Genomic DNA, 72,089 nt, shown 5'->3' with positions numbered 1-72,089 from the left:
TCCAAGCCTATAGCCTAACACTTACCATCACTCAAAGGCTATCTATTTAATATTGGATTAATTAACCTAAGTTGTACTACTTAGATGATCAAATCCACTATAAATAGGGTGCCTTTGCTTCATTTATTTCTCAAGACTTTTATGAGCATTAATTGTTAAAACACTTTGCAAAACATCAGCTCTTGTTCTTCAACTTATTTGCAAAATTGTTTTCTATTTTAAAAGTCTTCAAACGTTTTTCAAAAGGGCTGTAAATCTCCATATATCAGTTCGCTGCACTGTGGCATATGAGCTTGTTCCATGAGTCTCGTGTTTAGGTCTTAATTGTGATCTCCATGTTCATTAAGTGAACGATTGAGATTCAAAGACTCTGTAAACCTGTGAGATAGAACTTAAGTCTTGAAGCGGATTAGCTTTGAGCGAGTGAAAGTCTTGAAGCGGAGTATCTTCAAGCAAATGCAACCGGAGTAGGTTGGCGAGTTATTTTCATTGTAAGGGGTTTAGTTGTTTGAGTAAATTTCTAAACAATCAATAAAATAACGGTTGGACGTAGGCCTCGGAGTAGAAGCTGAACCTAATTTTTAAACATCGTCTTGTTTGTTCATTTACTTTTACGTTTGTTCTCCTTATTTATATATTGTTTATCTCGCAATCTGTCTGTGTCACAGTGTTCAATACTGTGTCTCAGACCTGCTGATTGATTCAATCTTGTGAACTTAAAACGATTAAGTATCTCAAGTTTTCAACTTAAAAGAGATTCACTTAAAATTTTCATTGCTAAGAGTATTCAACTTAAAAAGTATTCACTTAATATCTTCATTGTTAAGTTGAAGAAAAAATACTCTTTCATTCATACTTTTTTCTGGTCTCAGGCAATGATCGACTTTACTGTGACATATACTGAGCTGAATTCGTGTGTATATACTTCTAACTCAAATAGTTCTAAGTATAAACACCTCTATCATTTAAAGTATTGTCCATATCAGTTTAGTCTATTGTCCTAGATTTCAAAGAAGCTTAATTCAAGCTTAAAAATTTTAATTGGACACCTAATTCACCCCCTCCCCCTCTTAGGTATTCTCGTCCTTGACTCTTCAAATAAGCATTAAGTAAAAGGAGAGAAAAAGGAAAGAGAGAATTACAGTAGATCCGGAAAATAGAGAAGACAGAGAACAGTAGCAAGGTAACGTAAAGAGTAATGTGTGATAGATCAGAGAGAGAGGAGAGTTGCAAATGACGTCTCTCCTTCCTATTTATAAGAAAATAGGATTTTATTTAACCTAATAACGAATTAATAGCTAAAAAGCCCGAGCCCAATAAGGAATCACTCGATCGAGCCCTTTAAAACTGCTCGATCAAGCAGAATTAAGCTCAAACCAATCGATCGAGTAAAATTACTACTCGATCGAGTAAACCCTAAAATGAAATTATTCGATCGACCATAGAAAGTACTCGATCGACTTCTTATTCTATCCAAAAGCACTCGATCGACATGTAAAGCACTCGATCGAGTGATATCTGACTTCAACAGCCACTTATTCCGTTAGTTTCAGCTTTGACTTGATTATTTAGCTCCCGAAATGGCTTCACGCATCCCGTAACAGCAACATTTCTGCTCCAAATTCACTCTTCCTCTAAATGCATGCAAAACGGACGGTAAAAGGCTTGATTTCACTACTTTCTGTTCCATTCCTGTAAATAGAACAAAACAAACCAAAGTAGCATATTCGGGGCATTTCGTAGCATAAAACTATGATAGTAGCATAGAAATACGTGCATAAAAAGGCCTAAAAGGACTATATAAAAAGCACGTATCAATACGTAGGAACGTAATTTTATCACTTTCGTCAACCTGTATGATGGTAGGGCTCGAGAAAATGGCTTGAAAAGACGGTTTAAACGGCCTCTAAATGCTTTGATTTGCTTTCTTTTGCAGAGGACGTACCTTCAACCTCGGGGCGAGACCCAATGGAGGTGGATGTCGATCACCTTACGGCCATGGTGGTTCACATGGGGGCCACAGAGGAAATGGAGGAAGAGGAAGAGGCAGCCAGGAGGGCCAACGTGAGGAGAAGGAGGCGTCAGCTTGTGCTAGCGCCTTAGTTGGCTGACAAATAGGATAGCCGCAATCTCGTTTGGGCAGTGGATGTTGGAGCTTGTGTCCTCCACAAATTAGTGTGATAACATTTGTAAATCTCTTACAGGTTCACAAGGGTACACTTCGTATTTTAATCAGTTGATTAACGATTACCTAATAACAGTTAGCTTGCTAGAAAGTTTAACGTTATTATCATACAGATGGCGGTGATCAACTGGTCCCTAAAGGTCACACCTATAGGATGTGTTTGAGAGATGTGGTTATAGAAATATAATCACATTGATGCCTTATATGACTAAACAGTTAGTCAATGTGTTGATGAGACAATTATTTAATGAAGATTAAATAATATTAGTTGAGACGAATTAACTGTCAATTCGTAAATTGAATATAATAAGTTATATTTAATTAATTGTATGTAATGTTAGCTTGGACGAATTAATATGTTAATTCGTACTTAAATGTAATCAGTTATATTTAATCAACAAGATGAATGTGTCATAGTGGTAATAGTAAGGGTACTCAAACCAAGAGTTTATGGGGTCGATCCTCACTAGATGACAATTTATATTTAACACATTTATACATTTTTGCAAAAACCGAAAATAAGGAGATGTTACTCCTTGTTATTTCGGGTTTATGGGCCGAAATAGAGGAAGAAATATTCTACCCTAATTCTCTTCCTAATACACGGTTAAAGGGAAGAGGGAGTAGTATTTTTCTGACCTAATTCTTTTTCCCCATTCTTGCCTCTCATCTAAAAACACAAAAACGATAAACCCTGATTTAATTTACTGAAATTTGGGGATCGATTCTAGCAACAAGTTAAGGGCATTTCTCATATCGTCTTGGGTGCAACTAATAGGCGAATATCATTGCGATATTGTTCTTAGGCCGAATTTGCTAGGACCGAAGGTTATTTCTTAATCCTTTACGATCTTGTTTATGCAATTTATTTTATGACTAGTAATTCATCATGTTATAATTCGTTATAGTCCTTAAAATTAAAGGGATGCATACAGATAAATCCCACAAGTGGTATCAGAGCCAAGGCCACGAATTTTAATTTTGATGATTTTCATAAAATTGTTTGTAAACAACATTAGGGTTTCGAAATAAAAAAAATAAAAATAAAAGGTTTCGACTGTAAAAAAAAAAAATATGCCGAGAAAAAAAAAAATTTGCCGTTTTCTTTTTCTTTTTTGTTTTGTTGTTTTGATTTCCATTTGATTCTCAAATTGTTGTTTTTAATCGGTTAAGATAATAATATGATAATTTGTAGATGTTTCGATTTAATAAATCGGGATGTAAATAGAAATTGGTTTTGTCGGATTAATGAATTGTTTTTGCTGTTATTGGCATATAATTTAATTTAAGAAAATTCAAATCAATTATGATAAACGGTTCTATCATGATTCAGATATTCTTTTAACAGGTTAAATTTGAATAGTCTAATTTGAATATGTATTTAAATTAAAAGGTTGAATATGCCAATCTTGTTAATAACAACTTTAAACAATTGTTCGTTTTTCGATCGATGAGTGCGGCTGGTTTTCAAAAGAAAAATTCTGTTTTTTTTGTTGTTTAGGGTTTACAGCCGCAAAAAGAAAAAAAAAATTTGGGTTGTTTTTCTTTTTTTGCCGAGACACAAAGAATAGGTTTCTGTTTTTGTTGTTTCGGTTTTCAGCCGCAAAGAAAAAAAAAATTGTTTCTGTTACTGTTCACGGCTGGACAGTTTTAAAAAAAAAAATTTGTTTTTTTTCGGTTTTAGCTGTAAAACCGAGAGGAAGTTTTTATTGGGTTGTTTCGGTTTTACACGAGATAAATTTTAAAGAATTTTTTTTTGTTTTTGGCCAATTAATTATTGTGAAGCGGTTCATAATTAATAGATACCTAATTATTTTAAAGCAGTTTAAAATATTGATAGATTAAATTCATATTACAAGTTTAATATGAATTAAGATTGAAATTAATGTGATTAATTGAGGAATTGTCACTTAATTTAATTTAAATAGGTGGTTTGGATAAATTAATCAACATAATTAAGGAATTGTGTCATGTATGTTTAATTTATTTTTAGTTGATGCATTTTATTTTTGTTGAATGAATCGTTGAATGAATTTATTTACGTATTTTTTTTGCAATCGGTTGTAATTTGTAATACTTAGTGTGGCCTTAGTCAAATTATGTTTTCGTAATGAAGGAAACATAATTTTTATGTAATTATGAGATCTCGAATCTCCTTTATTTTTCTTTAGTTTTTGAGTTTTGAAATTAGAATGTAATAAATAGGTTTATTATGTAAATTTATTTATTGTAATTTTCAAAAAAGACTAAAGATGGAGATTGGAGCTCACTCCCGCTACATGGATCAAGATGGAACATCGAGACAAGCTTCTCGGGTCCAAGGATGGATTCCAAATTTGTATTTAATGTTCATTTTGATAGGATAGGCCACACTAGGACTTTTTATTGTTTTTACGTTTTTCATTCCTATTGCTTTTCATTCACATGATAGTTTATGCATCATATTCCGCCTAAAACCAAACCACCTACTAAAATGCATGAAAATTGACACATATAGGTTGTATGTTAGTTTTCATAGACATACAGATGTCACATGTTTATTAAGCCATCATCTTAGTTTAATCATTCACGCATGCTAGATATTAGTTCACTTAAAATGAATTAAAATAAAGTTGATGGGATCTTCCTCTAAAACGGAAATTGAGATTAGTCTTTATAAGTGCAAACAACTATGAATCCCTTCTTCGTCGGTAGGCATAATATGACCCCTTCTACGTTGGGTAAGTAGTTTCTGTTGACTTAGTTTATCTCAACATTATAGTCCGAAGAGTTTCTCGTGATTATGATGGACTAAAGATAGAATTTACAGAAATTTATCAACCAAGAATTCTAACGGTAGAATTAGCTAAAAGGTTAGCTTATCAATTTACAGATAATTGAGTCTTGGGATCATTTATATAATTCTTGAGGAAGGTCAATTGTATAAATGTTTTGAGTCTTCGCGTTATGACATTAGATCATTAGACTTAAATTAAAATCGATGCACATGCTTATTATTTATTCTTCTTTTCGCAGTGTAGAACACGTTTATTTTACTGTTACAACAAAATGTCTGGAAATAACGCAATCCAAATGCCTAGTGCCACACTTGGACGCGAGTCCTGGCTGAAAATATTCATGGACCAAATGAATCAGTTCACACGTCGAAAAACGACGGGTCCAACTTTGCGGATCGGGAGGCAAAGACTACGGAATCTCGCCATTCGACGGTAAGCTCGTGTACTTAATCGAGCCAATACCGTAAAACCCAGGCCCCAATGCAGAGTCAACGAGTCACTCGCTTATAGTGACTTCGTTATGGAAGCGGGTGCGATAAAGAACGTACTCATCTTTGCAATGGAAACCAATTTGCAGAGACGCTTCATTGCCCAAGGTGCGAACAAGATTTTCACCACGCTCACTAACGAGTTCTCAAAAGCACCTAGAATCGTTACATATGAGCATACCTCTCGCTTCTTTGATGCGAAACTCCAGAAGGGCCAACCGGTTAGCCCACACATTCTTCACATGATTGAGAATGTCGAGAAGCTGGAGGCTCTTGATTGCAAAATCAGTGAGAGCATTGTCATTGACCGAATGCTTCATTCTCTTCATGATGGTTTTGCCCTTTTCAGGGCGAACTACTACATGAATGACTTGAAAAAGAGTCCTCATGAGCTACACTCCCTTCTCGTACAGACCGAGAAGGATATGAAATTGAGTGGGAGCATGAAGCAGGATGTTCTCACGATTTACAACAAGGGTAAAGGTAAGGGCAAGGCTCATGGCGACCTAGGTGTAGGTAAGCCAAAGTATAAAAAGCCAGGAAACGGTAAGAGTGGGCCTGGTGAGACTAGTGGCTCACAGGGCAAGGCAAAGAGCAAGGGCGGTGACATTGAGTGCCACCATTGTCACAAGACTGGACATTGGAGGAGGAACTGTCCCGTGTACCGTGAGGACATCAAAGCAGGCCGCGTCGTTCCTGTTGGTATGTCATCTTATATTCATATGATTGAGATTAAGCATGCAAGTTTCGGAACTTGGGTACTTGAAACTGGTTGTGGTTCTCATCTGTGTAATCATTTGCAGGGCCTAAAGAACATCATACCTCTCGAAAAAGGTGATGTGGACCTGCGAGTCGGGAATGGAGCACGAGTTGCTGCTGTCTCGAAGGGAACATATGTAATCCAACTCCCTAGTGGTTTTGAGTTATTTTTAAATAACTGTTACTATGTACCCAGTTTGTCTAAGAACATTATTTCTGTTTTCGTACTTGCTAAAGACGGTTTTGCATTTTCAATAAAGGATAATAGCTGTATTTTCTCTTTCAATGAAATGATTTATGGCAAAGCAGTTTCCATGAATGGAATTTACATCTTAGATCAAACCACGGAAGTATTACACATGAATAATAAGAAATTAAAGGTTGGTGACAAAGATCAAACTTATCTATGGCATTGTCGAATGGGACACATAAATGAGAAACGCGTAAAGAAACTCGTCGATAATGGGACTATTCCCGCATTCGATTTTTCTACATATGGCACGTGTGAATCATGTCTCATTGGCAAAATGACTCGAATTTCCTTCAAAGGTGTTGGAATGCGCACTAGTGACCTATTAGGACTCATACATACTGATGTTTGTGGACCTATGTCAATTACCGCTAGAGATGGCTATAGATATTTTATCACTTTCACGGACGATTTGAGTAGATACGGATATGTCTACTTAATGAAGCATAAAAGTGAGTCCTTTGAGAAATTCAAGGAATACCAGAACAGGGTTGAGAAACAACTGGGTAGAAAGGTTAAAGCACTCCGTTCAGATAGAGGTGGCGAATATCTTTCAAATGAGTTTGATCAACACCTGAAAGACTGTGGAATCGTTTTGCAGTTAACTCCACCTGGAACACCTCAATTGAATAGTGTGTCCGAACGGAGAAATCGAACCTTACTTGATATGGTTCGATCCATGATGAGTCACACGGTAGTGCCTGATTCATTATGGGGTTTTGCTCTTTTGTCAGTTGCTCTTATACTTAACCGAAGTCCGACTAAAGCTGTCGACAAGACTCCATATGAAATGTGGAAGGGAACGGTCCCTAACTTGTCCTTTATTCGGGTTTGGGGTTGCGAGGCTTATGTCAAATGGAGACACGAGGATAAGCTCGGCCCGCGATCGGTCAAGACATACTTTATAGGTTATCCAAAAGGAACATTTGGTCATTACTTCTATTCGCCTACCGAACATCAAGTTTTTGTTGCGGCTAGTGTGACGTTCTTAGAGAAAGAATTTCTTGAGAACAAGACGAGTAATAGAACCTTCGAGCTGTCGGAGATTCCAGAACCAACAACCGAGGAACAGATGGAGGAAGTTGTTTCTCCAACTGATGATACGGTTAATATTCCTGAGGAACCTAGGAGGTCGGGTAGAGTCTCTCATCCTCCGGACAGATACATTGGTATGGTCGAGGAGAATGACGTTTTACTCCTATAGAGTAATGAACCCGCTACCTATAAAGGTGCTATGGCCTGTTCCGACTCAAAGCTATGGCTCGAAGCCATGCAATCCGAGATGGACTCCATGTATGAGAATGACGTATGGGATCTAGTTGATTTACCTAATAAGGTAAAACCTCTACAGTGCAAATGGCTTTACAAAATAAAGCGTTCTATAGACGCGCAACCAGATACCTATAAGGCACGACTAGTGGCAAAAGGTTTCACTCAAGTGCACGGATTGCATTATGATGAGATTTTTGCACCTGTAATCATGCTACGTTCCATTCGGATAATCTTAGTGATTGCCGCTTTTCATGATTATGAAATTTGGCAAATGGATGTGAAAACCGCCTTCTTAAACGGTTATTTGGAGGAAGAGTTGTACATGGTGCAACCCGAAGGTTTCATAGATCCTGAACATCCTAAGAAAGTATGCAAGCTTAAGCGCTCCATTTATGGACTTAAGCAAGCTTCTCGGAGTTCGAATCATCGTTTCGACCAGGTGATAAAAGAGTATGCTTTCACTCGATCGGTCGAAGAACCATGCTTATATATCAAGTCGAGTGGGAGCAAGATTGTATTCTTGATATTGTATGTTGATGACATACTCCTGATTGGGAATGACATTCCTCTCCTATCTTCGGTTAAAGAATGGTTGAAGAACCATTTCCACATGAAAGATCTGGGTGAGGCACATCGCATTTTGGGAATCCGTATCTACCGAGATAGATCACGACGGACGTTATCACTTAGTCAGGAGTCTTATTTGGATAAGATTCTTGAGAAGTTCAGCATGACCAACTCCAAGAAGGGGAACCTTCCAATGACGTCTGGGATGCAGTTGAGCAAATCTCAGTCACCCACGACGCCTGAAGGGATTGAGCGCATGAGTCGTGTTCCTTATGCATCTGCAATAGGATCAATCATGTATGCCATGATATACACACATCCAGACGTGGCATATGCATTGAGTATGATGAGTCGGTACCAAAAGAATCCAGGTGAAACACACTGGATAGCTGTTAAAAATATCCTCAAGTACCTACGGAGGACTAAGGATAGGGTATTGACTTATGGAGGCGATACTAAGCTATGCGCAATCGGTTACGCAGATACTAGCTTCCAAACGGATCGAGATGATTCAAAATCTCATTCCGGCTTCGTCTTCACTCTTAATGGTGCTGCGGTCAGCTGGAAGAGTTCCAAACAGAGTGTTGTAGCAGATTATACTACTGAATCCGAGTACTATGCCGCTTCGGAAGCAGCTAAGGAAGCGATATGGATGCGTCAATTCTTACAAGGACTTACAATAGTTCATAGTTCGAATGACCCGATCACCATCTATTGTGACAATAGAGGTGCCATCTTCCAGGCTAAGGAGCCAAAGTCTAGCAACAAATCTAGACATGTACATCGGAAAGCTCACCTGATCCGTGATTATGTGGAGTAAGAAGAGATAGTGATTGACAAGATTGCGACGGATGATAACATCGCGGACCCTCTCACTAAACCGTTGAATTTTGATAAGCATGAAGGGCACGTTATTTCCATGGGAATTAAACGTGTTCCTGAGTTGTAGTAGTTGATTATGAATTTGATACATTATCTTTTTCATATACTATTTATAACTTCATCGTTTTATTATAATATTTTGTTTTTCATGTGGATTGTACTGACAACTTTGAACGCCACAAAGTGAACTGAATTACATTATATTTTGTTTTAGTCCGTAATCGCCTACAAGAGCCGATAACTCGGCTATTATATTGTGCGAGTCGATTGATGGTGGGTTCAACGAGCCATAAGTCAAACTGTTGACTGATCGATCACAAATGCAAGATTATAACGATACCTCGTAGGACAAATTTTTGTGACAACGTAATGGAGTCCTAAATGTTTAAAAACATTCGGTGCCAGGTCGTGGATAGGACATCCATTGTGTTCCTAGAGTCGATTCTTTTGACTATCGACTGTCTCTTGAGATTAAGGCAGTTTTTGGGTGACTTTGGTTTCTTTCTCACGGTCTGCCGTGAATCGGAGGCTAAGTAGATTTTTTTCGGGTCATTTCATACTATGCTTACATCTGCAGGATTCGAGTTGAGGAAAATATCCAACCCTTATCAGGTATAGTTATTTCTCAGGGCCACTCGAGGAGTTGTAACTGAAATGCATGGCCATGCTCGAATGATGATTCGTTTATCAGTTAAGTTACTCTCTAGTCGGGAAAACCACTCTTGATACAGATCACTTGTAAAATACGACCTTTGTGAATACAGATTTTGTAAATTGTTTTACATTGAGTGGGAAAAATTTTAGGATATGAGAATCGGTTATCGCACATACACTTGTGAGGACAAGTGGGAGTTTATTGGAGCTTGTGTCCTCCACAAATTAGTGTGATAACATTTGTAAATCTCTTACAGGTTCACAAGGGTATACTTCATATTTTAATCAGTTGATTAACGATTACCTAATAACTGTTGGCTTGCTAGAAAGTTTGACGTTATTATCATACAGATGACGGTGATCAACTGGTCCCTAAAGGTCATACCTATAGGATGTGTTTGAGATATGTGGTTATAGAAATATAATCACATTGATGCCTTATATGACTAAACAGTTAGTCAATGTGTTGATGAGACAATTATTTAATGAAGATTAAATAATATTAGTTGAGACGAATTAACTGTCAATTCGTAAATTGAATATAATAAGTTATATTTAATTAAATGTATGTAATGTTAGCTTGGACGAATTAATATGTTAATTCGTAGTTAAATGTAATCAGTTATATTTAATCAACAAGATGAATGTGTCATAGTGGTAATAGTAAGGGTACTCAAACCAAGAGGTTATGGGATCGATCCTCATTAGATGACAATTTATATTTAACACATTTATACATTTTTGCAAAAACCGAAAATAAGGAGATGTTACTCCTTGTTATTTCGGGTTTATGGGCCGAAATAAAGGAAAAAATATTCTACCCTAATTCTCTTCCTAATACACGGTTAAAGGGAAGAGGGAGTAGAATTTTTCTAACCTAATTCTTTTTCCCCATTCTTGCCTCTCATCTAAAAACACAAAAACGATAAACCCTGATTTAATTTACTGAAATTTGGGGATCGATTCTAGCAACAAGTTAAAGGCATTTCTCATATCGTCTTGGGTGCAACTAATAGGCGAATATCATTGCGATATTGTTCTTAGGCCGAATTTGCTAGGACCGAAGATTATTTCTTAATCCTTTACGATCTTGTTTTTGCCCTTTATTTTATGACTAGTAATTCATCATGTTATAATTCGTTATAGTTCTTAAAATTAAAGGGATGCATACAGATAAATCCCACAGTGGAGAGCCACTTGTCGTTCCGTACGGCAAGAAGCATGGTGAGCTTTCGATCTTGTCTTATATCGCATTAAGTCTTTCTTTATATTATCTGCTTTACTTAACTTAGAAGCTAATAAAATTATGAAAATGCAAGAGGCCGGAAATATGAGGTCATTTTCCAGGTATACGACCATGATGGAGGCATATGAGAAGTTGTTAGAGGAGAAGAAGGCGATCATCAAGCGTGGGGCCTTCGGATCTTTGGTGAGGGGCTGGCGAGAGATCAAGGGGAAGAAGATTCGGGCCAACATGTGCCTGATTCGAGCCTTCCTGCTTCGCTTTTGGGATACGACCTCGACTTTCCATATGCCTTTTGGAGAGATCGGGGTTATTTTGGAGGACTACGGCATGATCTCCGACTTACCTTGTGGAGAGGAGCTTATAGTGTGGCCTACGACGGCCATGAGAGCGGATTCAGCTGAGGCTAGGGTTTTGATCGGTTGGAACGAGGCCAAGGCTGCGGCTAGGGTACCCGGCCTAGTTCCGAGTTCTTACGTCAAGGATTACTTTGACGGTAAGACTTCGGCGAGGGTGTAGATGACTGCCGGTGGTGGTATGGTGCCTCATTCGCCGTGTACAGCTGAGCAGCGAGCCCGCATGTGGCTCTGGTGGTTTTTATCTTCGATTTACTTCGGAGACTAGGGGGAGAGGTTGTCGCCGAAGCTTCTTCCTTTCCTTACTGACTTGAGTAGCCTGGGTCATTTGGACTAGGTTACTCCTAGCTTTGCGGTCCTCATGCGGTACATGAGGGCCATGGTTCGTCCCGAGCTGATGGAGAAGAGGACTTCTCCTGCTACTGTCGGTTCAGGTCTCATTTTGAAGGTATGAACCTTCCTTTACTTATCTTTTATGAATTTGATGAATTTAGAAATGATAAACCACTTTATAAATGAAAGATCGTTTGGAATAAATTTGAAATAGGAAGTGGATAAAAATGAAAGATCATTTTTGAACATGAATTGAAATAGGAATTTTGAAAGATAATTTGAAATGAATTTGAATTTTTGGAATGAGACATCATTTTGAACATGAATTGAAAGAGTTGAATGATAGATCATTTTTGAAAAAAATTGGATTTTTGGGAAATTTTGAACTGAATAAAGGATTATTCTTGAATGTACGATCATAAACCATTAATAATGAATGATCATTTCTTCTTTTAGGCATGGGTGTACTCGTACTTCTCTAGCTTTGCTCCCAAGAGGGCTGCAGACGTGGTGAGGGAGTACCCCGTAGTTAGAGACTGAATTATGTGTCGGCAAAAGAGCCAGCGGTCTTCTTATGACACCTATAGGAGGGGTGTCAATGCTATGTAGCTTGACAATTTAAGCACTTTACCTTACTTTCGATTTTATTTGCCTTTCTTGAATAGTGGTGATCATAGGAATGACCCTTAGTATCTATTTCATTGGGTGCTGAGACCTTGGGAGGACTACGCTGGCGCTCCAGCTTTCGTGGCCGACGTTCTCCGACCTAGGAGTTCGAGTAGGCTGCTTCTGACGACGCCCGTGGGACCTGTGTGGCAATTGGGTGAGTGGTTGGCTCGGCAATGCCCCCGTGACACTTTTGTGGTTCCCATCGATCCTCCATGGATGATGTTTAGAGAGCCTTCAGAGGGTGAGAGGACGGCTGCCCTCGCAGGAGCGAGCGGCGACGCTCTTTTTCTTCCTGAGCTTGAGTACTCGGAGTTCATACGGAGGAGTCTGCCGTACTGGCCGATCATGGTGAGTATACTTCTTTCTTGGCTGTTAGAAACGGAAATGATAAATTCTTTTGATCATAATCTGAAAAATGACAAACTTGTCTTGATAGGAGATCGAGGTGGTGGGCATCGAGCCCCCAGCTTTTCCCGAGACGTTGGAGTATCCAGGCCCAGCTGGTACAACGATGTCCATAGAGATTCCGTCTTTCGCTGAGGCGGTGATAGAGGTTGGACTCGACGAGTGGCAGCACGTCGTGAGGAGGGTAAGCCCCAGTTTAGACTATCTTTTTCCTCTTTTGAAATGATCGTGTAAAAACACGATATTAATCCTGGTTTTATTTTTTAAATGGAAATGTATTGGCACCGTCGAGGTACGCAGAGTTGTGGAGGATGGCCAACCGGCTCCGAGCGACATTTATGGAGGCTCTTTCAGGTGGCTCGAGTCGGGAGGAATGAACCTCCCTTTCTTTCTTTCTTGATATGCATGAACATTTGAAGTATTTTCGGAGTACTTGCCTTTCTATGCTTTATTATTTATCATTTTTCTTTCTTTCAGAGGGAGCGCGAGCTGGAGGAGTCGCGTGAGGAGACCGCTCACCTGTCGAGAGAGTTAGAGGTTTGAGATGCTGATATTGTTATTCTTGAGGCGATGGTGGTAGAGTTGAGGGGTCGTCTGGCTGATCGTTGCAGCTAGACTTATATTTTTGTACATTTTACTTTGCTTTCGGGCATGACCCCAAATTTTGTTGTACATATGAACTCTTTGTTGCGTATATATGATGGCCTGTGAGCCATTTACTGCTGCTGGGTGTAAATCTATAGTACCTGCAGGTTAGCTTAGAAACAGGTTTGGTATATTGACGGTTTACATCGTCATGCTGCCGAAATTCACATAGAAGAATGCAAATAGAACACATGTAGCATGAAAACTGACCTAAACAGCACAAAATGCAACTTGATCAAGTCGAAAACGTAGAAAATAAAAAAAAAAGTACCCTATATAGTGAGCAAAATGACTCGACAAACGACTCGACGCGCGACGGACAACGGGAATGCTTCCCCCTAAAAAATTAAATGAAAAAAATAGTAAGTTTAGAAGAGTTTGAAAAGAGTGAGGTAGCGAATTGATTCCCCGAGAAAATAAAAAGGAAATGAAATGGGTAAGTGTGCTTGTGACGAAATGTGAAATGACGATATCATCTCGAAAAGCGAACCCGTGTTGGAATCGGACTCCGCAACGGAATCGGAGTAAAAATTTGGTAAGGATATAAAATATTCGTATTTTACCAAATATATTACTATAGGAATAGGAAAGAATAGCTAAAACCGGAATAGGAAAGATCCCCGCAGAAATAGCAGGGAGTAAGGCTGGGGAAGAGGCGCAGCAAGAGCTGCGGTGCTTCCAAAGGGCGCAGCATTGGCTGCGTTATCTCTCCAGCCGCTCTTTTTCTGAACGAAATTAGGAAATGCCGAATAGTATAAATAGAGGCCTCGGGTTAGCTTCTATTCTCGTAATTCTCCCTTCTATTACTCCGTAGCCTAGCAAATATAATAATCTTTCTCAAAAAAAAAATTCCGAAAAATGGATGCTTTTGAATCCCGACTCAAAGAATGGACCAATGAGTTTTCGAACGCGAAGAAGCGTGACATGGGCATTTTTGGATCAATCATCAGTTTTAAACAAGTGAAAGTGGTAAGACCGTTTCTTGATGCTTGTCTTGAATATTGGAACACGGATTATCTTGTTTTCGGCTTTCCTAGAGGTGAAATTTGTCCTTTTCCCAAAGAATTTTTAGCAATTGCAGGGTGGGATATAGAAAATCTTCCGGCCTTACCGCCTAGTTCCCAAGGATATAAAAATAAATTTAGGGACCTACTAGGATTTACCAAAGCTGAGGTGGACCGTCTTGTAACCTCTAAGGGTGTACGAATGTTTGACTTTGTAGACCATTTCATAGATAGGGAAGACCCTTCTATCTCTTATGCTGCGAGGCGCAAAGCTTTTGGATTTTGCCTTCTTTATTGCTTTGTCTTGAAGGGCCATGTGGACGCGGATATGAGAGGAGACCCGCGGTTTTTGGGTATCATTCACTACAAGAATTCTAGTTTCGGGCGACTATTAAAGCCGACTGAATATCAATTCGGGTGACTGAAAATGGTCGCCAAATTGGCGACTATTTAATTCCATACATTACTTTAAACGGGCGACTATTTTTCAGATTTAGCGACTGAAAATAGTCGCCAAATTGGCGACCGATTGAAATCAGTCGACATTTCAGTCGCCCGAGTGAAAAACTCATACAAAAACCAAATAGATCCCACCTCCCTCATGTATCACCTACCTACTTTATACAACCAATAAGTCACACCTCCCTCATTTATCACCTACATACTTTATCTCTTTTTTTGATCTTATCTGGTTTTCTCTATACCTACTAACCCACAAAAATATAAGTCCTTCAAAGCTTTGTTTACCTTCTAATCCACAAAAATAATCTCAACTTCATCTCGTTTAATTGTTCTTCTTTTATCTAATCTCAAGTTTAATTGTTATTCTTGTCTAATATTGATCATAATCCCACCGTCCTTCATTAAGTTCTTGATTTGAAAATGATATTACTTCAAAAATTATTGTTGTAGTAAGTGCAAAAGGAGCACGGCCTACAGGGACACAAAGGAGAAAATAGGGGAAATGGAAGCGTGGGGTTCGACGGTGATAGCTTGCGGTCGATGGAGAAAATTTGGTTTTCCCGTATTATTCGAAGTTGTTGTTAATCTCGAAGGTGTTGAATTGGTAGTTTTATATTAAATTTGATTGTAATGTGATGTAAATTTAATATAATGTAAATCTAGTATAGAAATGTGGCTCCTTATTTTTGTAAAGGACCATAAAAAAAACGTACATTATTAAATAAGTTTAAAGCGATACAAGTCCAAACCAAAACTGTCAAATGAAAATACAACTGATCCAAAATGTTAAACCAACCAAAGTAAATAAAGTTGTAAGACACAGCGGAAGACTTCTAAACATCTCGTGGTGACTCAACCCAGCTATCCCATGCGCGTCCATCTCATACCTGCTCAATAACTGCTCACCATCCCCGAATGGATCACCACAGTTTTCAAAATATTTAAACAGGGTCAGTTACTGATTACACAAAACACAATATAAGATACAACATACACATTACCCAAACTCCGTCACAACTCCACACACCTGACTACACACTAAAGTGTGTAGTCCTTCCAGAATACCCATCGCAACAGATATTCCTCGCCGCCAGTGGGGGACCGCAGCCGTTGCCACCTAAGCCCCGCTCATCTCATCCGAGCGATAACCCATGTTCATTAATGTGCACATCCCCTTCTGTGGCGGGTTCCACATAGGGCAAATCAAGGGTGTGAAGCCACTCCCGCAAGTGACTCCACTCAGTCGAGGACGCACCTCGAGAACCACAGACAGTTATACAATCAATTATGCAACAACAACTCCAACATCAAACCAACATGTTATAGATCAACAATAAACACAATCACCATCACAATTATGTAACCAATAACCGAGTAGGGAAACCCTACCTGGAATAAGCAATCACGAGATCGTCACAAGCAGCTAATCAATATCGCTCCTCTACAAAACCTCCTCCTATAATCACATAATCATACCATTACCATCTAATACAACATTATACTCCTAAAACCCCCAATCTACCCAATTAAGGTTTTAAACAAAATCAACGAAACAATATAAAAAATATACAAGGATTTTACCCTCGACACGACGAACTCAACGTCGTAAAGAACACGACGATCCGACAACATTAGCCTTTGGGATTTGACAATAACGCGAAGAACAAAGCAACATAACTCTTTTCTCTCTGGCAAGGTTTTTTTTTAGAAAAAAGTAAAAGTGATTAAGAAAGTAACGGAAAGCTTTAAATAAGAATCACGCGTTATTAACAAATCCCGGCTGAAACAACCCGCAAAACCAACTTACTCGATCGAGTAAGTCACTTACTCGATCGAGTGACCTTTACTCGATCGAGTGCCACACTTACTCGATCGAGTACCCATCAGTCAAAACACTGTTTCGCAACCAAACATACTTACTCGACAGAGTAAACCCCACTCGATAGAGTACCCATAGACATAGAAAACCGTAGTATTACAACTTCGATCCCAGCTAACTTGTTGTCTTTGAACATCCAATGTTCAGGAAATCCATAAAAAGATTCAGGGTCCCCTTCTTTGACAAAATACCCATTTAGTGTAACGTGATACGGTCGCATCTGGATTCCTCGATGCTTGCGATCGTGAACTTGAGTGAGCATTTCGAAAGCCTCCAATATTGTGGGCTGGTATCTCAATCCTAGTGTTATCTTCTGGGAGTGGCCTTCTTTGAAAGGTGGGAAGATGTTGTTCCGGATAGGGTTTAGTGGCATTCCTGGGAAGTATCTTTGGGATTTGAGTATGTGGTTGACCACTAGGTTAGAATATTGGTTGAAATATAGAGGAGCCAATTCACTTTCTACAAGATTGATGATCTGAAATCCTCCTAACTCGTGGACCGGATCTGACACGACTTGATTGTTGGACATTTTCTCGATTACTGCTTTGATAGATGACGAAGTGATCGTCACTATCCGGCCAGGGATTTTGATCTTTTGATGAAGTGTGGATGTCACAGCTTTGGAAGCGTGAATCCATGGCCTTTCGAGAAGTATGTTAAAAGACGCCTTGATGTCCACTACTGAAAATTGACTTTTCTTTCGATTGTTACAGTGGCTATAGTAAGAGTGATGAGGCATATCACTTTGCGTCGCGTCCATCGTATGCGCGAACACCTTGATTAGTTGGGGTCCAATCTGACTCTTTCATGCCTAGCTTGTAAGATGTTTTTAGTTGTATGGCGTTGACTATGGAGCCATCATCCACTAGTGTCATGGGTACATTCTTTTTAAGACATGTGACCGTGATATACAAGGCTAGATTGTGAGTAACACCGAAAGGTGGCAAACTTCATCTGATAAAGTAACTGGGTTACTTAGCTTGATTAAGTCCTGGAGGACTAGGTTGACTACATCGTCTGGAGTAGAGTCGTGTGCTACATTGAGTTTAGCCAATACTTGCAGAAAATCTTGCCGATGTGGAAGTGAACTAGCAACTAGTTGTCAGACTGAAAGATCAACCTTTGTCTTCTGTAGTTGCTTCATTAGGTGGTCAGTGATCGAATCTTCATTATTCTCTGGTGGAGATGTGACATTCCCATTAGTGGCTGAACTATTTGTTTGCACTAGAGTGAGATTTTGATATGGGCGAACAGATCGAGTAAGATGATCTATGTCGAGATCTTACAAAGTTTTGACTAAGGTATGTTCTTTGGGGAAAATGTCTTCGTCATCATCGGCCCAAACAACGTTGATAGTGTTGAGCTCTTTTAAGCGTAGGATTTTGGATTCTAGATTGATAATCTGTTGAACTAAATCGTCAACTACCGTGATGACTTCTTACATTGTAGATTCGTAGGATAGGGTGACGGCCATTTGTGTGGCTCTTTGAGTTGAGATGTTTGACTTTCGCAGGGATGACACGACATCTTCGAATTTAGCAACCTGTCTACTTACACTCCTTGCCCATGCGACCAAATCAGCAATAGTTGGTGTGATGGTAGAGTAGGCTTCTCCATGGTCGACCTTATCGATCTCATCTTCGATTGGAGAGATAAGGTGTGAGCAATCCAAGGTGGATTCCTCATCCGAGATCATCAGAATTTCAAGAAGATTCTTTGTGTTGTTAGGCTTACTCACGGGAGGGATAGGCAAACATCCATCTTCAATCATGTCTTGGAGAGCATGCTTCAGCCTATAACATTTTTTTGGGTCGTGTCCTTTACCCCTGTGATACTTACAATAAGCATTGTCATCCCATAATTTAGACTTCTTTTCTAGGTCAGGTGTGGGTCCTATTGGTTGGATTCTATCTTTTTCATTAACCTTTTCAGCGCATTTGTGTATGTCACCAATGTCGGTGAACTTTCTTGGTATATTGTTCTTTTCGGATGACTAGACGAGGTTGACATCGTCGGTCTTACTAGTGGAACCGTAGGAACGACTTTCAGCTGATGTTGATCCTTGATATCCACGTCCCACAGTTTTGGACAAGAGTCCTTTGCGAATATCATCTTCGATCCTTGTACCTAACACCGTTAAATCTTTAAAAGACGATGTTTTTATACCTCAAGTGGTTTGCATAGATAGGCCTTAAATTGTCCACGAACTTCTCCACAAGAGTGGCCTCGTCTGGACGTTCAACAAGTTGGGTACTAGTCTTCCTCCACCTACTTAGGAAGTCGATGAACCCTTCTTTTTCGTTTTGGGTAAGAACCTCTAAAGTGCGCATGTTGAATTGAATCTCGGCATTATCCGCGTATTGTTTAGTGAACTCGATGGCTGCATCATCCCAAGTAGAAATTTTCTTCTGGTCTAGAGAGTAGAACCACTATTTTGGAATGGTGTCAAGAGATGAAGGAAAAATCCTTAAGAACATCTCTGACTTGATGCCCTTGATAGAAATCTAATATTTGAAAGCACGAATGTGGTTTAGAGGGTTTTTATGCCCCATGAATTTCGGGATGTCAGTCATGTTGAAGTTGGTTGGTAGTTGGGCATTCACTGCTTCATACTTTCGGCTATTTTTCCTGTAGATGTCATCTCCTTTGAGGTACATTAGTTGCTCTTCTAAGTACTGAAGACACTTTTCTGCTTCAATAAGGATAGGGGAATAATCGTTTTCAGGTTTTCCGAAGGGTGGAGGAGCATCGTACTAAGGGATGTCAGGAATAGGACCCTCCGCAGGAGGAAGTCTAGCATCCACGGCTACAATGGGGCCTTCGATTGTTTGCATACGAGCATAGGCGACGTCTTGACTAGCTTGGAGACGAAGTAGCGCCGCCAAGATTTTATTATTACCATTACCATCGGATTGACCATGGACGCTTGCTGCACTTTCGTTTGTTCCAACCATCTTGGACTGAAGATAAGAACCGACGACGAATCAAGACACAATTGACTACTTTGCACACTTACTCAAACAAGACAAAACTCATGGACTGACTCAAAAGGGAAAGGACATGTGTGTCATGTGGGTTAAAAAAAAGAGATGGTTTTGAAATGTTGTCCTAGACAATCATTGTGTGTGATTGTAGGAGTGTTGATTTTGAAGTTGAATTTTGAAAATGGTTGATTTTTGAAATTTTGACCGAGTTTCGACTTGATTTTGTTGACTTTGAGCCTTTTAGGCCATTTTGCAAAATTTAAATTTTTGTATTTTGAAGAAAGTTTTTGAAATTTCGTCATAGTTTTGTTTACAGAAGGTGATAACATACGCGTTACAAACACAAACATAGGCATTATAACGGTATGCTGAGTGTTTTTAGAAGGGTTTTGGTTTAAAAGGTGGGTTGCCATACCAAGCTATCGTACCCTGGTCTGTGGAGAGGTCCGTGCCAAACATGAGTCAGGTCGGTTCCTAGTCCATTCGTTCGAGTAGTGAAAGCTCTTGATATAAACATGAGGAAGCATCGTGGTATGGTTGACATCAATCGCTATCCATCTTTGGGCACAAATAGGAATTTGCACCGTCCATATGGGACGATTGGTCGAATTGGTTGGGTTAAGCCTAAGAAGGTTGGCTAAAACGACCTAAGAAGGTCGAGTAATAAAAACTTACAACTGTCTCATATAAACTATTCCCTAACCTTGTTCAAGTTTCACCCTAGGTAACACTAGACTTAGTCTAAGTGTATCATCCCCAGCGAAGTCGTCAAACTGTGGACACAGCCGACCGCGCCGCACGCACCCGCGAGTTGGTTTCGAGGCGACGACACTTCTCCCACGGAACTCCGGTGCGAGGCTGAAGCACGTCATGGGCCGTTACCTATTTGAAAGGAATTGAAACCGGAGAAGGGTTTGGCAAGCCTGCATTTGTGGAGTCGCCATCAATTTTTATGGAATATTAGAACCGTTCGAATACTTCGTGCCATGTCAAGACACAAAGTAATGACATGAACACTAAGAAATTCGTTACCCTTAGCATTCTATGTCTAGAATGACTCTCGTAATGTCAATGAACACGGATGTTCACAGAGATCTTGAGTAAGGGGTGAGGGTACGTATTAGGAAGCTCGTTTATTTGAACACCTAATCTCGCCTGCCTCGATAGCGGCCTCTACTAATGATCAGGGAAGTTATTTATACTCAATATGTTGTCAGTTATATGCATGCAATGCGACAAACATAGATTAATCCTACCATGTGAGATTAGACTATGTCGGTGAACGCACAATTTAGAAATTAATTGAGTCGAAGTAGGAATTTAGATTAATTACATGTGAATTGCCAAGTATGTAAATCGTACAAGATAAACATGAAATAAAGGAATAAATTACAAAAAATGGATTATAATTGAAAGTTTGAATTTACGTCATAAGTACGCTTCAAAATGGAAGGGTTTGAAAATAAAATAAAATAAACGAATTTAAAATATGAAACTACGCCGAATTATTAGTGATAATATGAAATAATAGTCGATTAAAGCCTTAAACTAAGGTTACATCTAAACGAGATGAGTTCAGAGGCAGAAACCACCTCAGAACAGGCGCAGCATCCGTTGCGCCCCTTACAAGAGGCGCATCAGACCGTGCGTCTGCTCTTGAGTTGGATTCTGACTGTGAAAGTCAGACTCGTTAAATCGTTATTGTTCGTTGGTTAATTAATGTCGATTATTGGTATATAACTCGAGTAGAAGTGATTTAATCATATTGCATGCATATGGAACCGTCATAAAGCGATAAACGGGCGAATGAACGAAATGTTACAATGATTTGCAAAGATGATTTATACAATGTCGGAAACGAAAAGGGCAAAATTTGAAGGTGGATTAAGACGGAAACTAGAAAAGAAAGATTGATGATAAACAAAATGGAAATCATATATCAAAGACGAATACAAGGGACTTGATTTGAACAAAATGAGCCTCTTAAATCCGGGTTCGAATTTTAATGACGAAAACCCGCAAATATTAATTATAAGGGATTTAAGTCGAAAAGTATTAATAAAAAACAAATTTCATAAACTAAAACAATATGAGAATTGAAGAAACAAAGGTAGAAAAACGAAAGACAAAAAAAAGAAACAGATACTCGAGGATGAAGAAGAAGAAGAGCAGCAACAGAGAAGCATCCTCTGGAAGAGGCGCAGCAGATGCTGCGACTATTCCAGAAGACGCACCTGCTGGTGCATTTCTTCTTGGTAGCCTTTCGCTGTTGTTTTGCAAAGATAGATAAAAATAGTTGTTCTAAAATCGGTTTTGAGCATACTCGTGATATAAATCCGTTGGTTAATACAAAATAAAATACAGTAAAGAAAATTGGGATTTACACCCTCAGACTTACATGTTTGACGAAGTGAGATTAACTAAGTTGTCGTTTTAATGATAGCTCGACTCGATGTAATATGACAGTGCCCTCTTAAGAGGATTTAGAACAAATTGATTGAGTTAATTAAAGTGTAGTGGTCAAGTGGGTACGTCTATGCAACGTGGCTGGTACTCAGAATGATCTGAGCTTACGTGGTTGCGTAGATCAAGCACGTAGGTATCGAAAATCAAGAGCGCGGTCTTAGAATGCAAAGGGAGAAAAGAAGGGCGGACACTCGCGTGAAAAATATGTGAGGCGAAGGCCTCTATTTATACTAATCACGTGAAGGAATTTAGGTAAAATTAGGATTAAGAAAGAAGTCCGGAAGAAATTTGAAAATTGGAGAAAAAGAAGCCCAGGAAGAGACGCGACGGGAACTGCGATTCTATCAAGAGGCGCAGTTCCTGCTGCGTTCTCTCTTGGGCAGTTTCCTGCTCAGCAAGGAAGATTTCCACGGTTCTAAATAGGAATTAGGGAAGATGTATGCTTCCTTATTCCACAAGGTAGATATTTTCGTGATAGAAGATAAAATAGGAATAATACTCCAAAAAAATCCACAATATTCCGACTCGCTTTTAAGACGGTTTTAGAAAATGGAAGCGGTTTTTTACCCGGACTCCAAATGTACTCTAATTATTGTCAAAACGACCGTATCGGCGCGTAGATGACGACCATGAGGTTGACTCAACTGTTTGAGTTATCATGTGTCGATGAACTTACGAAATATCATAAATCGCTCCGCGTGATTAAACATGCGGCCCAATCATCATTGGGTGGTTGGCGGGAGGTGTAGAAACGAGGTGTCTACAAATGGACATCTTTCATCTCCATTCTGTAGTATCAACCCGAGTCACCTGACTCATCTGTCACACCTATGAATGGCGACCTCCACCGAACACCAAATAACAACCACGGTCTTCCTTAGATTTTCTGTCAATACTGCATCCAAAGCTTTACATGTAAAACACAAAGTTATCCAACTAAAATTGAGAGTTGATAAACTAAAAAGCTCATTTCACAAAAGTAAAGAAAACTCAAACTTCTACAATGAAAAGGAACAATTTCAAGGTTTGGGTTTTTATCATAACTAAATTAAGTTTTCCAATTATAATTGTGAGTTTTGAATGTTAAACTCCATAAGCACTTAAATAAACCCAAATTTTAAACTTAAAACTCAAAGTTCTCACTATAAAATTATGTATATTCAAAGTTAAAACAACTACTCAAACAAATTTGAAAATGAATTTTAATTTTAGATTTGGGAATTCTTAAGCTCGAAATTGAAACCTGGATGTTGGTAGTTATTGTCCATCAAACTATCGAATACCTACGCCCGACAGTGACAAAATAATAGAAGGGGCCGACCTAAGGAGATGTGATCGATGATCGGAATGGTGGTGACGAACTGTCGACTATAGAGGAAGTGGTGGCGGGAGGCAGAAGTTTAACGGGGGTTTTCTGCTTGATACTCTTAAATAAGTTTTCAATTGTTATTTTTAGTCGTGTTGGTATGCTAATATGGAGTAACTTCTTTCCTTTCTTGGGCTATCTTCTCCTATTGGGACGTCTTATGTTATAGGACGGTCTTATAGGAGAGTAGCTGATTAAATTAGTGTCAGGTCACAAAAAACTATTGTAATTGTGGGAAATTATCTGTATACTTCCCTTAATTTAGAAGGATTATAACGATTTAACAATGATGATTAAAGGTCATAAACAAAATACATAAAAAAAGTATAAAGGATTTAGAATTAACCTTCGGTCCTAGCAAAATTGGCCTAAGAACAATATCAAAATTGATATTCGCCTATTAGTTGCACCCAAGACGATCTGAGATATGCCCTTTGATTATGCTAGAAATCGATCTAAAATTTTCTGTAAAATTTAGTTGTTTTTGTGTTGAGAGAGGAGGCTAGGTCAAGAAAAAGAATTAGGGTAGAAATAATTCTCTCCCTTTCTTTTTATACAGACCGAAATTTGGAATCAATTAGGAAAGAAAAAACATCCTAATTTTCGCCAACCAGACCGAAAATAAGGAGTGTATTTTCCTTATTTTGGTCTTTCCAAAAATATATAATATGTGTTGAATTGTCATCTAGTGAGGATCGAACCCATGACCTCTTGGCTTGTGTACCCTCACTATTACCACTATGACACATTCAACTTGTTGATATTAAATATAACTGATTATATTTAATTACGAATTAACAGATTAATTCGTCCAAGCTAACATTATATATATTTAATTAAATATAACTTATTATATTTAATTTACGAATTGACAGTTAATTCGTCTCAACTAATATTATTTAATTTTCATTAAATAATTATCTCATCAACACATCGACTAACTTTTTAGTCATTTTGGGCATCAATGTAATTATATTTCTATAACCACATTTCTCAAAAACATCGTATAGGTGTGACCTTTAGGGACCAGTTGATCACCGTCATCTGTATGATAATAACGTCAAACTTTCTAGCAAGCCAACCGTTATTAGGTAAATGTTAATCAACTGATTAAATATACGAAGTACACCCTTGTGAACCTGTAAGAGATTTACAAATGTTATCACACTAATTTGTGGAGGACACAAGCTCCAACAGTAATGTCATATTTAAATTAGTACTTATCATGTCATATTATTTTTTGCCATGTCACATTAAAGGGATGTTTTAGATGTATAACAAATTCTCACGCCAAATTATGATATATAGTACAAGACAATTACATATTTTTTTAAAAAATATAAATAGTTTGAATTATGAAGACAACAAATTTTTTTGTGTCAATTACGAAATCAAATATATATGAAGAAAATAGTTATCCAAAATTTGCACCGGAAACTTTCCAACTCATTAACATAAAATATGTGCTCTTTTATTCGAGACTACCTTTTAATAAAACAATACATCCATAACTTATCAGTTTCTACCTTACGTTTTTTTTACCTTTAATTTTACCTCAGTTTCATGCCTTTTGTATTTCTTCCCTCTTCAGATTACCCATGTGATATTTTGCATTATCTGCATTCACATACGTTTCATGATGCTTTAAAGTTTATATACAAAAATACATTGAGCAAAAGGTAAAACATCAACATGGCAAAAACTTGACAAAAGAATCAAAATATTATCACATGTAAATCATTTAAATTAAACCGAATGGAAAACATGAATTCAAATATAAGCATACGATTCATAAAACTTACAATATAACAAATTAAAATATACTTTATTGGACGCAGGGGCGGACCCACTGCTAAAGGTGGTGTTGCAAATGCTACACCAAAAGAAAAAATTTATGTGGAGAAAATGAAATCTGCTACCCAAAATTAATTTATTGCTAAGTAATCAATACCTCAAGTCCCAAGCCGTGAGATTAACCTCCTAAATGTCCAATGCTCTAGTATAAATTCCCGAAGTGCTCACTCTCAATTCCCCAAATCATGGAATTTAATGCTATGCAATCAATTTATAACTATGTCTAGTAGAGTAGTATTTTGTTTAAGTATGAATTTAAGTATGTGGAGTAGTATTTTGTTTTTCATCCTTGTAGGCTCATTGTCATATGATAATGTGATTATATGTTTTTAAAATGTTTTTTCTGTAAATCGGATGTTCACTATCAAAATAATATTGAGTATAAATAAAAAAGTAAAAATCAAAATCAAAATAGAAATAATCGATTGGTGGTGAAAAATAATTTCCCTTTGTATTTTCGCCACATCAAATCATCTTGTCAACAATTTGCTAAAAAAAACGTTACATTATTCTATTTTTCTTCATAGATTTCAATACGATTTGTCTATAAGTAAACATTTACTATCAAATACTGTCAACAATTTGCTACAAGAATGTGATTATTTGTATCGATGGTGATGTGGGCTTTCCAAATTTACGGGTTGATTTCGACTTTGAGCTAGATTGAGCTCGAGATTTAATGGGCTTAGTTATTCTAAAACAAAATAGAGTTAACTGTCATATAAATTCAACATTCGATCGATTAGCCGCTATTTTTAATAACATTATTACGGAGTATAATTTTGCTACACCATAAATAAATTTCTGGGTCCGCCCCTGATTGGACGACGACGACAACAACAACAACAACAACAACAACAACAACAACAACAACAACAACAACAACAACAACAACAACAACAACAACAACAACAACAACAACAACAACAACAACAACAACAACAACAACAACAACAACAACAACAACAACAACAACAACAACAACAACAACAACAACAACAACAACAACAACAACAACAACAACAACAACAACAACAACAACAACAACAACAACAACAACAACAACAACAACAACAACAACAACAACAACAACAACAACAACAACAACAACAACCAATATACTCCCTATAATCCAATAAATAAATTAAATCATAAAATATAATCCACAACTTAGAAACTCATGGGCAAACGGGTAATAAATTTTAAATAAATAAAGTGACTAAAAATTATTATAGGTATTATGCATTTTATAGCCATTACACAATCATAGATTCCCATATTTTAATTTTAATTTTAATTTATTTTGTGGTATTATTATTAGATAATTGATTGCCGAGGAACTAAAGCGGTGAATTAAATAGGAAACAAATGTTAATGGAAACTATGGGTGTTAAGTAATATAAAGAGTTTTAATCAATTTATTAACATATACTCCCTCCTATTTCATATGTTGTTCCCTTTTTAATAAAATACTACTCACATATATTAGAAAAAGTGGAACAACATATGAAATAGGAGGTAGTATTATATTACAAAAATTAATTAATTGGGAAAAACTTTTAATTAATCTGGGGTGTTAAGTATTATGAAGAGTTTTAATCAATTTATTACCATGTTTAATTAAAAAAATAAACTAAATAGGAAAAAATGTCAATAAAAATGGTGGGTGTTAAGTAATATGAAGATTTATAATTAATTTATTAACATGTTTTATTACAAAAAGTTCAATTAAAATGTCAATATTAATTATAAATTATAAAATTTTGATTTAAATTTGTAAGGATTACATAAATTTTGGAAAACTATATATTTAATATACAAAGTTAATTTAAGAATAATGATAATATCCTTTAATATTATAAATAAGTGAATTAAATTAATTTATAGATAAATGAATTAAATTAATGCCATGTAGTAATAAATTGATAATCCATGTCACATTAATTCGCCATGTCACACTAAAAATATGCCATGTCACATTAAAAGTTGTCATATCACATTATTTTAGGTACTCTTTTAATTAGATGTTACAGAAGTGGGATAATAAGCTAAACTAAAAAGTGTCTAAACTAAGCCTCCAGTGCTAGTGCAAACAAATCAAATAATACTTTAAAGATATTAATTAGTTAACTTCAGCAAAAAAGCTTACAATTAGAAACCAAATCTAAGTAATTAATTTACAGCGGAAGTTTATAAAGATACAACTGAATAACTGCAGCTCAAACCAATTTAAATTACTTATTAAGGCCCTGTTCTTTTGGACTGAAGTTGTCTGAACTGAACTGAACTGAACTGAACTTAATATAGCTGAACTGAACTGAACTAAACTGAATTGAAATAAAAATAAATGATTATAATAATAATAATAATAATAATAATAATAATAAAATTAATACCAATAATTATAAATATTATAACAATATTATTCATTATTATTATTATTAATATATTAATATAATATAATAATATATAAAAAAATAGTAATATAATAATAAATATAGTAATAATAATAATATATTAGTAATATAAAGGCTAATTTCATAACTTATACCTTGAATAATTCCGTTTTTTAAATATTATACCTAGAATAAATTTCTTTAAAACCTTATACCTAAACTGCTAATTTCTTCCAAACTTCATACAAAATCTCAAAAAAAGACACGAATTGACTATTTTGTCCTTACTTATTAATCACCCACCTTTCTCCACCACATTCAACCACCAACCCTTATCTTCTCCAACACATTCACCCACCAACCCTTATCTTCATCACATACACTCCACCACCATCACCTTTTCCTACCGGCACCACCATCACCCTTTCATGCCGGCACATACAATCCACTACCATCACACCTCTGGGAGCCCCAAACTATGTTATAATTCTAAAGATACAAAACAGAAGAAAATTGAAGACCCGAACAACGAAGACGACTCGATGACAAGGGGATCAGAATCGGAGGGGAGGACAGTGACGAGCGTGCCGAGGACAAGTGAGGCATAGTCAAGGGAGAGATAGAGGGAATCGGCGAGGGCGGATGAGTTGACTCGGAATGGGGAAGGGGGTGGATTTGAGGGAAGACAGAGAGAGGGAGGAGATGGTGTCGGAGATGATGAGTTTAGGGAGAGGAAGGAGGCCGTGTTTGAAAGGCTTTCGACGGATCTGGAGGGTTATTGGGTGGTTTGCATACTTGAGGTGGTGATGTGGCGGGTGCGTGGGAACTGGGAAATAGTGGTGATAGGTTGGGGAAAAGAGGCGGAAGATCAGAGCAGGCGACGGGAGGACAACTGTGGATGGCGGTAATGGCACCAACGGTGGTGTTGAAGGTTTTTAGTGGTGGTAATGGTGGATATGTGGGTTAATAGGTGGGAAAGGGGGATGATATTTAATTATTAAGGGGTAAATTCGTCAATTCAGACCATTTTTTTAGATTTGGTATTAAGTTTAGAAGAAAAAATATTTTGGGTATAAAGTTTTAAAGAAAGTTATTCTAGGTATAATATTTGAAAAACGGAATTATTCAAGGTATAAGTTATCAAATTGGCCTAATATAAATGATAACATTATTAATAATAATATAATATTAAATAATACAATATATTAATTATAATAAATAAAAAATAAATACGATAAGTATAATATAATATAAATATTATAAATAATTTTAACAATTGATATAAATAATAATAGTAATAATATATGTAATATAATAATAATAATAATAATAATAATAATAATAATAATAATAATAATAATAATAATAATAATATAATAATAATAATAATAATAATACTTTAGACTACTAATATTGCCATTAATCATAATAATATAATAATAAATAAATATATTAAATATAAATAAAATAATAAAAATAATAAAAAAAACAATAGTAATATAATAAATATAATAAATATATATAATATAATAATAAAAATATTAAATAGATTAATATAATAATAATGATAACAGTAAGAATATAAAATAAGAATAGTATTACTAATGTTGAATCGAATCAATCAATATATTTGAATCGAATCGAATCAACTTAATAGAAATGAATCAATTGAACTGGACTTATAAGAACTGAAAGTAAGTCCAAATGAACAGGGCCTAAGTCAAGTCTAGACTAAGGCCTTCTTTTTTTCCTCTTAATTTCAACTCAGTTCAGCTTAGTTCAAATTCATTAGTTCAGTTCAACCCACTTTAGTCCTGCTCAATTCAACTCTATTAAGTTTAGCTCAGTTCAACTTTATTTCTACTGCTTCTACTATTCTACTATTAAGTTCAGCTCAACCTTGCTACTACTGGCTTTTGTTTTTGTTTTTGTTTTTGTTTTTGTTGTTGTTGTTGTTGTTGGTACCACTACTACTGCTTAATTGATATTTTTAGTTAAATGTGAAAAAAATGGCAAAAGAGATAAAGTTTTGAAAGTCAAACCAATTAATATTACAGTAATCTAATAGTTAATACAATCCAAAATTATTCAATATAAACATATTTAGTATCTCATCTACATAACATCATCTAATTTTGCAAATTATATTTCTTTAGCTATCTGCTTTCACACTTTGGCGATGAGTTTCTTACGATCTTTATCGTCCATGTCTATCTCCTTTCTTCCTTGACTACCTGCTTATTTTATGACTAGTATATCACGTTTATGCATCCGTATGAAATTATGAAATGTGAAAGCGGAAACGATAATTAACATTGATACTTGTGTGACATTTGAGGCATATTATGTAGCACCTTCCACCTTTTCTTTGATTGACTAAAAGATATTTCATTTATAAAGATGAGCGTCGTCAGTTAAAATGTACCCTAGATGATGAGATTATGCAAGTAGACAGCTAGAGCGAGAAAGCAACAATGAAAGAATATGACTTTGCGTGAGGGGTTTCTAGAGATAGGTGAGGAAACATTGTTTTTCAAATATTTGAGAATATACTATTTTTGTGAATCGATAGGTGACAAATAAACAAGTTTTGTGAAAAAAATGTTTTGAGTTGGGTCATGCAAATGTTTGTATAATTTTTGCTTTTCATTAACCCAAATTACTGTGTAATTAAAATTTTTGATGTTTTTTTTTTGTTAGAGTGAAAAAGGCTAACTTATTGTATTGTTGTATTTTCAGGTTTAAATTTTTCATGTTAGATATAAAAATACTTTATAATATTGTGTTTTCAGTTAATTAAGTTTTGTTCAGCTCACTTCAAGTCGATTCATTTCACTTCATTTCTATTCAACTCCATTTAGTTCAGTTTAGCTCACTTTAAGTGTCATGAAACTTATTATTTTTTCTATTTATAAAATATGCTTAACTAGTTTAAAACCCGTGCAAAGTTGCATGGCTATAGATATAATCACTGTAAAGTTATATCATTACAATATTATATTATTTTAGTTTAAATTTACAATACTTGATAATGACAATTTCCCTTTCAAATCTATTGTAGCAAAAAAAAATAAAGAATTGTTCCTCTATATAGTTATAACATCCCATTAATATAACATAGCCCCAATTCTTGTAAATCCTAAATTGGTCATGTTATCATCTACTACTACTTTTAGTGATAGTTCTACCAAGGATAATGTGACTATTATTACTGTAAAAAAACGGCCAAAACATTTACTTCTCATCCAAGAAGTGTTGCTTTGATCCTGTACTTCCCACCGAGCTTCCTTGAATATCTCATGCCAATGGACTCCTTTTCTTAATGTCACATCGAATCAATTAGAGATTATATTCCACATGATACATTAAAAGCAAATGCCAAGGTAGTCTTCTGTTCATCTTCTGAGGCTACAAAAATTTAAAATCCAACCTATTATAAGTGCTCTGTATAGGGGAAAATATCAATCAATTAGTGCATATTAATAATGCATGGATCAATGTTGCATATTTTATAAATATAACTCTTCAAAATACCTAGACTTACTAACAGTAAATACACTATACAACCAGTTGTATTGGTTGTATAGAAAAGAACCCGAGCTTTAGAATTACTTAGTTGAGCTTAGACCTATAGATTATGAGCTTTGTGTAAAAGAATTCGAGCTCCATTATAAAAATATTAAACTTAAAAAATTATAATGAAACGCAAAAATAATATATAGGAGCTCAATTAAATTTAAATTTTTGACATCAAAAAATTAAAATATAAAAAAAATATAAGAGCTCGAAAAAAATACACATAAGCTCAAAAAGATTGATTATGGTTGTACAATGCTCTTGTACAACCAGTTGTATAATATTATTTGTGACTTACTAATACATAGTTCCAAAACAATCAACTTAAGTTAGTTTGTACGGAGTATTATTTCTTTAGCAAGGATAGTTGGAAATTTATTTGGCTAATATCACAAGGCCAATACTTAAAAACAAAGGGAACTAAAAGGTTAAATTGTGCGATACATATCATCCCTCAAATGTATAATTTGATCATCAATTATTGAAGTTGGAAAAAATGTGTAATGAATATTGTAGATGTCAATGATGGAAGACATTCAATTCCGTTTTAATTTTTTTTTAAAAACTATAACTCATTTCTATTAAACCTAAAAAACAGGCTGCTCATGATATTCGTACATAAGACGTTATTATTAAGAAACTTCAAGCGAATAATAAATGAAACAAAATAACATTATTTTAGCATACGATCAACCCAAAACATTTTTTAAACTCAACTATACATCACCGAGTCTTTTAACTATTACGCTTAAAAAGGCTACTACATCTAGTGCCTTGTTGGGGATGCTTGTATGGACTAAAAAAATACGCCCTCCGTTCCATTCATTTGTTTACTTTTTTATTCATTGGGAAGAGTATTTTAATCAAAGGTAAATAAATGATTGTGACGGAGGGAGTAGTTTTTTGTAGTAATCAAACACTCGAACAAACAACCTTCATGACCCGCAATATTTCGTTAAAGTTGAAAATCTCTTGTATTATGATTACCTTTACACAATAAGCATAATTACAAAAGAAAAGAATAACAATAGTGTCACTTGTACTACAATTTGAGATCATCAAATTAAATCTAAGTTGTCTAAAAAAAACTACTCCATAACTACTAAACTTAACACTAAAAGCAAAAAATATATCGGTAAGACTCAATATAAATGATGGTATTTGATTTGCCTAAGCCGCCACAGATGCCCTGTTAACTAAGACTCTGGCATTAAGAATGGGCTAGATTGTGTGGCTAATGAACCAAGTAGAGTAAAGTCAATAAGTCAAGGCTTTGTAAATGTTTACTTAAACATTAGAATCAATTTTCTCTCTAGTGGGAATACTCAATTGTTGTGTAAATCTCGTGACCAATATGCTCAAAGAATTCATACTTCCTCAACATCATTCATTTATTTATATTATGTATTCTTTATGAAGGGTATTTTAATCAAAGGTAAGCAAATGATTAAGACAAAAGTAGTACATGTTTTGTAACATCACCTGCAACCTTAGTATAAAACCCGTGCACGATGCACATTAATAAAAAAAATCGTTAATGTGTTTACAAATATGTGTATGGCAATTATTTGCATGGCCCTATCCTGTATTGTAGACATAGCATAGAATCAAAATCCTCAAATAATGTAATTAAAAACTGTGTTAGCATATCTATGTTATAAAAAAACGCATTAGCAGGATAAATCATGAATGCATATACCAAGGTTCTAATTTATGCATGAATAGGCATGACTAACTGGAGGAAGTCATTAGTATTCAAATAAAAATAAATTTATATTAGGTTCTATGATTTATCATATGGAGCAAATGCAAAAATTGAGCATGTATTGACAATTTTTTGGAAAATCATTTATTAAAACAATTCCTATGGTAAAAATAATAAGGCATCCATCATCTTGTATCAGAAGAGTAACGATACATATAAATTGTATCAAGACCAATTAGACATTGTATTCAAGGTTGTTGGCAATATCCGTTTACTCTTATGGGGATCAAAGTTAATTAAAATCAAACATATCTTAATTGAAATGGAAAAATGAGGAAGAGTACTAAGAAATATCATATCTCAACCGGTAACTGAAATGAACAATTAAGCATACCGGATGAAGATGAACTTGAAACTCGAGCCTTCCATGATTCGCTCTCTCGAGTCGCATTCTGCATAAAATTAAGCGAACACGGAAAGCATAAATCAGTGAAAATAATAGTAAACCAATGAGATTTTCTATATCAAAATCCAATCCTATCATACAATAATCATGCAAAAATAGGTAAAAAGGTGAAACAATACAAAGGTAAATAATGCAATGAAGATGAAACTCCATCTTACCACCATTAGATTCGTCCTCAATTTTGAGAATCTTCACTTGGATTAGTGCTAGCGATTTGTGTTTGAAGAGTGATTGATGAAAGATCAAAGGGACAAAAAAAAGAGTGAAGAGTAGATTAGAGAGGGAATAGACGAAGGATAAAATGTGGAGGCAGGGATGTAAATTAAAATTAGAGGTCAGAGGAGGATGAGAGAGCAGTAGGTGGTGGCTAAACAAAATCGCGGTTTAGCCCTAATTTAGGGTTAGAGGCACTTAATTGAGCGGGAAAACTTTTAATGAGAAGACGACACGTGTACAGGCTGATGTGTAGTGGTTTCTCTATTATACTTTTATATATATAGATAGATAGATAGATAGATATAGATATAGATAGATATAGATAGATGGATTTAGCGAGTCTGTCGAGAGCTTTTCTTTTTATTTCTTTTAAGAGAGTCTGAGAGCTTCTTTATTAAGTGCATATCCACCGCGAAAAATAGCGGGTCAAGCTTGACCCATCCATCATGTCTCTCTCGTGCCTCATCCGTTCATCATGTCTCATTCCGCCTTCGTGCTCTCTATTTTTACCACCTTAGCAAGGTCTCTTTAGTGTATTTTCTGGTCAAAACGCGCAAAAATAACCGATTGAATGGGCCCCATTTTTTTATTTTAATTTTTTTTCGTGACAGGTGGGCGCTAACTGAAATGGCGCTATTTTGTGGCCTTTGTCCATTGTCGCCGATTGAGCTTGACTTCCTTGCGAGCGGAACCGACTGTTCCCAACTGAAATTGCGCTATTTTGTGGCCTTTGTCCATTGTACCCACTCAGTGACGCACCAGTATTCCCCATTGGTGCCACAACTCTTGGTGCCTCTCGCTCTCCGTGAAAGTCGAGCAGGCACTCCGCGACCGATATGGCCGAAGACAGAGTTTTGGGATTCTGCCTCATGACCTCCTGTTGTGCCCACCTCTTCAACCCGTCAATGAATTCGAATGTCCTGTCCGTCTCGGACATTTCGGTAATCTCGAGCATGCACGCTGAGAATTCCCTCACATATTCTCGAATTGATTTGGTGTACTTGATTTCCTTCAACTTCTTCCGAGCAACAAACTCCGTGTTCTCGGGGTAGAAGTGATCCTTCAAGATCCTCTTGAAGTCGGCCCACGATGTCACCGTAATCGTGCCCACATCGATTTCCTTGTACCTAGCCCTCCACCACATCTTGGCATCGTCGACTAGATATATGCTTGCCGTGACAACTTCCGCGTCTTCGTCGAGGCCACTTACTCGGAAGTATTGCTCCATATCGAAGATAAAGTTATCGACCGCTTTCGAATCCCTCGCCCCATCGTAGGTACGAGGTGGAGGTGCCTTCACCTTATGGCCCCCTACAGATTTCCCGTCATTGGCCACCGCTTTCACGAGCGTGGCGCAAGTATTCTCTAACATCTCGACCTTTCGGTGGAGATGATTGATCTCTTCCTCTCGATTATCGGGGATCGCATCACTGATCGCTTGGATGCGGGTGTTCATCCCGTCCACCTTCGTTTCAAGTTCACAAACCGTCTTCTGCAACTCCTCGAGGCTCGCGGCCATCCGCATAACGACGCCCTCGAGTTTGGGAAGCTTGACGTCGATTGATTCCTCTAAGGCATCCACTCGATCTTCAATTGTTTCGCCCATTTTCTCGATCTTGATAAACAAACGCGGCGTGCAGAAACCCGTCCGAAGACCGGGCTCTGATACTAAATGTCACGGTCCGGTACTTTTGCCGGATCGTGGCGCGCACCCTTGCCCGGCTCAAGGCAAGATGCAAGCGACAAGGATCTTCGTACTAGTGAAGGATCGCTCACTAGCACGATACTCAGGTCTCAGCAACACTCGACAGGATTGCAACGAGAGCGTCAAACACTAGTGTTTGTCAAGCACTAGGCATTCGTAATCGGTCTCGGATGTGTGAGTCGGGATCCTAGTGTCGATCCCACAAACACGGGTTGTTAGAAAGTGAAGGCAAAGAGTCGTTCACAACAAAGCAACAATAATCAACACGAAGGTACAAGGTAGGAAGCAGATTTTCATTCACTAGTACTCCCTAAAGAGGGAAATTTGATATTTAGATCCTGGTAGTAGGAGACATTGAAATTACAAAACTAGTGTAGAATAGCGATATATCTATTTGTGGAAAGAAAAGCTATGCTAACTATGCTAAACTAGAAAAATATTTACTAAAAATATACAAGGAAAATGAAATTACATAGGCATCAATAAATCTAAGGATTCGAAGTGTACGGATCATCACACTTTGCTTGGCTGAGTTCTTTCCCCTAATTGCATTTGTGTTGCTTTTTCACATACGCATTTTACTCTTTCGCATACGCATTTTCCAATTTTGCCCCTCTCATTTTTCAATCATTTCTCCTTTTCTTTGTTTCGTCCCATAAAAAAACCTACCACTGCTTATTCCACCATACCAAACCTCCTCCACCAAACCAGCCGCAGACCACTACGACCCATATTTAACCAACAATTGGGCAATTTCACAAATGAAGAGAGCAAGGCAATTAAATGCATTACTCATTTCTGGGTAAATTTTGCAGATGCAAAAAACTGTTTGTCATAAAACAGTGATTGAAAGATCCTAATGCACCGTTAATTAAATTCTGATTTGCTTTCATGAAAGTTATGGAGTAAGGTTTACAAATGTATATATAGCTGGTGTTGTATTGAAGAAGTCTATGAATGTATATAGCTGGTGTTGTAGCCAAACAATTTTCTTCCACTTCCCCGATTTCACTTGCAACTTTAGTTTTACTTTAATTGAAATTTTAAACCCTAACTAAAGAGAATTGATTATATTAACTTCATTCACCAAAAATTCCTGCAATTTGATGATAAAATAAAGTAATTTCTGGTTCAATATGAGAATTAAAATTCATAATTGTATAATTTGATTAGGTTCTAGGAGAAAGAAAATTGAGAAAATTACTATTTGTTTTAGGGAAATGGTAGTGTGTGGAAAACTTATGAAAAAATGTATGTGAATAAGTAAAAGTCGTATGTGAAAGAGCAATACCGTTGCATTTTTCCTCTATTTAATTTAATTTCCCTGTTAAAAATCAAACAACTTTAGGTATGGGTTTAATTGAAGGAGTGATCTTGGACTCTTCAGTTCTGTTCCATGTCAATGTCAATGGAGGATCCACTCTTTCTCCTGCTGCTCATTTCGTCTTTCGTGCCCTCCATTTTTCCAACCTTCGCAAGGTCTCTTTCCATTTTATCTCCTATTTTAATTTAATGCATGTCTATATAACTCCTCAAATTGGTACACCTTATATTGCATGTTTCTTTTAATTGATATTCTGCAGCCAGATTAGTATGGGTTGTTTTTTATTTATGTAAATGGAGTTACGATGACAGTTTTCATGTTCACGGGGTTTGTACCCGGGTCATGAGCATCACTCCTCAATAACTTTACCAGATAAGCTAGCGACATACGCAAATATTGTTGATTCTAATTCTAATGTGCATGTAGTAACTTTGATGTCTACAGCTGTGGTGTTATAGATACAGATTAGTCAATGTTCTTACCGTCTTTATGTTGCCCCGGAAACACTTGAGTGTTTTTTTTTTTGGTGATTTTTACTTGTTTGCTTTTTCATTGTTGCAGGGAATTCATTTTGGAAAGGACCTTTCCAGTGATGAGGTTCGTTTGTCTTTTGAACTACGAGTATTTTATAACAAAAAACATTAGGTCATTCTAAGATACTATGATGTGGAATACCTTGGTCTATCAAATGATAGCGAGTAGCAAGGTTTATTTCTTAACTCCATCTCGCTCAGTTTAGGGGTCACCGCTAAAGAAATAAGTAGACGAGTAGTATGCAGGGTTGATACCCAAGAACCCATGTTTTCTATATTTACAATGGTGTGGACCTGTGTTATTCCGACTCTCCGACACGGCTATTTTGGGTGAATTTTCCTATTTTGTGGTCTAAATTGAAGTGTCGTCGGACACCGACACATGTTGACACGCGACACGGCAGTTAACTGAAGTGTCGGAGTACATGAATCTCTTGCCTTTACAGTTTCTAGAGGTCTATTTGTTTATTTGTATTGAAAGCCACCTTAATCAGTCAAGCCATAATGAAATAGTTGCTTACAACTCCCGTATGCTGCAACCTTTGGGACGACCTTCCGGAAGGGGATGACTCAGCAGCCGCTGCTGGCGAGTCTTGCTAATAAATAGCCTACCTTACGTTTATGATGCTATGCTATGCAGGTCAATCTTCAAGAAATGATTTCGAAAGAATATGGGTTTGATTGTTTCCACTCCAGCGAGTCTACAATTGAACTTTTGAAGGATGAGGTTGCTTTAGCTTGGAGTGGTACTGGAGTGCATACTTTATATGTCGTTTCTGGTCATAAGAAGGACTTGTGTCTTAAGCTTTCTGATTGTGGATTTTCACTAAGTGTACTTGGTATGTATGCTCTACTAAACAGTAAATTCGTTAATTGTAACTAGTGTACTGGAAAATCACCCATGACAAGGAATTATTTTATGCGAAAATGAAGAATTGGACGAGAGAAGAACAAAAGATAATTTGTTTGGAGTACTATTGGTGTTAGATTGGAGGCATGATTACATAAATAGAATGCATAAGCTTAAGCTCTAAATTTGTTTTACATATTTTGAACATAAGGTTTTGTTTCCCCTGTAGCGTGTTATGTTAGGGAGACCAATGCAAAATACTTGTGTTATCTGCACCTTCGCTATTATTACGTTTATCTTTATTATAGGCGGTATATTTCCACTTTAGATGCTGCAGAAATGGGTTCTAACCAATCAATCATTGTTGATTTTTTTGTGTGGCAGAAGTGTGATAGATATCAGTATAAGGGATTCAGGAGTCACGGTGTCATTGAATACTTCTTTTGTTTTTCATCCAATTAATGTTCATACCTAATACATCTATTTGTGTAGCCTTTATCACCTGATAAGTTTTCTTCAGGTGCTTATAATGTTTGAAAATTTCCACCAGATGGTGAATTTATTGAAGACACAAACCTGCATCCAAGTATCAGACATATCAAGAAATTGGAACAGTTACCTTTGGATATCTGCTGCCATAATAAAAAGGTTTGGGAATTACTCTCTGCATCCCATCTATATTGTTTCCGTTGCTGAGGTGGTCAAACAATATTGACTGAGAAATATTTTACATTGCAACAGTTACACATATTCAGACGAGACAATGAATTTGGGATGGATATAATATTTTTTATTCATGTATTGACATTTGGCCAATGAGATTTAGTCTGTGTTGTTTCCACGAGGATATCACCTCATGTCCTATGCAGGTGTTTGGTCATTGGTTGTATTTTTTAGAACTAAAGATCCTGTTTATCGTTCTGTTGATAAAACATAAGGGCTCTTTAAAAGTTTGTAGAGGATTTACTACAGGTCGTACGTGTTTCAGCCCCACCTCAATGTTACAGCTTTAGAGCTTTCAAAGTAGGAAAGATGACAACAAAGTGACAAACAGAAGCGTATAATGAAAATTGTGTAATTGCATCAAATTACAACTTCACAATAATAAAGAAGTGCGACTACTTTAGTGAGTCATTTTGTTATATCCGTTTAATTTAAACCAACAAGAATAAGTCTTCGGAATTGGAAAACAAAGAGGCACGTCAACACAAATAGGTATTGATTAGTTCAATTGATGATTGTGATTTAGCTGGTTGTGTTCATGCTTACTGTACAAATAGCTATGACTACCTTTATTTGTCGACTCGGTTGCTTATTTAAATGATTGATTTTCAGTGTAATTGATGGATGGTGAAGGAAGTGTTTCAATTCTTATGTTGATCACTCTCTTGTAAGAGAACATGACATTAGCTTTTGTCCAATCACAACCATTGGATCATTTTTTAGTTGTGAAAGGGTATTTTGTTGTGAACTTGTGATCCAAATTTGTTAACAACTCATTCATGCAGCATGCGATCTGTTGGAAATTTATACTCTGTATATTTATTTATTATTTGATGAAATAGTATAATTGGTGAAGACTTGATGAACAGGCAGCCGGAAAAGATTTCATCATAGTTGGTTACAATATGAAGCCTTCTCGCCAACGAGATTTTGCAAAGGTAAGCAAAAACATACTTATGCGAGAGCTTTGTTAATTCGACACCTCACTTTGGCAGCGTATCACATGTTTGGCAATTGTACCATCAGACACAAAACAAAACTTCATTCGAGGCAAAACACAACTTTTTCCCACAAAGTAATTGTATACCATGTCGCATACTCGCATGCAACACTTGAGTAACATAGTGTTGGAGTATGAATAATTATCCTTTATCTATACTACTTACCTTTTATCATGAAAAATATGTAGTTTTGTTTTATTTCCTTCCCCTTAAAAAAATGACGCTCATTTACTTTGAGATACAAAAGTTCCATTTAGTTTACCAAAAAAAACAACTAAAGTTCCTTGGTTTTTCTCATATTTGTCGTCAATTGTGTTCCTGTCTTCCTGATGTTTGTCAATCATATTGCTAATCTGTTGTTAAATCTAGAAGGTTAAATAAATCTATCGCTACTTCAGTACAGCGAGGTATCTCATGAATTTTAGTATAGTGGACTAGTAGTTAGATGAAGAATGATGAAGTGTTATAGATCACTAGTGTTAGTTGGTAATTACAGAGGAAAACAGTTACATGTTGGGTTGTTACTGTTATTTTTTTCTGCAGATCACTTTGTCCGACCATACTAAGTGAAGCGTATATGTTCCATTTGGCAGAGGGGCGCATTTCCATTTTATCCGTCTCAGCAGGAAATGATTTTTCTGCCTCTCACATATGAGTTACCCATGCAATTGCAACTGGAACAAATGGATGTAGTCCTCCACAAAGCAACAGATGACATTGTCTCTATAGAGTTGAACACATCTATGCCTGCCCCTAAAATTACTTACACAGATGGGATGGACAAATTGAGAAGGTAACAACTTATATCCATATGATTTCTTTCTCCTTATTTCTTAATAATTAGCATTTTAATAGTCTGTTTTATTTTGTTGCCACAAAGTGCCTCCAAGGCTCTAATATATAAGGTATGATGATATTGTCCTTGAACATAACTTTATGAATGAGCTCAGCGTTTGCAAATACATCGTTTTTGATTTATGACTGTAAATATTTGGTGGGTCAATTATGTTTCTACCATGTCAATGTCAGGACGCTAGAAGACCATCCAGATTGCTGTGTGATAGACCCACTCAACAACATATATCCTGTTATGGACCGGCTAAGAATCCAAGATGTTCTACTTGGCTTGGAAAATCTTACTACAGTAGGTCACTCTATCATCCGGGGAGCTCATTTTCTCAAGGTATCATTTTGAGTGCAGCCAATTTGTTCAATGACAATGTTTTCATTTTGTACTCAGTTAATTCATTTAACAAGCTTGGTTAATCTAGTCCATGAGTATAATTTTATCATGTAAGATGGTGATTCATTCAGATTTATGCTTGCTCTTTTATTCAAACACGCTTGTATTCAGCTTCCCAATTCTCCCATAGCTCGGAAGGGTTTGCTTCTCCCCTTCACTTATTCACAAATGCTTTTTTTTTTCTTTTTATGACAGTAAGGTGCTTTTTATTTTCTTTCCTGTGTGAAAGGAGTTATAAGGGGAAATTTATTGCCGACGAATTTTGAGCCAAGTCATGAGTACTACAATTTGATGACTTTACCAGTTATATTCATGGTTATTCTGCTTGAACTTGATGATATATTACATGCTTCAGAATGATTTTGTTGTTGAAAATACTTTGCATAGACTGGAAGCCTGAAAGCAATTCAAGTGAGATTTAGAGCTAATAACACCAATTTTGTTGATGCATATCTAGGTATAGCAGTGCCTTGATTTTTTTATTCTTTTTAAATATTTGAACAAACAATACGGCTTCAATTTGTTACAAAAAGTAATTGCATTGTGCCCTTCATCTCCCTGCCTCTTTCCATCTGTGTGCGCATAATTGAGCATGAACTCTAACCAAATAAAGTACAATCTGGATTGTATCTTCTATGTGATAGGAGACATAAACAGAACTCAGTAAGTACTTTGTCAGTCTTAATGACGATGTCTTCTTTTTGATGGAATTTGGCTTAAATACTGATTTCTTAGTACTGAATTTTGCAGGTTGACAGTTTTGATGATCTTAATTTGGGAGAAAGGCTTGTAGAAGCTAAGCTTTCTCTTCCAAGCATAGTAAAACCTCAAGTTGCGTGTGGTGTTTCTAATGCTCATAGTATGGTATTTATCTACTCTTATATCCTTCTATTTACAACGTATTATTTCAGGCATGCACTTTTGGATTATGCCCTTGTTCCGGATATTAAGCTATTACCAAACAAAACATCTATATCTATCGGTCCAACCCTTGTGCCAATCAAAGAACCAAGGTCTGAGGCCGTATGTATAAAGATGTTCTCCTTCTTCTTGCCAATCAATCTCCAATATATGCATGCTTTATGACTCTTTTCGGTGCATTGAGCTTTAAACTTGGATCCCTTGTATATTGAAGAAGGATCAAGTGAGTCCACCTCTAAGTGTTGAGTCCATGCCCAATGGGTACTAATCCAAACCATTGGATGTTGAAGATGGATGACTCAGATTAAAACCCAAAAAAGGTGATTAATAGGGTAATTAGGACACTCTCTCTCATACCCACACTAAATAATCACTAATCCACTATATAAAATTTTTCCCCTCTCTCACTTCTCTCTCATCTCACACAATATCACTCTCAAAAACCAAAAAAAAAAAACTCTCTTCCTTACTCACCACCACCGGCCACCATCCACCACCGCCACCTCCCTCCCCCCCTTTTTTTCGTGATCTGAGCCCCCACGAGCCCCACGCCATCACCACCGGCCGCCTCATGCCGCCACCACCCACAACAACACCACCGCACCATCTCGCAACCTCCACCATCACCGCCACAACAACACCCCCACTTCTCCTCTTCTCCTTTCTTCTCCCTCCTCTCTCACGCCGGGCCCAATCATCACCACTATTGCCGCATAACCATGAGAGGAAAGAGGGTGGCCGGCTTTTTTTTGTGGTGGTGGTGAGTCCAGATCTGGATGAAAAGGGGAGGGTGGGTGGCTGACCGGCTTTTATTTTTAAGTCTTTTTATATATTTTTCCAAATTTTTCACCGAGTTCATTTTTCAGAATTCTTGTTATATATTTTTTTATTCAGATTTCGTATTTAAAATCTCGTCTTGTTATTGTGGTGGTTTCAGATCTGGTTTTTTTGGATTCTTTTAAAGTTACACTCGTTCTTTTTTCAGATCTTGTTTGTTTGTTTTTTTCTTTTTTTTTCCCTCCAGATCTACCTTTTTTGTGGGTGTGGGTTGGTGGTGGAGGACAATAGTGGTGTTTGTCAGTGGTCGGACTAAAGTTACACTTATAAAGGACTAAAGTTGCACTTAAAGGACTAAAGTTACACTTGTAAAGCATTAAAGTTACACTCATAAACTTGTGTTAAAATTACATAAATTCAACATGTAATAAAGTTACATAAAATCAAATTTTTATATCAAAATGACCTTAAAATACTAAAGTTACACTTAAAATTCTAAAGTTACACTCGTAAAGCAACAACGTTACACTCGTAAAATGTTAAAATTATATAAATTTAAATTTTTATCTACCAAATCGCCTTAAAAAATAAAAATTACACTCGTAAAGCATCAAAGTTACACTCCTAAAATGTTCAAATTATATAAATTCAAATTTTTATATGCCAAATCGACTTAAAAAATCAAAGTTACACTCGTACAACATTAGAGTTAACTCATAAATCTCTGAAACTGTCAGAAGTGATTAATTTGGGGCTATGAGAGAGAAAGACAATTAATTAGTGCACAAGTAATTGATTAGTGATGAGTGTGTTTTTTGTCTTCAATCTCAACCATCCACATTGTAAAATAAAATTGGGTTGAAACGCTCTGCATGCGCCATGTGGTGTTTCAACCTTAATTACAGTTATTAATTTCAATTAATCATTATGTATGAACATAATAAATATTAATTATATTTTAAAATATATAACGGTATTTATTAATTACATTAAATAAGTACGGTTATTTGATTATAAATTTATTAAAAAAATATTTTGATAAGATTTCTAAAATGTAAACATTACGTTTATTGCGAAACTTGCTTTCAATTGAGTATAATTTCCGTTATATTAATTGAAATATTTTGATATGTATTGATGTTTAAGTGAGTATCTCACAATGTTTTACATTCAAGTAAAAAAAACATTTTGAGAAAGTTATAGTACTTAGACCATTAGATCCATCGAGCACACAAGCAAAATATATTCGTAAGAGTCATTAAAATTGTACGTGTATTTTAAAACTTAGACCATTAGATCCATCGAGTAGACAAGGAGAAAGTTATAAAACTTAGACCCATTACATTAATCTACATAGTATAAAAGATGAGTTTTTTTATGAGCTCTGATTTGGCTGCTTGATTTTAGGCTTTTGTTTTTGTTTGGGACCCACTGCAATAACAATTTGTTTTTTTTTTTCGCTCCACGTTCTCTTTCAACTTTTAATCATATTATACTCCATACGATAAAATGATACAATACTAGTTTTGAAACCCGTGATTCATTTTTGAGTTCTTATTTAGTCTTAGGCCCTGTTCTTTCTGGCTTATTTTCACCTACTTGATTCAAATTTCGATTCCATTCGATTCGATTCACCATTCAATTGATTCATTTCATTTCACTCCATTCAATTCAATTGATTTTGACTCCATTAAGTCCATTTCATTTCAAATTTTTACTCATCTTAAATTTAATAGTTATTATTAATTTTGTTATCAATAATACTATTTTTTAATATTATTCTTTATTATTATTATTATTATATTTAATAATAATGTTATTAATAATTTATTTATTATTATTATTATTATGAATATTATTATTAAAATGAATAATAATGTTATTAATGTTAATAATAATATTATTTATTATTATTATTGTTATTATTATTATTATTAGTATTGTTGTTGTTGTGGTTGTTATAATTATTGGTATTATTATTAAAATTAATAACATTTATTATTAATATTATTGATGGGGCACGCCCAACCGACTTGACCCAATAGCCAATACGGGGTCATACAAGTCAACACGCTTGCCAACATGGTTACGGATTCGCTTGATACTCTACGAATCACGAATTGTTAAAAGCGAATTTATCAACTCGACATCGAAAATACATATAACACATTTTCTATAAGCGAATCGCGAATCGATAAGGCATATTCATAGCGAATATGGTAACCATGCTTGCCAGCCATCATTTGAGGTACACATAGAAATCTATAAATACCTCATTATTCACCCATCAATGGTAAAATACTTGTCACCAACAACTTCCTCTCTCTAGAAGTAAGACTACTCGAGCTACTATGAGAAGGCACGGAAACCTTAGCTTCAAGCAAGGTCCCAACTATCCACCAATAACGTAAGGCATCAGAGAAGGACCTATTGCGAACCCTCTGAGGCCCTATTTGTTACGCGTGAAAGATCCATCCGGAGAGAGCAAGCATAGGTTCGAGGTGCCATCGTCTGAAAGGAGCGCGTTGACCCGACCCGGATTCGAGCAACGCTTACTTGAGTGTTTTTATTCGAAACAATTATTTTTACTAATATCATTATTAATATTGACATTATTATTTATTATTGTTATTAAGAATATTATTAGTAAAAAATTACTATTTTTTCATTATTATAATTTATGATTATTCATATACTCCTCCCTCTATCCCGGTCAATTGTTGTCCTTTGGTTTTTGGCACAAAGACCAAGGAAAGAGAAGGGGCCAATTATAAATGACAAGCGGACCAAATTGAGTGTGAATGATCAAATTGCTCATCAAGTTCATTCTTAAAATAGAAAGGACAATAATTGAATGAGACACCCCAAAATGAAATAGACAACAAATTAAGGACGAGAGGAGTATAATATTATAATTTTTTTCTTAAAAATATTAATTTTAGTATAAATAGTATTATACTATGAATATTATTATTAGTACAGTTGATAATAACAATAATATTAAATATTATTATTATTAATATTAATATGATTATTTTTTGATTCAAATTAATTGACTTTATTTCAAATTTCACTCACTTATTCGATTGATTCGATCAGCTCGGCTCCATTCGATTGATTCACTCCATTCGATTCAAATTTCGATTCGATTTGCTCCATTGATTTGATTCGGCTCTAAAAAGCCGTAAAAGAACAGGGCCTTAAAGTCTCAGAATCGTTATATATAATGACATACTTATATGACATATTTTTGATGTTCGTTCTTTTGAATTTTATATTAGGTATTCTATGTGTTTCGATCTTTTCTCTGTGTTTCGATCTTCTCTTTATATTTGTTTTGTACAATTTTATAAGTAGAACGTTTAATTAATGAGGTATGTGCCGCAAATAATTGATACGGATCGGTATTACTATGAACTTTTATTTCTGTTTTTCTTGTTGGTTTTCTAGTGGGTTCTGTTTTTTGGTCTGTCCGCCAATTACTTGGCCCCACTAATCATTTTCATCTAACTTAAATAACTACATCGAAAACATGAAGTTTATGCACTAATCGTCAATCAATGACCAAGTTCAACACGAGTACGTGTTTTGTTTCTAATATTGATTTTAGAGATGATCTTATCATACAACTATACATTTCTTTTATAAGATATGAATTAGAAAAATAATTAAATATGATGTGATGCCCTTAAATGAGCCGAAACCCCTAAAAAAATATATATACAACCCTTATTTCATCACATCACTCGTGTGTGAATGTGTCTATATTAAGCAATGCTATGGATACTTAGTTTTTCACCCATGTTTCTCCTATGTTAAAACTTTAAATTACATAGAATATGATTTGCCAACTTTCAATAATACCCTTTATCCATTTAAATGAAATTTATACGTTTATTTAATACTCCCTCCATACCACACCAATGGTAACATTGAAAATCTTGGCACTATTTATGGTCGTAGGAAATCTTCGATATTATTCTTAATCTATAAGACAAAATATAGTCATGTGAGATCTTGTTTGATTTATCGTCATGAATGCTATAGGAATATCAATTTTTTATAATTTTTAATAATGTGTAACTAAAGATATTCACGTTGCAAAACGTGTCTCGACAAGTGTGAAAAAGTTAATGTTACCATTGGTGTGGTATGGAGGGAGTATATGTAAGGTAGATTTTAATCAAACGAAAATTCATTTGAAATGAGGGAGTAGCAAGTAGGTATTATGTACTCCTATTTGATTTGTAATTTGTGAAATGAGAAGATTGAAAAAATTCAAAAGAGAAGGATAACATGATTTCTCTTTTATATTTGCAATACTTAATACACAAAACTACGTAATAATTACTATACACTAAATTGTTGAAAATAAAATTGTTAAACTTTATGGTAGTCAAGGTTTGTTTTACCATTATGTCATTGAGATAAATGTTCGTGCGAAAATTAATCTCAAGTTAGCATGGTTGTTTCACTTTCTTCCTTAACCCCTACTTTGAGAGTAGGAGGTTTTTTTTTTCAATTCTTAGCCATGTTAATCAAGTATTTGTCCTTTTAACTCCCAAGTTTTACTCTTCTGTTACAAAAAAATTTAACAACTAATTTAATGTTGTAATTGACCTTTGTTACACACTTTTTCTCTCAGATATAGTGAAAGTGTTATCAAACATGAAAAATGGTTCCCTTGTTTTGCGTTGTTCATCAAGTTAGGTAATTATAACCGAAGTTGCTACAAATGTTGATAGTATGATAATTGGATAACAATAGTCTAATACAATTTTGTTTACTGATTTACTAACTTGCAATGTACATATAGTTTTGCAAATGTAGTTCTTCACCATTATGAACCTTAGAGTCTAAAAATTTACTTGTATTTTTGCCTCATTTAGTTTTCAGCAGCCCACTCGTCTTGTCGCTCACCACACTGAACACATGTCACTACCCTTTCACTTTATCTTGGATGTGTAGGTTATCCGTATAGTCATGGAGTTTCTGATAAAATACCACCTATATAGTATAAACAATAAATCAAATACACTTCAAGCTAATATTAATATCATCATCGAAATTTTAACTCTAAGTTTCCATTAGTTTTTTGTGGTACTAATTTTCCATTATTGAAGACTAGAACAATGTATTTTTATTTCCCAAAAGCAACTAAAAGTGAACTACAATTACAAACAATAAAAAAATAATGCACTTAAATGAAATTAACTCTTATGAAAAGAAAAATCACGTGAACAAATTAAAATAAATAAATAATATTATGAAAAATAATACAATCTAAAGAGTGGATATTTGTAGGGATCATACCTTCAATTTCTTCAAATAATTCTCTAGGTTCAATATGAGCAAAAACGCATTCATTTCATATATATGATGTTTGTACATACAATTCTAGTAACATGAACTTGATATTTATTTTAATGGAATTACTGATGCATTGAATTAATAGGAGATCAAAGGTCATTTAATAGAAAAATAAATAAATTGGATACTAAATTCTGTTGAAAGAAAAAGATGGAAGTTGGAACATCTCTAAACTAATAGGTACAGGAGTAGAATCTTAGTAAACTAAATGAGCTTGTGAGATTTAGGATAGATAAGGCTTATTGTAATGACACGTGGATTAAAAAGGTGCTCATACTTAGCCTTTTAATATTATTTATAGATTTGTATAAGTAAAAAGTAGTTTGTCATTTAAATTTTCACTCAAAAAAAATTGCTTAACAACATAAAACTTTCTGCACAAAAAATCCCAAAAAAGCTAACAAAACTAACAATTATAAAATTCATATAAAATTTAATGAAATTAGAAAAACAAGAATTAGTCATATATATTTAAACCTAATCGAAAAACAAAGTATTTAAAAAAAATGTATTACTTTGATGAAAAGCTGACAATATCAAACCAGTTGCTCATTTCAATAATGATATTGTTTTAATTTGGTTACAAAATAATTTATTCTTTCCTAAATAAAATCAACAATAGTAGTTACCGAATCTGACCCCTTTAATAGAAAAAAAAATAAAAATGACAGATGAATATGAACATTAATGGTAAAAGAAAATCTATATCTATATAATCTATCTATCTATATAATAACATAAAAAGGCTAGATTGAGTAGCTAATAGAATGACATGTGGCGCACTAATACACTTACATGATAGATTAAAAAAAACAAAGAAAAAAAAATAGAACATGAAAAGGCAAAGTAGTAATCAATATACTAATAACTCATCTTATGTAAACAAACCTTCATATCCCTACATTACTCTACTTCATAATCATAATTCAATGCTAAACTTCTCATATTCTATGATTATAAAATCAATTCACTAAATTTCACCTATAAAAGAAAATCAAATGATAAGAAGTCTAGCACATTCCTAGAAAAAAAAAATGATTGGAAAATTTGTTCACTCTCACCTATTTATTTCATTTGATTAGTTATTCAAAACTTTTCATATATTTGCTTTGGTGTGTGTTGAAATCAAATTAATGGGCAAGAGATGAAGACATAAGATGGAAGTAGAAGAAATGAGAAAATTCCACAAGCATTTGTATTGGATAGTTCGTTTTAGGCATTGACGAACGTTAGTGAATACCCTTGAGATCGTCGATGATTGAATATAATCGTCAAACTTTGTTGAAGGAAATCCTAACTTTACTAAATTGTAGCCTTAGTTTTTAAGTCTCACATTGTTTTTATAGTGGTAGAATATTGTGGGGATGTTTTTTATATATTCATAATTGTTAATGTGTAGTGATTTTTTGGAATTAATATTATAACAAATTACAGATATTGATAAGGCAGATAAATATAGTATTCCTTAATTTTTTTGTGAAGTTGGTTAAATAGGTAAATCTATATATTTTATTTTGTATTCTTACTAATGAGTAGCATACTTTTACCTTTAAATTTATATTTTATAAGTGAGAGTGGATGTTTGTTTTATCTATCATACCAACCTCAGTTTAACTATTTTTATATGATTAAATATTAACGGTTAAAAAGAATGAGTAAAGAATATATATTAAGTCTTAGATATCATCACTATTTTCAAAACATAAAAAATAGAAGTACATAACTATTGTTAATACTAATTATTATTTTTATAATTAATACTCTCATTTTAATAAAGTTGGACAACCAAAACTATCATTTTTTTTTTGATGTTGAGTAAAAATGATATCATTAAGTTACAAAAGTCAAATGAGAATAACAAAATAATACGGAGTACGTTTCAATAACAAAAAAAAAAAAATACTGAAGAAAGATGTGAATATCAAGGCACTTACAAAAATAGCAAAAAACATTACATGAACCAACATTTATTAATGAAGACTAAGTGAAGTACACCAAATGAAACCAATCTTTAATGGTAAGAACGAATATGCAATATTGATAGAAGGTCCAATTATTACATTTGTCAAAAAAAGAAGATCCAATTATTTTCGTAGGAAAAAATTCCATCTTTGATAAGCAAATTCAGCGGTAAAATGAAAAATAAAATCCAATATAAGTAAGTAAATTATAGATGTAAAACTATTATCCTTTCATAATTAATTACAGATTTCTATAAAGGATAAAACACTTGAATTCAAGCAGAATTTTATGGCCGAAAATCAACTCTTCATAAAATTCAAAGAATATAAATATCTGAAAAATAAATGATTACTAATCATATTCTAAAACTAAATGATTATTGTAAATAACTCAAAAAGAGTACTTAATAAATATATTAATCCGTATAATTTAGTAAAAAAACTTACTCTAAATTAGAAAAAGTAATTACTGCACACATTTCATATATGAAATGAAATTAATCAAAATATCTAACTTTTCAAACAAGAGAGACTAATTCGTCTTTCGTTTCCTCAAAATAAAAAATAATGACAAAAGGTAGGAAGTGAATTTGCATTAGATAAGTGCATCCCAACAAAAGAGTGAATCTCAACATGTGAAGTAGTGATTTTATTTTTTTTAATTAAAGTAGTGATTATTTAAGATAAAAGAGGTCGAAATGAGCAGGAGGGAGGCAGAATTTTATGAAGGTAGGGTTTGATATTCGAGAGGGTTTGGAGTATATCATCCAGATTGCTAATGGGTTGTTATTGGGTTAATTGGACGGGGTTCGGTCTATCATAGTGTTTTATTTTGATTATGGGCCCAAAAGCTCCGATTGGTAGATGCGCTTTTAAGTTTTAACTGATTTCCGATTTTTTGGCCTTATTTTTAATTGTTGGGTGATGTTATTGGAGTATTTTTACATTCACGTTTATAACCCGAGTGTAAATCATTATTAACATTTATTTTCTTTCGTTTTAATTTTAATGTAGAAATATTATTTTCTGTACAATTTTATTTTTAGTATTTACGGAGTATGTATTTAGTGTAATCGTTGAATATTCAATCACCGTGCAAAATTTTGCACGGGCTTTAAACTAGTTAATATTAAATGTCATCTATCAATTATAATATTTTTCTTCAATTATAGTACATATAAAAGGTGATATTTGATTTGGCCATTATCCTTCAATTTGGGTCTGTCCTCATCCTTACCTTGTCGCTCTTCTATTTGCACCGTTGCGATAGTTTTATTTATAACTTCATCTACTCAGGATATCTCTGCTTTCGATCTATTCTACTATATGGCATTTCCAACCCTTGAGTTCCTTGCCTAATGCCGCGTCAATATGCACCTCAGCTCACTGCTCACTGCTCACTTGACTCTTAGACATGTCTCTTATTTGGATAATACTGAGTCACCTGTCCCCATGTTAACATATATGGAGTGTAGGGGTAAGCGTCCAAAATACTTGGCAGTTCTTATTTATGCTTCTAAGCTCTAGTCTTGTAATGGCAATTGATAGTTTGAGTTAGTAGAATGCTAGTTGGTTCAAACTTAAAGAACACTGCAACCTGGTTTGCAAGTCCGCCACAAATGAACTCTGTTTCATGTACCATTTGGCTCGAGGATCGCCCTACCGAACCTCAAACCACGCTATTGTGAACCTGATCTCATTGCAGCAATAACATGAAGCGATATTATGTGTATGTGCTTGTATCATTTGTTTCCTTTACGGCTGAATTGAGAGTGAACCTTAGTGTCTGCAGTAATTCTGTGAGCTCCTTGGATGTATGTTTGAGAATGGTTAGCTCTACAATTCCAAATTTGTCACTTCTAAGTGTTTTGGTCGAGCTAATGTAGTAACTGGTTCTTTATGCTCTATGGTATGATGTAATAGAGCTTACAAATTATCCTTTAGCATTGAAATAGTAGTGTACTAGTGTTTGATTGGCAAAAATTACAAGTTTTTTAATTTGAATTTAAAAAATTTACAGGCCATTGTCTTTAGTTTACAAGATTATAAGGATCTCCCGGTGCCTCTTCCAGCCATCATCCAGGCAAGTTAGAATTCAAAGACCATTGATTTTATCATGCTTTGTTTGTTTGTTTGTCTCCCTGCATTTCTTTTCCCTTGGGATGAGTGCATGAGACGTGAAAGGTGAAACAACTGAATGTACGAGGCTTTTATTTTTTATTTTTTCATATATTTAAAGGAAATGCTAACCTGTTTTAGAGAAGATAATTATAGGAAGTTGACCATGTGTCCCTGGTTTACATGATTATATAACAATCATCTCCTATCTACTAAAAGAATAAGACTCCTCTAATTTTTCCCGCCTAAGTTAACTTAGCTATAATTGGGCTGCGTTTACTCGTTTAGTTGGGCCAGAGGTGAAATTAAAACGTGTATGTGTATCCTCCTATTGCTTTAAAACCGGAAAAAATTGTGGCCCAAACACTGAGTTTTAGATGTGCAATATATTCTAGGATAATTCTATTTATGGAATTTCAATAATTATGGTTATAAATTTTACCTAAATAAATTGTTCATTCTTTATATACCACAACACTTTTAAGTAATGGAATTACTTTTTCACATACAACACTTTTAAGTAATGAAAAAATTGTAGCCCAAACACTGAGTTTCACATACATTTTTTCATAAAGTTTCCATGTTATACCCTTTTCCCTAATAATAATCAAATTAAGTCTTATGTATACCTTTTCCTTAAAATCCAATCTAACTAATCTAAAAACTTGAACAATGGATTATAATTATTCGACTAGTGAAGTAATTTTCGTTGTTAGCAATTATTAATACGTCTTATTCAAATTATTAGGTTTAATTTTTAGTGAAATTAATATGAAAAACAATTATTATTAATTAGGGTTTATGAGTGGTGAAAGGCACGGTGGTTAGGGTGGTTGACGGTTGCTCTGGGCGCGGTGGCTAGGGGTGGTGCGGTGATGGTGGTGCGATATGGGTTGTGTGTTGGTGAGGAAAGAGGACGGCTTGATCGAATACAGAGTGCTGCCATTGGTTTGTGTCAGAGTCGGGTTGTCGGTTGGGGGTACGGCTTGACTGGAGTGAGTGGTGCCTGCTGGAGTGGTTGGCCTGGTTGTTGGCTGGGACAGGGATGGTGGTGGTTAGGTGGTGGGCCGTGGTGGGAAAGGAAGATGACCGGAATTCAGCGTCCTTGTGTTGCTGTTTTGTTTGTTTTTTTGTTTAGTACTATAATATTAATTAGTTTGCTCCGACGACGATGACAGTAATGATGCACATTTGTACTGATATGATTATGAGCTTATTGGCGAAATGGATGAATTGCCTAGCAATTTGACAGTACGGCAAATGAATTTAAATTTTTTCCTTGTTATTGGTCATGTATTTTTTAATAGTTTGTCCGGAGCGACGTTTGCCGGCGACTGATCGGAAGAGGTGATGGGAAGTGGTAATGGGAGATAAGGGAAGAGAGGAAAAAATTAAGTGGGTGAGGAATGAAAAATGACAAGGGTAATATTGTAAAAATCGTATGTGAAAGAGTAAGATCCGTATGTGAAAAAGCACATCCCTTAAGTAATATATAAAATTGAATCTAAACAAATTGAATTATGGCCAAAGGTGGACGGATTTCGGAGTTGGAACATTAAGAAGGGTATGGGCAAGCTGAGAGATTATTATATGAATTGGTTTATTGCAAGAGGAGAGACGCAGGATATGAATTATTGCATGTAACAATTTCTTTTACCTTGGGATTAAGAAAAGAAAGATGTAAGATTGTTAAATTTTTGTCCCAAAGTAAGATTTGTCCCTTTCCAAGGCTTTGTTTATGGAGTTTTGTATTTGGAAATTTTCTTTTTGAGACTGTCTCACACAAAAAAATTATGTAAGATTTTCTAAATAATAAGTTCGTTACTATAAAGATAATTTTAACAACCTTCTTATATAGACCTCTTACACGTATTATAGGGCACATCTTTTTAACACAAATTATAGTATAAGACAGTCTTATACTTAAAGACGGATAATTTTTATTAAAAAATTATTCGCTTAATGCTAATAACTGTACTAAGTGAGTTATTTTTTTACACACTGGTAATTTGGTACCGCGTCTCACATTGTAAGATTGTCTCACACGTACCATTTCTTTAATTACTAAAATCTATATACACAACAATCTAGAATACCGTGCATTAGCATGGGATCTACACTAGTAGGAAAAATAATGGGCATCTAGTAGTGTAGTCACTGGCTGGCAAGTAAAGTTGTAACCCAATCGGCCAATCCCGAGGTTCAAATATGGCCCCTGCATCTGTGTGTTGGGATGGTGCTGCAAATTGTATTAGGAAGATCTCTGTGTAAACCTATTAATTGTTGTTTCCTTGTGGCCTGGACTCTAGCCCCTGAGTTTATCGTCTTTGTTTATCATACTTCAATCTAGAAAGTGAAGTCTGTATCATGTAATCGCAGGAGTATGTGGACCACTCATCCACGCTTTTCAAATTCTACGTGTTGGGTGAGAAAGTCTTTCATGCAGTCAAGAAGTCTACAGCTAATTCAGATGTTCTGATGAAAGTATTTCAAGGAAATCAACTTAAGCCTTTAGTATTTGATAGGTATGATAGTAGTGCATATTTATTTTTGTTTCGTTTGAGTGATTCGGAGTGGAAGGGAGGGATACAAGTTTGTTTGGTTAGAAAATAAGGTGAGAGAGAATGGAGGGGGAAGTCAATGAAATGATCCATTTTCTCTTCTTCAAAACTAATCAAAATCACTCCAAACATGTGAAAGATTTGGAGAGAAAAACATCTTTATCCTCCATTTCCCCTCCCTCTCTTTTTCTTCTCACTATCCCCCTCCCCTCCCTTTCTTTCGTAAAATTGTATCCAAAGATTTCAAACAAAGTGTAAAGATAACTTGACCATGTTCTGATCTATAATGTCATTTGGAACAGAACCTACTATTTGCTAGTCTTGAACTTCGGAAATAATCTAATAAAGCATAATAATTTCCCAAACTGCCTACTTCTTTTATTTTAAAGTGGCACTTGATAACTGCAATTCGCCCGCAATTTTTAGAAAGGGTTAAGGTTGCATATATCCAATTTTTCGACCCACCATAAGTAGGACCATTTTGAGGCACTGGGTAATGATAGTGTACTAAATCTCATAATGCCTTTTTCCTGATAATTTTGTTTTCAGCTTAAAGTCACTACCAACTGCTGAGAAAAATGAATTCAAAGAGGAAGCTATTGATCTCGAGCTTGTGAAAGATGCTGCAAGTTGGCTAAGAAGAAAGCTCAATCTCACAATATTTGGCTTTGATGTAGTTGTGAGTACTCATAAATCTTTAATGGTCACTCCTTTCTGCTCAAAATTGATGTCATATATGATCGAGAACATTTTCAGATTCAGGATGGCACTGGTGACCATGTGATAGTGGATGTGAACTACCTGCCTTCGTTTAAAGAGATACCAGATGATGAAGCAATTCCTGCATTTTGGGAGGCGATAAAAAGTAAGTTTAGGGAGAGACGGGAAGGCAAAAACTCGTGAAATACAACGGCTTTTTATTTGCCTGAAATCAATGAAGTGTTTGTACTCGGTTTGTGAGGTATTTCGTCTTAGTGACAGCTAATTGAAATAAAAAGATGTCAACCCTCAAGATATTTACAGTTTGTTTCTTTGCGGGTTATTAGCTGAAGTTAAAAGGAGTATGTTGTGAACATTTTTTTTGGGCACTTCTAATTGTGAGAGTTTCAGCTACAATGTGGTCACTCGGGGTCAGGTTAAAGAGGTTTGGGTCGTATTGAGCTTGGGTTTTGTCAGGTTAATATCAGGTTCGGGTTAGTTCCACTCCATGCTGCGAAATCTCCAAGTCGGGTTGTATTGAGTGACAATTGATAGTTGAGTTGTATTCTCTTGGGACCAGTTTGGGTTCGGGTTCGGGTTCGGGTTCGGGTCGGGTTGGCAACATATAAATTTAGGAAGATTTTGATAACTACTAAGGAAGCGTTTGGTTGGCAAAAGGGGAAGGAAATGGAATGAACAAAGGGAATGGAAAGGAAAGAAAAAGGATACCCTTTAATTCTCATGCTTGTTTAGTTAAAATATTTTTTGGTGTAGACCATTCGGTTTAGTTTGGATTCGAGCGGAGTAGGACCACTAGGGTTGTAAAGCTCTCTTTCATTAGTTTTAACACTATTGCATTCCTAGGGCTTGAGCACGAGACTTCTGGTTAAGTTAGAACAACCCCTTGCCAACCAATCTAAGTGCTCATGGGTTATTTGGTTAACATCTGAAAATGAAAGAAATTGAAACACCCAAAACAACCGGCCACCATACCTTACCTTTAAAACCACCACCATCATCGATCATATACCTTTGGTGCATGTCCTTTGAAAAGGAAAGAAATTGAAACACCCAAAACAACCGGCCACCATACCTTGCTTTAAAACCACCACCATCATCGATCATATACCTTCGGTGCACGTCATTTCCGCTCGTTCTTTCCTCTTACTATTCGAAATCCCCATCTAACCCCCAACAAAACCACCACCGCCACGAACACCAAAATTTGACTCCCTAACATTCAAAATCAAATCTCACCCTTACAACACACTAGATCGAGGGCTTTTGGTGGTGAAGGGGTTGATTTCCAGTGCGGGGGTAAATTTTTGGAGTTTGTGGTGGTGGTTTTGGGGGGTGGGGTTAAGATTTTGAATGGCAAGGGGAAAGGTCAGGTTTTTATACGATATTAGTATTATTATTATTTTATTAATACAATGTGTAGGTGAGATGGAATAATGAGACGAAAGCATGAGCCAAGTTGAGTCAAGAAGGGTCAAAGAGGAAAGTTAAATGGGGAGTGAAAACCGCATTGAAAAGCCAAGTGAGAAGAGAGCATGATCAACTTTTGACTTTTATCAAAATCATGTAAAATTCCCTCCTGTTTCTCGACAAATGCCAATTCACCATTTTTTTTTTGATGACGAGGGGGTTGAATCCCCCCGGGCTCATGCATTCCCGCATCACCACATGGACCATGTAAGTCACCTCCTTCGGGAGCTGCAGTGGCCAAGTGATCATCGCCCCAGCTGGTAGTCGAACTCGGGACCTCTTAACTCCTGCATTTCTGCAAGCTTCAAGGTTTAACCCAGCTACCACTGGACTAACACAACTTGGTTGCCAATTCACCATTAACCACCATCAACCTCCTGCAAATTCGTTCAACCATGGACGCCAGCAAATCCTGAACACGGGATCAAAATTCGAGTTCAATTCACCTTGCATTATCATCACAACCTTCAGCCCAGCTCGCCCTTCACTCCACCTACACACAAACACCCTAGTTATTTTGTAACAAGAACCCTAGTTATTCCACTTTCCTCTTTTTAATATTTCCTTAATCAGATCTACAATTCTCATTAGTTTACATTTAGATTAGTGGGTTGCAATTGAAGGAAGAAGAGATTCATTCTCCTTATTTCAATCAAAGTTTGTTCCTTTAATTACTATTGGTACAATTCTTCTCTTAATTTACTTAGTTCATTTATTTACATGCTATTATTGCGTAATTACTTGTCTATTCAACATGCATTATCTTGCTTGTTTTTGTAGACACCTCGTTTCCGCACCTCTCGCCAACCACCCAGTGATGATTGAGCCGTATGTTTATTACGCGGAGCGATTTATAACATTTCATAAGTTCGTCGACACGTGATAGCTCAAAAGTCGAGTCAACTTCATGGTCGATCTACGCGTTGATACGGTCGTTTTGACAGTAATTAGAGTTCATTTGGAGTCCGGGTTAAAAACCGCTGCCATTTTCTAAACCGTCTTAAACCCGAGTCGGAATATTCTGGAATTTTTCGGAGTAATATTCCTGAATTTTATCTATTATCACGAAAATGTCTACCTTGCGGAATAAGGAAGCCTACATCTTCCCTAATTCCTAAAACCAATCGCGGAAATCTTTCTTGCGGAGGAGGAAACGGCCCAAGAGAAAATGCAGCAGGTACTGCGCCTCTTAGAAAGGTCGCAGTTCCTGCTGTGCCTTTTCTTGGGCCGCTTTTTCTCCGGTTTTCAGATTTATTCCGTATTTCTTTCCTAATCCTACTTTTTCCATAATTTCTCCACGTGATTAGTATAAATAGAGGCCTCCGCCTCACATATATCTCACGCGAGTGTCCGCCCTTCTCTTCTCCCTTTGCATTCTAAGACCGCGCTCTTACTTTTCGACGCCTACGTGCTTGATCTATTCAACCACGTAAGCTCAAATCATTATGAGTACCAGTCACGTTTGCATGACCGACCAATTTGACCACTACACTTTCATCAACTCAATTAATTTGTTCTAAATCCTCTTTAAAGGGCTTTTTCATATTACATCGAGTCGAGCAATCACTAATACGACAACTTAGTTAATCTCGCTTCGTCAAACATGTAAGGCTGAGGGTGTAAATCCCGATTTTATTTACTGTATTTTATTTTATATTAATTAATGTACGAATTTATATCATAAATATGCTCAAAACCGTTTTCAAAAACCAAGTTTCAACCGTTTTGATAAAAACAGCAGCGATATGACGTCGAGAAGAAACGCATCAATTGATGCGCCTTCTGGAATAGTCGCAGCATCTGCTGCGCCTCTTACAGGGGCTGCTTATCAGTTGTTGCTCTTCTTCTTCTTCCTCGTGCCACTATTTGCTTTCATCTTCTCGTCTTTTCATCTTTTCTTCTTTATTTCTCCAAATCTTTTATTAGTTAAGTTTCCAAATTGTTTTATTAAATCCTTTTCAATAATTTTCTGACTTAAATCCCTTATAACTAATATTTGCGGGTTTTCGTGACAAATTCAAACCCGACTTTTAGAGGCTCGATTTGTCCATATCAAGTCCCTGGAATTCGTCTTTTGTACATATTTCTCTTTACTTTTCAGATTTTGTTTCCTTTTGCTTCCAATTTCCGACTCTAACTCGAGTTTTGTATATAAATCCGTTTCCGACATCGCACAATAACTAACTTATAATATTTCGTTTCAATTCGTTTTTATCGCTTTATGACGGTTCTTAATGCATGTAATCTGACTAAATCACCTTCACTCGAGTTATATAACGGTAATCAACATTAATCAACCAACAAACGGTAACAATTAACGAGTCTGACTTTTACAGTCAGAACCCAACTCAAGAACAGACGCACGGTCTGATACGCCTCTTCTAAGGGACGCAACAGATGATGTGCCTATTCTAAGATGTTTTATGCCTCTGAACTCATCTCATTCAGACGTAGGCATTCTAGTTAGGTTTTAACCGACTATTATTTGTATTATCGCCAACAATTCGACATATTTTCATACTTCATTTCCTTTAATTATTTCATTTTTTTTACCCCTTTTTCATTTCTTTTCTTTTCAAAATCCTTCTTTTTCGGGCATATTTGTGACGTAAATTCAAGTTATCCATTGTAATTCAATTGTAATTTATTTCTTTTTATTATGTATTTATTTATTTCGTATTATGTATGATTTATTTACTTGGCGATCACATGTAATTAATCTAACCTCCGACTTCGACCCATTTAATTGCTAAAATTGTTTGTTAACCGGCTTATTCTAAATTCACATGTTAGGATTAATCTATTGGATGTTGCATAGCATGCATACAATTGACAACATATCGAGTATAAACAACTTCCCTGATCATTAGTAGAGGCCGTTTCGAGGCGGGTGGGATTAGGTGTTCAAATAAACGAGCTTCCTAATACGTACCCTCACCTCTTACTCAAGATCTCTGTGAACATCCGTGTTCATTGGCATCACGAGAGTTTGTAGATACCTCATTTCTGCACCTCCCGCCAACCACCCAGTGATGATTGAGCCGCATGTTTGATACGCGGAACGATTTTATGACAGTTCGTAAGTTCATCGACAAGTGATAGCTCAAACACTCGAGTCAACCTCATGGTCGTCATCTACGCACCGAAACGGTCGTTTTGACAGTAATTAGAGTTCATTTGGAGTCCGGGTCAAAAACCGCTTCATTTTCTATAAACTATTTAAATGCCGAGTCGAAATGTTCCAAAAAGTTTTGGAATTCTCTAGATATTTATTCCTAATTTTATTTTAATATCTTTAAGGAATTATCTTCCGTATATTGTGTTTCATGGAATAAGGAAGTGTATAACTACAGAAATTCCATAATAAAACGCGGAAATCTTGCTTGTAGAGGAGGAAACCTCTGAGGAAATGACGCAGCAGGTGATGCGCCTCTTCCAAGAGTCGCAGTGGCTGCTGCGCCTCTTCCCCGGCCCTCTTTCCATGTTTTCGAGAATCTTTCCGTGATTTGTTTCCGTATCTGTGCCATACCTAAACTCCTCCGTGTGTTTAGTATAAATAAAGACCTTCGGCCTCCATATTTGGTACGCGAGTGTCCGCCCTTCTCTTCTCTCTTTGCATTCTAGACCACGCTCTTCGCTTTCGACGCCTACGTGCTTGATCAATCGACCAAGTAAACTCAGATCATTCTGAGTCCCAGTCACGTTGCGTAGACCGACCAATTTGACCAACTCCACCTAATAAATCTAATCAACTTTTAAATCCTTTAACAAGGGCACTTTCATATTCGCATATTCGAGTCGAGCCATCACTAAACGATAACTTAGTCAATCTCGTTTCGTCAAACATGTAAGTCTGAGGGTGTAAAAACCTATTTTATTTATTGTACCTTTATTTTGTATTATTAATGTAAGGTTTATATCATAAGCACATTCAAAACCGTCTTAAAAACCATTCTTTAAAACCGTATTTGCAAAACAGCAAAGATCTGACGTCGAGAAGAAATGCAGCAGCAGCTGCGCCTCTTCGAAGAGTCGCAGTACATGCCGCGCCTCTTTCTGAGGCTGCCGCTGCTTGTGCTCTTCTTCTTCTTCCTCGATCTTCTACAACTTTTTCTTTTTTTCTTGTTCTTTCCGCTTCTCTTGTTTATTTCGTTTTCTTTCGTTCGTATAAATATATAATCATGTTCTATTTAATCCTTTTCAAATTATAATGCTTAATTCGACATAAATCCCTTATAATTCGATATTTGCGGGTTTTCGTCATCTTATTCAAACCCGGATTTAAGAGGCTCGGTTCGTTCATATCAAGTCTCTTGAATTCGTCTTCGATACATGTTTTTAATTCTGTTTTCGTAATCTTTGGCTTCCACCATTAGCTTCGAGTTTGTATATAGACCCGTTTCCGACACGAATTTGATATTAATCATGTAAACCGCTGTAAATTCTCACCCTTTGATTCGTTTTATGACATTAGTATGCGTGTAATCTTCTAAATTACTTCAACTTGAGTCTAATATCAATAATCGACCTTAAATTCACCAACGAACAATAACAATCCGCGGTTCTGACTTCACAGCCAGAATCCAACTGGAGAACAGACGCAGGAAGTGTTGCGCCTCTTCCAGAGGATGCAGCAGATGCTGCGCCTGTTATGGATTGGTCTCTGTCCCTAAATTCTTTCTCGCTCTGACGTAGCTCCTATTACGTAATTAATCAACTATTAATCGTATTACCACTGCTAATCCGACATATTTTCGTACCTTTATTTTAATTTCACTTTTAATTTTATTTCCTTCTTCAAAATCCCGTTTTGAGCGTGCTTTTGTCGTAGACCAAATATCCTTTGTAATTATTGTAATTTATTTTTTTTCGTATTTATTATTATTATTATTATTATTATTATTATTATTATTATTATTATTATTATTATTATTATTATTATTATTATTATTATTATTATTATTATTATTATTATTATTATTATTATTATTATTATTATTATTATTATTTACTTGGTTTTCATATGTAATTAATCTAACATCCAATTCCGACCCAATTGAGTGCTAAATTGCGTGTTCACCGACATAGTCTAATTTCACATGCTAGGATTAATCTACTGTTTATTGCATTGCATGCATTACATCGACAACATATCAACTATGAATAATTTCCCTAATCATTAGTAGAGGCCACTATTGAGGCGGGCGGGATTAGGTGTTCGATTAAAGAGCTTCCTAATACGTACCCTCACCCCTTACTCCAGATCTCTGTGAACATCCGTGTTCATTGGCATCCACGAGAGTCATTCTAGACATAGAATGCTAAGGGTAACGAGTTCTTAGTGTTCATGTCGCTACTTTGTGTCTTGACATGGCACGAGGTATTCGAACGGTTCCAATTTCCCATAAAAATTGGTGGCGACTCCACAAATGCAGGCTCATTCAAAAGCCCCCTTCCGCGCGCGCCGCGGGTGGCCCATGTCCACAGAGTCATTCTAGATATAAAATGCTAGGTAACGAATTTCTTAGTGTTTGTGTCGCTACTTGTAATACTCCGTATTTATATTTTGTAAAATAATATTATATTGTATTTATACGAGTTACATTTGAGACGGAATAATAAAATAATAATTATTATTATGAGATGGTAATGATAATAATAATAGTAATAATAATAATAGGTTGTTATTATGTAATACGATACATGTATAATATATGTATACTATACCCACCTTATATACTCCCACCTCACCTTATACACCCTTATCCACCCATCAACCATATCCAAACACAATCTCACAATATCCACCAATTTTAGAGAGAAGAGAGAAATGAGAGATGAGAAGAAAAATGGAGATTTTGTCCCCCTGCCTCGAGATCGTAAGGTAAACTGTCTCACACTAATTTTTATATTATTTTAATTACCCGCCCCGACCTTGACTGGCCATAGACCGCCGTTGACCACCCATTGGCCCCGTTGACCACCCAAATTAAGGGTTTGACCGAGTTAATATACATGTTTATAGCTGTTTTGTGCGACGATCTTAAGACGGATTTTTGACCCATAAACCGTGGCTGATCTGGGTTGTTTTTGTGATGGTTGTGTTGAGGGGAGAGAGGAGGTCATAGTGGTGGTCTTGGGTGGTGGGCAGGGTGGCTGTGGTGGTCGTAAATCGAGTCTAAAAGGGGGTGTATGGACTGTTTTGTCTTGCTTATGTTTGTTGTGGTGGTTGTTGTGTCGGGGCTGCTAGGGCTGGTTGTGGTTGTGTCATAGGCTGGTTGTGGGGTGGTTAGGTTAGGGGTTGAGAGGGGAGTCGCATGGTGTGTTGGGGCTAGTGTCCTTTACAGTTAGTGCAAGGACTTATAAATCTCTAAAAGGATCAAAGGGTATACTTTTGTATCATAATCAGTTGGTCCACGTTTATCAATAACGGTTGGCTTGCTAGATAAGTTTGACGTTATTGTCATACAGATGGCGGTGATCAACTGGTCCCTAAAAGTCACACCTATAGGATACGTTTGAGAGATGTGACGGTATGAAAATACAAAGTCATGTTGACGCTAATATGACTAACCGATTAGTCGAGTTATTGACTAGTAATTAGTCAAACGCGATGTTGAGATAATTATTTAATACGGATTAAATAATAATGGCTAAGACGAATTAAGCAGTTAATTCGTAAATTGAATATAAACGATTTATATTTAATTAATGTATATTGAATTAATTAATTATACAATATTGTCTTTGTCGGACAAGTATTAATATATCGACTGAGTCATGTTACTAGTTGATATTTTAATAACCGATAACCGATGACAATTTATAATAAAACCGCGTCGTATACATTTTAGCGAGACGAGTCGGATCACGAGTCAAAATAAGGAGAAAGTGGAAAGCCCACTCCCTCCTCTTGAGACCCGCGGACCGAGGCTAACAAAAGAGAGGCTCTCTCTCTTTTGTAACCTAAGCAATTCATTTGTCTAAAAAAAACTAGGGTTTTGGAAAAATTCCTCTGAAACCTAGATCTCACATCTAGCAAAACTCACAACAAATTCTCTCGATATTGCAAGGCAATTAGAGAATACTTTCTAGCACAAGGGGCATAGTCTCAGACGGTCTTGGGTGTAACAATTAGGAGGAAATCTACGTTGATTTCTGTTCATTTTGCCGAATTGCACTAGGACCCGAGGTTGATTCTTTACCTTTATCGTTTCTCTTGTATTTATGTTTTATGACCATAATTCACATGTAAATTTGCGTTATAATCCTTAAAATTTAAGGGAATTTTACGGATATTTCCCTACAAGTGGTATCAGAGAGAGGCCACGTAAATTTTCATTGTGATTTTTCATAAATCGATTTAAAACGATCTTGTTTTTGTCTAGAAAACCGTGCGGCTGGAATTTTTTTTTTCGGTTGTTTTCTGTTCTTGAAAACCGTGTCATGTATACACACGGCTGATCTTGTTTTTGATTTGTTCTTTTGCATATTGTTATTTTATACGGAGATTATAGCAATATGTTAAGTTTTGCCAATTGTAGAATTGATTTTATGCGTTTTAGATCAAAATTGCATTGGTTTTTGTTTTACCAATTGTTTTCACGAGGGTTTTTAAAGTTTCAGCATGTTTTGCTCTCGGTCGAGCAATTTTCTACTCGATCGAGACCTCTATCAGTGTTGTTTTCGTTCGATCGAGCACATGCTTCACTCGATCGACCTCTTTTAAAACCCCACTGCTCGATCGAAAAATCCTCGTACTCGATCGAGCAGTATTGCTAATATGAGTCCTCGATCGACCTCGAGTCCCGTCGATCGAGTACTTTATGTTTGGCAACCTCTCGATCGAATGGCGCTTCATTCGATCGACCCTTTTGTTCCTCGATCGAGAACTTGTGTCCCTGGATCGAGGGATTTCGTTTTGGCAGCATTGAATTTTATTCTTTTTGTTTTAAATTCTCTTTTGGCCATAAAATGTACATCATACGGATGTTGTACACTCGCTTGATAGTGAAACGGTTCACTCACGTACCATATAGTTATTTTAAAGCGATTTAAAGTAACGGATTGTAATGAATTAAAATTAAGTTGATTAAATCGGTTTTATCACATAATTTTAATTGTCTTTGGTGGTTTGAATAAATTTAACATAATTACGGAATTATGTCACGAATAAATTTGATTTAGTTGATGCATTTTATTTATCGTTATTGTTGAATGCTTTGAATGCTTTTAATTACGTATTTATTTTTACAATCGGTTGTAACTTAGTGTGGCCTTAGTAGAACGTGTTAGCGTAATGATGGAACACGGTCTTGGTTGTATTTTGAGATCTCGCATCTCCGTTTTGGTTTTTCTTTTATAATTACAGTTTTCATTTAGAATGTAAATAGGTTTATATTTTGTAATTTTAAATTGTAATTTTGAGAAGACCAAAGATGGAGATCGGATGCTCACTCCCGCTACATGGACAAAGATGGAACATCAAGACAAGCTTCTCGGGTCCAACGGTGGATTCCAAAGTTGTATTATTTTTTTTACTAGGATAGGCCACACTAGGAATTTTTATTTACGTTTTTGCATTCTTTCATTTATTTTATCGTAACGATAGATTGCATCATTTTCCGCCTAAAAACCAAACCACCTAATAATTGCATGAAAACTGACTCATATAGAGGTCACGCGTTAGTTTTCTATGACATTCTTATGTCACACGATCTTTTAAGCCATCACCTAAGTTAATTCATTCACGTAATGCTAGTTATTTGTTCACTTAAAATGAATTAAAACTAAGTTGATGGGATCTTCCTCGTATAACCAAAAATTGAGAATAGTCTTTATAGGTCAAACTCCAATGAATCCCTTCTTCGTCGGTAGGCATAATATGACCCCTTCTACGTCGGGTAAGTTGAAACTGATTGACTTATTTTATCTCAACACTATGGTCACTCGTACGATCCTGTGATTATGGTGGACTATAGATAGGATTTACGGAAATCTATCGACCAAGAGTTTTTACGGAAGAACTAGCTAAACAGTTGGCTTATCAATTTACGGAAATTGAGTCTTGGGATCACTTGCATTATTCTTGAGGGAGATCAATTATGCAAGTGCAATGAGTCTACACGATTAAAATAAATAGACTTAAATCACCTCGATGAGTTGCTTATTTCGTTTTTGTTTTTCTTTCTTTTTCAGCGTAGATCACGTTTTTTTTAACTGCTAATAACATAATGGTGGCATCCTCGATGACCCAATGCCAAGTGCCACATTGGACCGTGAGTCCTGGCGGATCTTTATGAATCGGATGAATCGGTCTACTAGATCAAGAATGATGGATCAAACTTCGCGGAATGGGAGGCGGCATTACGGAATGCCGCCACCGCCGACGGGAAGCTCAAGTATTTGATCGAGCCCCTCCCGCCAGCCCCAGTGCCCCACGGCTCGAGTTAACGAGATCTCCACGTATAGCGACTTCGTCATGGAAGCGGGTGCGATTAAAAACGTACTCATTTTTGCAATGGAATCCAATTTGCATAAACGCTTCATAGCCCAAGGTGCAAACAAGATTTTCACCACGCTCACTAAGGAATTCTCGAAAGCACCGAGAATCGTGACCTATGAGCATACCACTCGTTTCTTTGATGCGAGACTCCGTAAGGGCCAACCGGTTAGCCCACACATTCTCAAAGCATGATTGAGAATGTCGAGAGATCGGAGGCGCTTGATTGTAAAATCAGCGAGAACATTGTGATTGACGGCATGCTTCATTCACTCCACGATGGTTTTGCGCTCTTTAGAGCGAATTACTATATGAATGATTTGAAGAAAAGTCCTCATGAATTGCACTCCCTTCTCGTATGCACCGAGAAGGACATGAAGTTCAGTGGGAGCTTGAAACAGGATGTTCTCGTTGTGTCAAACAAGGGCAAGGGTAAGGGCAAAGCTCGTGCAAACCTAGCGAGAGGTAAAGCGAAGTTCAAAAAGTCGTGGTCAGTAAGAGTGGGCCTGGTGAGGCAAGTAACTCATCAGCGCGACAAAGAGCAAGACCGAAAACATGGAATGCCATCATTGCCACAAGACGGGGCATTGGAGGCGTACATGTCCTGTCTACCATGAGGACATAAAAGCAAGTCGTGTTAAACCTGTTGGTATGTCTTCTTTCTCTTCTACTTTTATTCATATGATTGAGATTAACCACGCAAGTTACGGAACTTGGGTACTAGATACGGGTTGTGGTTCTCATCTGTGTAATCATGTGCGGGGGCTCCGAAACATCGAACCCCTCGTAAAGGGTGAGGTGGACTGCGTGTCGGGAATGGAGCACGAGTGGCTGCCGTCTCGAGGGGAACATACGTGATCCAGCTTCCTAGCGGATTTGAGTTATTTTTATATAATTGCTATTATGTACCCAGTCTTTCGAAAAACATTATTTCGGTTTCGCACTTGACAAACTTGGTTTTTCATTTGTAATAGAGAATAATTCTTGCATTTTCTCATTACACGATATGATTTATGGCAAGGCAGTCTCCATGAACGGAATTTATGTTTTAGATCGGACCACCGAAATATTACACGTAATGAATAAAAAGTTAAAGGTTGGTGACAAAGATCAAACGTATCTATGGCACTCCCGTATGGGACACATTAATGAGAAACGCGTAAAACAGCTCATAAAGAATGGAGCTATCTCGGCCTTTGATTTTCAATCATTTGGCACGTGTGAATCATGTCTCATCGGTAAGATGACTCGAATTTCCTTCAAAGGTGTTGGAATGCGCGCTGCTGACCTATTAGGACTCATACATACGGATGTATGTGGGCCTATGTCAATCACCGCACGAGAAGGCTATAGGTATTTCATCACTTTCACGGACGATTTAAGTAGATATGGCTATGTCTACTTAATGAAGCACAAAAGTGAATCCTTTGAGAAATTCAAGGAATACAAGAATAGGGTACAGAACCTCATCGGGAAGAAAGATTAAAACACCGCGCTCGACCGTGGTGGCGAGTATCTTTCTCACGAGTTTGATCAACACCTTAAGGACGGTGGGATTGCCCTACGCTTAACTCCACTGGAACACCTCGGTTGAATGGTGTGTCCGAACGGAGAAATCGAACACTACTTGATATGGTTCGATCCATGATGAGTCACACCGTGTTGCTTGACTCATTGTGGGGTTATGCTCTTCTGTCAGCTGCTCTAATACTTAACCGAAGTCCGTCTAAAGCTGTTGACAAGACTCCATATGAACTATGGAAGGGAACGGTCCCTAACTTGTCCTTTATACGGGTTTGGGGCTGCGAGGCTTATGTCAAGTGGAGACACGAGGATAAGCTCGGCCCGCGATCGGTCAAGACATACTTTATAGGTTATCCTAAAGGAACACTTGGTCATTACTTTTATCCGCCAACCGAACAACGTGTTTTTGTTGCGGCTAGTGCGACATTCTTAGAGAAGGAATTTCTCGAGAATGCAAAGAGTGATAGAACCTTCGACCTGTCGGCTTCTGGAGATTCCAGAACCAAATACCGAGCAACCATTGGAGGAACCAATTCCTTCAATCCCGGCTGCGGTGAATATTCCTGAGGAACCTAGAAGGTCGGGAAGAGTCTCTATTCCTCCGGACAGATACATTGGTATGGTCGAGGAACATGACATAGAAGACATTCTACTCTTAACGAGTAGTGAACCCGCAACCTATAAAGGTGCCATGACCAGTTCTGACTCAAAACTATGGCTTGAGGCCATGCAATCCGAGATGGACTCCATGTATGAGAACAACGTATGGGATCTTGTTGACTTACCTGCTAAGGTTCGTCCCCTTCAATGCAAATGGCTTTACAAGATAAAGCATTCTGTGGAAGGTCAACAAGACATCTATAAAGCACGACTAGTTGCTAAAGGTTTCACCCAAGTGCCAGGTTTGTACTACGATGAAATTTTTGCACCCGTAGTCATGCTGCGTTCCATTCGGATTATCTTAGCGATTGCCGCTTTTCATGACTATGAAATTTGGCAGATGGATGTGAAAACCGCCTTCTTAAACGGTTATTTGGAGGAAGAGTTGTACATGGTACAACCCGAAGGTTTCATCGATCCTGAACATCCTAAGAAAGTGTGAAAGCTTAAGCGTTCCATTTATGGACTTAAGCAAGCTTCAAGGAGTTGGAATCATCGTTTCGACCAAGTGATAAAAGAAAATGGATTTACTCGATCGGTCGAGGAACCATGTCTATATATCAAGTCGAGTGGGAGCAAGATTGTCTTCCTAATATTGTATGTCGATGAGATACTCCTGATTGGGAATGACATACCTCTCTTAACTTCGGTAAAAGTATGGTTGAAGAACCATTTCGGATGAAAGATCCGGGTGAGGCACAAAGAATTTCAGGCATCCGTATCTATCGAGATAGATCACGTCGGATGTTATCTCTCGTCAGAGTCTTACATAGACAAGATCCTAGAGAGATTCAAAGATGACTAACTCCAAAAGGGGTTTCTTCCTATAGCTCCGGGGTGCATTTGAGCATGTCTCGTGCACCGAGACACCGGAAGAGAAAGAGCGCATGACACGGATTCCTTATGCCTCGGCTATAGGATCAATCATGTATGCCATGATATGCACACGTCCGGACGTGGCATATGCATTGAGTATGACAAGTCGATTCCAACAAAGATCCAGGTGAATCACATTGGATGGTGTCAAGAACATTCTTAAGTACCTACGGAGGACTAAAGATTGGGCATTGACTTATGGAGGCGAACAAAAGCTATGCAAGAACCGGTTACGCAGATGCTAGCTTCCAAACGGATCGAGATGACTCAAAATCTCGGCCTGGATTCGTTTTTACTCTTAATGGCGCTGCATCGCCGGAAGAGTTCCAAACAGAGTGTTATAACAGATTCTACGATCGAGTCCGAGTACTATGCCGCGTCTCGAAGCCGCAAAGGAAGCGATATGGATGCGTCAATTCTTACAAGGACTATCCGTAGTGCCTAGTTCGAATGACCCGATCACCATCTATTGCGACAATAGAGGTGCCATCTTCCAGCCGAGGAGCCCAAGTCTAGCAACAAGTCTAGACATGTACAACGGAAAGCTCATCTAATCCGAGATTACGTGGAGCAAAAGGAAGTAGTGATAGAAAAGATTGCTACGATGATAACATAGCAGATCCTTTCACTAAACCATTACGACAAGATAAGCATGAAGGGCATGTTAATTCCATGGGAATTAAACGTGTTCCTAAGTTGTAGTACTCTTTTATGGATTAGATTCATTCCCTTATGTACTCTATACGACATCATCGTTTTGATATTTATATATTTTGTTTTTCATGTGGTTTTGTACGACAATTTTGAACATCACAAAGTGAACTGAACAAACATTATATTTTTGGTCCTTAATTGCCCACGTGAGCTGATAACTCAAGGTAATTATTTTGTGACGTTGGTTGATGGTGGGTTCAACGAGCCATAAGTCAAACGTTTGACTGACCAATCACAGAGGCGAGTTATACGGATATCTCGTAGGACACAATTGTGACATCGACGTGGAGTCCTAAATGTTTTATAACATTCGGTGCCAGGTCGTGGATAGGATCTCCATGGTGATCCTAAGAGTCGATTCTTTTGACTATCGACTGTCTCTTGAGATTAAGACAGATTTTGGGTGACTTTGGTTTCTTTCTCACGGTCATCCGTAACAGGGGGCCAAGTAGATTTTTTCCGGGTCATTTCATGTCGTGCTTAGTTCGGAAGGAGTCGAGTTGAAGGAAATATTCAGCCTTTATCAGGTACTCGATATTTCTCGGGGCCACTCGAGGAGTCAGAATCGAAATGCATGGCCATGCTCGAATACGAATTCGTTTTATCAGTTGAGTTACTCTCTAGTCGGGGAAACCACTCTTGATACAGATCGATTGTAAAATACGACCTTTGCGGATCCGGATCTGCAAATTGTTTTACATTGAGTGGGAGAAATTTTAAATGAATATGAGAATCGGTTATCGCACATACACTTGTACGGACAAGTGGGAGTTTGTTGAGCTTGTGTCCTCCAGTTAGTGCGGATAACGTCATTGCACATACACTTGTACGGACAAGTGGGAGCTTGTTGGGGCTAGTGTCCTTTACAGTTAGTGCAAGGACTTATAAATCTCTAAAAGGATCAAAGGGTATACTTTTGTATCATAATCAGTTGGTCCACGTTTATCAATAACGGTTGGCTTGCTAGATAAGTTTGACGTTATTGTCATACAGATGGCGGTGATCAACTGGTCCCTAAAAGTCACACCTATAGGATACGTTTGAGAGATGTGACGGTATGAAAATACAGTCATGTTGATGCCTAATATGACTAACCAGTTAGTCAGAGTTATTGACTAGTAATTAGTCAAACACGATGTTGAGATAATTATTTAATACGGATTAAATAATAATGGCTAAGACGAATTAAGCAGTTAATTCGTAAATTGAATATAAACGATTTATATTTAATTAATGTATATGGAATTAATTAATTATACAATATTGTCTTTGTCGGACAAGTATTAATATATCGACTGAGTCATGTTACTAGTTGATATTTTAATAACCGATAACCGATGACAATTTATATTAAAACCGCGTCGTATACATTTTAGCGAGACGAGTCGGATCACGAGTCAAAATAAGGAGAAAGTGGAAAGCCCACTCCCTCCTCTTGAGACCCGCGGACCGAGGCTAACAAAAGAGAGGCTCTCTCTCTTTTGTAACCTAAGCAATTCATTTGTCTAAAAAAAACTAGGGTTTTGGAAAAATTCCTCTGAAACCTAGATCTCACATCTAGCAAAACTCACAACAAATTCTCTCGATATTGCAAGGCAATTAGAGAATACTTTCTAGCACAAGGGGCATAGTCTCAGACGGTCTTGGGTGTAACAATTAGGAGGAAATCTACGTTGATTT

The 72,089-nt window shown here is 36.3% G+C and overlaps 1 protein-coding gene and 1 long non-coding RNA gene across 5 annotated transcripts; one reads left to right on the top strand and one right to left on the bottom strand.

The window, feature by feature from the left end:
- Positions 1-30,823: 30,823 nt before the first annotated feature.
- On the bottom strand, positions 30,824-34,029 carry LOC141629657 (uncharacterized). The gene is made up of 3 exons (XR_012537323.1): positions 33,802-34,029; positions 33,572-33,629; positions 30,824-31,304 (listed from the first exon to the last, which is right to left on the bottom strand). It is a non-coding gene; the product is annotated as an uncharacterized LOC141629657 (long non-coding RNA).
- A 2,833-nt stretch (positions 34,030-36,862) lies between these two features.
- LOC141642758 (inositol 1,3,4-trisphosphate 5/6-kinase 4) lies at positions 36,863-56,005 on the top strand. Of its 4 annotated transcripts, none has more exons than XM_074451678.1 (12): positions 36,863-37,043; positions 37,450-37,485; positions 38,062-38,260; positions 38,822-38,919; positions 39,864-39,932; positions 40,622-40,788; positions 41,025-41,178; positions 41,989-42,102; positions 52,288-52,350; positions 54,765-54,910; positions 55,496-55,625; positions 55,703-56,005. In XM_074451678.1, exons 1-12 carry the CDS (start codon positions 36,915-36,917, stop codon positions 55,847-55,849), a joined length of 1,452 nt encoding a protein of 483 aa, XP_074307779.1. In that variant the 5' UTR covers positions 36,863-36,914; the 3' UTR covers positions 55,850-56,005. The 4 variants fall into 4 exon arrangements, with proteins under 4 accessions (XP_074307779.1, XP_074307778.1, XP_074307781.1 ...); XM_074451677.1 differs by having other exon boundaries at positions 40,589-40,788; XM_074451680.1 differs by lacking the exon at positions 52,288-52,350.
- The last annotated feature ends 16,084 nt before the right edge of the window (positions 56,006-72,089 follow it).

This window comes from Silene latifolia, chromosome 2 (genome assembly GCF_048544455.1).
Source record: "Silene latifolia isolate original U9 population chromosome 2, ASM4854445v1, whole genome shotgun sequence".
NCBI lineage: Eukaryota > Viridiplantae > Streptophyta > Magnoliopsida > Caryophyllales > Caryophyllaceae > Silene > Silene latifolia.
This window is presented reverse-complemented; position numbering and strand designations above follow the sequence as displayed.

Coding starts and splice junctions, on each gene's coding strand:
- LOC141642758 (XM_074451677.1), top strand. CDS start 36,915: ATGGGTTTAATTGAAGGAGTGATCTTGGACTCTTCAGTTCTGTTCCAT. Junction 42,103..52,287: donor TTTCTAATGCTCATAGTATG/GTATTTATCTAC, acceptor AAAAATTTACAG/GCCATTGTCTTTAGTTTACA. Junction 54,911..55,495: donor AAGCCTTTAGTATTTGATAG/GTATGATAGTAG, acceptor TTTTGTTTTCAG/CTTAAAGTCACTACCAACTG.